This window comes from Papaver somniferum, chromosome 10 (genome assembly GCF_003573695.1).
Source record: "Papaver somniferum cultivar HN1 chromosome 10, ASM357369v1, whole genome shotgun sequence".
In the NCBI taxonomy this organism is placed as follows: domain Eukaryota; kingdom Viridiplantae; phylum Streptophyta; class Magnoliopsida; order Ranunculales; family Papaveraceae; genus Papaver; species Papaver somniferum.
In genome coordinates, this window is record NC_039367.1 from 161,361,562 (window position 1) to 161,433,650 (window position 72,089).

Genomic DNA, 72,089 nt, shown 5'->3' on the forward strand with positions numbered 1-72,089 from the left:
TATCCAAAAGCTAATATTTAGTCTAGACATGGGAAACTCAATTTGACATGTGTTTGTATGCCTTGAACCATATTTGAAGCTAGAAATGACACATTAGCTCTACCTTTGCGAATTTCTATGATATATCCTGCTAAATTTATAGCTAGAACCACTTCGGACACTGAGGGTTCATTGTTCGTATTCCCTTAAACCACATTTGACGTTAGAAATAATACATGAGCTCCACCTTTACGAGTTTTTACGGTATATCTTGCTAAATTTGTAAGTATAACCACTTCAGACACTAAGGGTTCATGGTTCGTATTCCCTTAAACCACATTTGACGCTATAAGCGAAACATGACCTATGAATAGTTGGATTCATTGTCCTTACGAAGTTTCCGACTTATAAGTCAACTCCCCACCAGGTTTCTGAGTCATTTTTCTTCTCACATATTTCTAAGGAAGCTAAGGTATGACATCTGTGACAATTCAAAGTGCTTTTCGAGAAACAAAACAAGGATTTACCAATTTTACAAATTAATCCGACTCGAAATTTGGTATGTGATTTGATAATTACCAAATCTTGTTGAAAATATAGACTTCCAATTAGAATGATAACTTGATTTTTTTTTTGAAATATCTGATATGTGACTCGCAATTTTTCGTTGTAAGTTCATTCTCCAAAACTCAGTAATTATTATTCACTGATCCAAATTTTAAATTTCCCGATTCAGCGGCGTGAAACTTCGATAATGTTCTCATATGATTTAGTGTCCATTTTATACTTGTTTTAGCTATAATTCTTACATGTATTCTTGTTATTACTCTTGCTTTCTCTTATTTTTTTCTATTAAATCATCCAAAAAAGGGATACATAATTCTAAAAAGAGCTAAGAAGAGAAGTACTCCAAGTGCCCAAGTCGAAGACAAGTGGAAGAAGTGCGACGAAAAGGACCAAAAGTGCTCAGAAGCAAGAAACGGGACAAATGCTAAGATTAACTCATTCAAATTCATGATTCCTTATTACCATCTTGAAGAGAATTTAATTACAAAGAGAATGCAAAAAGAATAAGGTCATTCCGAGTTCGGACGAAGAAGTTACCGGCAAAACAGAAATTCGCAGAAAGCACAAATTTATCCAAACAAACACAATTGCCTTGATCCGTATGAAAATCCCAAAAGAAATCTGCACCATCCACAGGTTCCCATAATCTGTATGACCAAATATTTGTTAACGTGGCTCTAGTTACTACCACACCTGTTTCTTTGCATTCACCAAACTTATCAAGTTCGTGAGAAACAACGAAATCCCAAAATTTCCCCCTACTTTTTTACTCTCCCGCTCCAAAAATTCACCAAATTTCGTTTCCCCCCTAAATCTTCCGCCAAATTACTCTAAATTTTAGAATGGTTTCAAATATCTTTTCTATATAATCTGGTCTCCAGACTTGATTCTATTTTTTTCTAGAAACTTAGGGTTTATTTCTCTGAAGTATGTCTATCTATCACATCAGTTCTCACCGTCGCTACCTCTCTTAAGGTGATTTCGTGATTTTTTTTTGTTTCAGTTTCATATCATCAAATTCTGATATGAAGATTTTGATGTTAGGGTTTCTGTTTCAGTTTCAATTTAGTTTTATTTATTTTGTAAGAAGAAGATTTTCATACTATAAATTTCAGTTTCAGTTTAATATTAATTTCATATTATCAATTTCTAATATCAGTTTCAATGTTTCATATTATCAATTTCTGGTACTAAGATTTTAGGGTTTCTGTTTGATTGAAAAATGGTTTTGGGGTTTTGATATTAAGATTTTAGGGTTTCAATTAATTTGAATGGTTTTGGGTTTGTTATTTTTTTATTAGATTGTTCTCTACATTGGCCTAAAAGGGGCAAGTTAATGAACAAATGAAGTTTTTCTGAGACACAATGTATTTTTGGGTTTTGACTAATTGTAATTTTTTCTTTCATAATTTACTTCTGGTTTCTTAACTTCTTGAGTTGAACAGGTAATGTTGGTGTCAGCTGTTTCTGGCATTGTAGATAGAGTTTTGGTGCCTTTTTTTGTTATTTTGCATTTTATAGAGATTTCTGAAGTCAATACTGAATAATGATGATTGTATGTGGTTATGCATTGACCAAGATGAGATGGCTTTACAATACCAGCATTCGTTAGTTTTCTTGCCGGTACTGTATTTTAGATATTTTAGCTTTACAATGTGTTGCACTAATATACATGCTTAAGGTTTTTGGCCTCTTTGAGTTGTGTTCAAGTGATGTTTAATGAATCTCATGCTGTGGACTGTCTCTTTCTAACACATGTCAGTGTCTAACTTAACACCCACCTCTTATTATGTGCAGGATTTACTTTTGTCTGTCATCCTAGCTGTTGTAATGACATTTGTTGATGGAACTGTAGTAAAGTGTATCCTGGTGAAACATATAAGTGCGGGTTTGCATATAATACTCTCTTGATTGTTTGGAGTTTATTTTATATTTTGTTTCTTCATTAATAGTCATTGTTTGATTTTTGCAGGCAGAAATGGAGCTGCTCCAGCAGTTATGAGCCTAAAGAGGTATGTTGTGTCATTTAAAAATATCGAGACTGGTAGTGTTTGATGGTTATGGCTTTAAGTTTTAACATCCACACCTATCAAGACCAGCATTGTTCTTGTTAAATGGTTTTGCTGAATGTCATGTGCGCAAGTTAACCAACTGTTTGTTTTTTGTTACAGGTTATTCTGCAAGTTATGGGGAAGCAACAAGAACACCAACATCCTGCCAACAACAATTCAGTACCATAAGGAGTTTGTGCAGGAACGAAAACTTCTTGAGTATCTATTGTTGCTTTAATTTTGGGGAGCAAGCACTTTTTTTTTGAACAACTAAAAGCCTGTAATTTGTGCATAGCTTCTTCAATGTAATCTCTGGCGCTCCTTGTATACGATTATGTTTACATAATAATAATTTATATATTTTCCAATGTTCAATCATTTTATTTAGTGACTTCTATTATTGATGAATGGGTTGTCGGAAATGTTTCAGTTGACCGGAAACTTTTAGGTGCCGGTCACCTGAAACTGCCAAGTTGCCGGTTCAGGTCATCTGAAGGTGTTTTGCAACGGAAAATATAGTGTTGCAACTATGAAACCAAAAGACACATGTCCGTTGTTTAGTGGTCATTTAAATAGTTATAGAAACAGTTAGTAAAGATTATAACACAAGTTCTACATTAGAAAGTAAATATAAAGTGTAAAATGTCAACAGTTAGGATATTTATTGTAATGAAGATGAAGTGTTAGATTATTTAATTTCTCTAATGGACTAAAAGAGTTAGATAAAATGCTAACACATTATATAACTGCATATGGGTAACCATTTTTCTTAGTTGGGAAAATTAGCTTTTATTTTTCCCTAACACTTTCTTTTCATTACAAAAACTTGAATATGGTACGACAGCCACATCATTCACAGCCCTAACAACTATACTCATAACCCATGTCTATGAAATGAAGCAATAGGGTCCGTCCTTACCAACTGATGCATACAAAGACTGACATCCATCCTTTACGATGAGTATACTATCACTCCTATCAAGCATCTAATCAACAGTATCACCATTTCTCCTCCCTATTCCTAATAAGCCAACCGTACACATAACGTCCAGTGATAAACAAAAGTTCTAATTTAACCTCCAACAGTAACGACCTGAGCATGGATTCAGAAATGTTGGGTTCTAGCAAAACTAATAGGGTAAATCATTTTGAGGGACCACGTTTCCTCTAAAACAGAAAAACGCTCAAAAACTATGTCTCCATTAAACCAGCCAACCACAGACTTAATATGAAATCATTTACAAATGATTTTCATCTCATATAAATCGTTATGATTAAACTATTCGTCTATCTAACTATATTGAAAACTAACAGTAAGATTAGAACTCCAAAAACAAATGTTTACTAAATCATTTCAACCCATAATGACTGTCAGAATTTCATAAGAACGGAAAAGATAACATCACTTGGAAACTACTACAGCATTAAAATTAACCAGTTGGATCCTTCGTGATACATGTGGAAACTAGAGTTTGAAGACAGTGTTTATGTTTTCACAACTGTAAATATTTTGTTTATTATCATTGATATATACAGTGAATCAGATTACATAGGAATTAACTAAGAAGTTACAACATATAGAGATATTCTAGGAATATAACTATATTTACGTAAGACTAAGCTAGGAAAGAACTAGTAAACTGGGAAACCTAGTAAACCTAGTAGACTAAACCAGATATGTCGCTAACACCCCCCTCAAGTTGGAGGAGTAGATCCAGATCGAATACCCAACTTGCTAACCAAATGCTGAAATGGCTTGACCCCTAAAGGTTTGGTGAATAAATCCGCAAGTTGTTTCGAAGACTGTAGATGTTGTGGTTTGATTAATCCGTTGAGCAGTTTTTCTCGTACAAAATAACAATCAATTTCGATGTGCTTAGTTCGCTCGTGGAACACTAGATTTTGAGCAATGTGAATAGCTGCCTGACTGTCACATGAAACAATGATCGGAAGAATGCAAGGAATGTGCAAATCCTGAAACAAATAACGAAGCCATTGTTGTTCTGCAGTTAAATGCGCAAGGGCCCGATATTCAGCTTCAGCTGATGAACGAGCAACAGTTGGTTGCATTTTAGATTTCCATGAAACTGGGTTATTGCCTATAGTAACAAGATAGCCAGTTGTGGATCGACGCGTCATTGGATATCCTGCCCAATCAGAGTCGGTGTATCCTTTGAGTATTAAAGGAGTGGAAGAAGCCAAAAATATTTCATGGCCAATCGTACCTTTGAGATATCTTAAAACATGATGAGCAGCATCCAAATGAGAAGAATGTGGATTTTGCATAAATTGACTTAAATAATTCACTGCATAAGTGATATCTGGGTGTGTTACTGTAAGATATAGAAGGCGAACAATTAAGCGCCGATAAACACTGGGATCTGGCAAAGGTGTACCAGCCTCAGGAGTTAACTTTAGGTGTGCATCCATAGGAAATGAAGATGTGCGCGCACCGGTGAGTCCAGAATCCTTTAAGATATCTAGAATGTACTTTTGTTGACATAGAAAAATTCCCTTGAAAGAACGAAAAACCTTTATGCTCAAGAAGTATTGTAATCTGCCCAAATCTTTGATTGAGAAATAGGACGCAAGCCTTAATTTGAGAGAGGTAATGAAAACATCATCAGTACCAGTGATAATGATATCGTCCACGTAAATAAGGACAAAAATTGATGTGTGGCCTTTATGATATGTGAATAGAGAATTGTCACATAATGATTTGTGAAAACCTTCAGCAATTAAAACGGAAGAAAGTTTGGCAAACCACTGCCTAAATGCTTGTTTCAGGCCATATAAAGATTTATTTAGTTTAAGAACTTTTGAGTTTCCCTCAGAACTTAAACCAGGTGGTAGTTTCATGTATATTTCTTCTTCAAGATCTCCTTGAAGAAATGCATTGTTGACGTCAAGTTGATGGAGAGACCAGCCTCGAATGGCTGCAGGATAACAACACACGCATTGTGACAAGCTTAGCAACAGGTGCAAATGTATCATAAAAATCAATGCCTTCCTGTTGTGTATAGACTTTTGCGACTAGGCGAGCTTTATACCGTTCCACTATACCATCTGCATTAAATTTGATCTTAAACACCCATTTACAGCCTATTTCCACTTTACCAGGTGGAAGATCAACCTGAATCCAAGTGTTATTAGCTTGCAGAGCAAGAAGTTCTTTGGCCATAGTTGCTCTCCACTTAGGGCATAGCTTGGCTTGCGAGTATGTTTTGGGTTCTTCTGTAAGAATTACTTCAGCCAGAAAAGCTTATGAGCAAGTGAAAATTTGTCAAAAGACAAGTATTCAGTCATTGGGTAAACTGTAGTGGAATTGCATTTTGGAATAGTGCAGTGATAATCCTTCAAATATGAAGGTGTTGATTTCGTACGGACTGGTCGTGATGATGGTACAGCAGGCATAGGAGTAGCAGAGGATGATGAGCTACAATGTGGAAGTTCAGAATAATTGTTGCCAGTTTGTGAATGAGGCGATGTTTCTGCCATCAGGAAATTATCTGGAGAGGGTATTTGTGCTGCAGGCAAGGAAGGCTGAGAAGGTACAGGAGAGTGCAGTTGTACTGCACCTGGAGATGGGCTTGCCAGATGAGATTTCTGTTAAGAGTTATCTCCATGAGGAGTAGATGAAGGCGATAGTAACATGGAGTCAAAGAAAACAATATCAGAGTCACGTACAGATTGAGTTATTGTTGGTTGTGGAATAGAACTTAGATCATGAAATGGAAAAGTTTTTTCATGAAATACGACATCCCTTGATATGTAAATCGATTCGGATTCAAGATCATAAATTTTATAGCCTTTCTGACTATAAGGATAGCCAACAAAAATTCATGGTTTAGCACGAGCATCAAACTTGTGGAATGGACGTGGGTTTCTACCAAAACAAAGGCATCCGAAAATCCGTAAATGGGAATAGGATGGTTTTGTGGAAAATAGCATCTCATGAGAAGATTTGTGAGATAAAACTAGGGTTGGCATTTTGTTGATCAAATACGCCGCAGTCAATATGCATTCACCCAAAAAACTCAATGGGATGTTAGACTGAAAACGTAGAGCTCGAGCTACATTGAGGAGATGTCTATGTTTGCGTTCCACAATGCCATTTTGTTGAGGCGTGTAGACACAGCTTGTTTGATGTAAAATACCATTCTGATGAAACCAAGATTGAAGTTTGTTGGAATTAAATTCAGAACCATTATCGGATCGAAAGGTTTGTAGCTGGGGAATGAACTGAAGGTTGGTTCCAGAGGATATGGTAGAAATCTTTTGCCCATACTGCCTGATCACAAATGTAAAGAAGTTCTGTAAACACGTTAGAGTTTCTGATTTGACAACCATGAGATACACCCAAGTGCATCGAGTGTAATCATCAACTAAAGTAAGAAAATATTTGGCACCAATAGAGGATGCTACTGAAAATGGCCCCCAAATATCAGCATGAACGAGCTGGAAAGCATAAGAAGATGAAGAAGTACTTTTATTAAATGATAACCTTGTTTGTTTAGCCAAGGGGCATACAATACAAGAGTGAGTACTCTTGTAATCAATACAATCAAAAGTGCGAGATAATAAACGAAAACAATCCTCACTGGGATGGCCTAATCGGTAATGCCACATATCCATTGGCTTGTTATTTGCAGTAAAAGAAAAAACAGAAGGGCAGAAGCTAAAATGATAGAGGCCTGCAATGCGCCTAATCCATCCAATCTCCTTGTTCGTTTGAAGGTCCTGGAATACACATGAGTCATGTGAAAATTTGATACAACACTTGGTTGTTTTGGTTAACTGACTAACCGATATAAGATTAAATTTAAAACTGGGAACATGAAGAACATCCAGGAATGTGATTGTAGGGGATAAATCAATATTACCAACATGACTCACAGATGTAAATGATCCATCAGGTAATTGTACTTCAATTGGTTTATCAACCACTGCATAAGTGGTAAAAGACGATATAGAAGAACATATATGGTGTGTAGCACCACTATCGACAATCCAAGTATGCATATAACAAGGGAAAACACGCGGTAAAGAAAGCAGTAGAGGCTTAGAGGACAAACCAGCAAAGTTTGCATCCGGAGAAGCAGCAACACTACTACTGGTTGGATTCAGCAAATTGAGGAGCTGAGTATATTGTTCAGCTGTGTTTGTAGGAGCAGCAGGGACTTGTACAGGAGCAGCAACAGTTGCAAGAGCATGGGGATCAGCAGCCTTGGATGAATCATTTGGATAACCATGGAGTTTCCAACAGACCAAACGAGTATGCCCATGCTTATTGCAGTGATCCTAATAAGGTCTTGGACATTTGTTACCATTGGTGTTGCTTTGAACTGGTCTGAACTGAGAGGAAGATTGATGTTGTCTGTTGTCTGTGCGAACAACATTCAATGCTGCAGACTCAACGATAAAGACAGCAGCAGAACTGATTCCCTGTTGCTCCTCTTCCTGACGAACAAGATTGTAGAGTTTGGCAGCCGGTGGTAACGGCTCAATGACTAGAAGTTGGATTCGCAGAGCAGAGAAACGATCCTGAAGACCCTGTAAAAATTCCATAGAAGGATCTTGATTATGGTGTTCAATAAAATCCTTACCAGCATGACAAATACAGGGTGTGGGAGGTCGAAAAGAATCCAATTGATCCCAAAGAGTCTTGAGCTTTGTGTAGTATTCAGCAACAGTTTGATGCTCCTGTTTTAAGTTGGAAATCGACTGCTTGATGGTATACAATTTTGTTGCATTGGACTGAGCAAAACGGCTCTTCAAATCCATCCACATCTCATGTGCAATATCAAATGACATGATACTACGACCAATCTCAGGTTCACGGGAGTTGGAAACCCAACTGCCAACAAGGTCGTCACAACGTTGCCAGTATGGAATATCTGCTGGGATGTCTGGTTTGACAATGGTGCCATCGATGTATCCTAGTTTGGCCTTTACACTCAAGGCCTTACGAAATCCTCTGACCCAAGTGGCATAGTTTTCACTTGTGAGGGATGGTTGGAAGAGAATGGTAGTAGGATTGTCTGCCGGATGAACATAATATGGACTAGAGGGATAAAGATGAGGATTAGTATCAGCAAGGCTGGTGCCATTGTTGTTGTTGACTGATGATGGATCAGGGATGTTTTCCATTGGTGTTGTCATTTTTTGAGAAGAAGGTTTGTTGTTGGTTGACGATTGATGAAGAACATAACCTAAAAAGAACCTAGCACAAAGATACCATGTGGAAACTAGAGTTTGAATACAGTGTTTATGTTTTCACAACTGTAAATATTTTGTTTATTATCATTGATATATATAGTGAATCAGATTACATAGGAATTAACTAAGAAGTTACAACATATATAGATATTCTAGGAATATTACTATATTTACGTAAGACTAAGCTAGGAAAGAACTAGTAATCTGGGAAACCTAGTAAACCTAGTAGACTAAACCAGATATGTCGCTAACAATATAAGCTGCAAAAGTTATCAGACTGAACATAATAGGTTTAAGAATTAGGAAAACCTACTTGTTTTGCGGCAAAGACGATCTCAATATGAAAAATCACTTCCAGTTCTCACAAACAGCCTTCGTTCTTCTCCGTAGTCTCCCTCACAGTAGCTAAAAGTTCCAGAGAAGAAAACTTTAGGTGCGGATGATTCTTTTTGAGAGAGATAAAGAATAAAAACCCTAGTCTCCTAATATTCCCCTAATTAACTTGATAAAAACCGTCAAAGTATTTCCAAAATAAATCTCACCACCATTACTGCCGATGGAGTGATTAAGGAAGCCCCAAAACCAAGGCTACCACTAACCAAAATACGTTTTAGGATAAGGGGATTTTACAGGCAGACAAGAATGAATTTACATAAGCAGTCGAGATGAACATCATATTCCATCCTTCCTTGATTGAACATAAGAATATAACTGATGAGTGTTTATTAAAAATGAAACCAGATAGAGATATTAGAGGAACACGGCCGAGGAGGAAGAAATAAACACTCTCATAGATCGATCTATATATCTATCTTATTCTTATTTATTGTGAGTAAAAATAAACCCTAACATGTTTGCCCTAATCAAGTCCAAGTGCTCAATAATCATACCACTTTCCGAGTGTATATATTCGCACGCCTTCTTTACACTCGGTATTGGTTATTGTAATTCAAGTGAAAAATCACCTTTGACATACTTCACATTTCTTCGGTGCAGATGTTTGGAATATGGTCGTGTGTTATGCTGCATTCTCCCATTCACATTTCTTTGAGAAAATACAAAATATGCCCTAACTTTGGGTTTATGTTTTGTGGATGCGTCCCAGTGACTTTAAAACCTTTTTGCTATTTCTCGAAAACTTGTAAAAAACCATACATAAACTAAATTAAGAGATGGGTATTTATAGAGTAAATAATGACTCTACATGATGTCTCTTGACCTATAACTGACTCACCATGGGCTTTCTATTCATGACTAGGTGTCTTACGGTGAAAAGGTATAACCGAAAAACATCCCTCAGAGTTTAGATCTTGAAAACCAATTTTCACGAACATAATAATTTTTTGGTTAAAATTCCAACATACTCGACCAATAATGTACCGTGAAAGCTAATTTTGGATCTATAGAATTTTCCATAAAGACGAATTTTTTGTCCATGTGAATATCTTTATTACGATCAACTGACCGTGCGCAAAATAATGACAGTAACAAGAGTGAAGTAGATCGAGGTAGAAGACCCTAAAACAAAAAGTGATTTTGACATTCTAATTGGAAGTAGTGCGGCCTTGGAAACTAATTATTGCACTTGGTTACTTCTTTCTTGTTGATATTTTATAGTCTTAATTTCATATTTCTTAATAAATTCTATTTTGATCTGTGTCAAGTTGGATGTCTTACTATATATGCCGGAATTATTATGATAAATTTACTCAAAGAAAATTATTTGTTAATTAAAGCTACAAAATCCCCAGGCCATAATGGCTCGTGATCCTCTGCACCCAACAGTAATTATTATCTTACTTGCTTCTAACCTTGTAAATTATTTCTACAGATCTTTAGTCCTTGAATAAGGGAAGAAACTAAATGAAAATAAAAGCTGATCCAGTTAAATGGTGTTTGTAATCCAGTTCTTACCCATAATTTACCTGCAGATTGTATTTTTATATTCGGTGATGTGTCTTTTGTTAAAAACACTAGTATCACTGGTATTGGTGTCTATTTGTCCACAGGTGCGGGAAGCTTTAAGGGATGCAAAACTGTCAAATGAATAGTAAGGAATCCAGAAGAGCCGGAGTGTCTAGCGGTGTTTGTAGCCATCAGTTAGGCGCGTAGCAAGGATATTATCTCCATTAGTTTATATAGTGATGATAAAAAAAGTTATAGATTACTTGAAGAATAAAAATAACAGTAGTAGTACCATCATGGATGATTGTTAATTGTTGTTAGACTCTTTTTTTTCAGTAAAACTAGTCAACTAAGGAGGGATTTTAATTCAATTGCTCATAAAATTAACAAAGCGTTGTAAAAGATTCAATGTCTGTAATGAGTGGTGGGGAGTCATTCCTGATTTCTTATCTCAACATTTGTAAGGCTTTGCATTTTTCTTAGAAAAAAAAATAGAATAAGGGAAGAAACTAAATGAAAATAAATGCTGATATTACCTTACCTTCTTCTAAGAGCATCCACAGTGGGCGAGTATAACCAAAAATTTGGGATGAGATCGTAACACAGTGGGACGGAGTAAAGATCAAATCCCAACCAAAGATCAAATTCCAGACCAAACATGGTCGCGACCAAATCCCAAATTCTAATATAGTCGGGCGTAAATTTAAAGTACGCTTGTTGCTGGGCGTAAATTTAAAGTACGCTTGTTAACGGGCGGAGATTTAAATTACGCCCGATGAAATTTTAATTAAATAAAAAAAAAAAAGAATGAGGCGGACTTTTAAAGTCCGCCTGTTAAAATTTACAAAGAATGGGGCGGACTTTTAAAGTCCGCCTGATGGAATTTTAATGGGGCGGACTTTTAAAGTCCGCCTGATGAAATTTACAAAAAATGGGGCGGACTTGATGAAATTTTACAAAAAAAAAATGGGACGGACTTTTAAAGTCCGCCTGACGAAATTTTAATCATGTACCGTTGCGTCACAACACGGACTAAACCCAAATTTTGGTCTTTTTTTTGATCTTTGATCTTTGATTTTGATCGCACCACTGCAGTTTCTCTAAGGCCAGATACCTCCTCCTGTTTCTTGAATTAAAATTAAACACTCATGTGTGTACAGGAGGTTACATGAATTTGATATATAATCAACACAAGCAAATCCCTTCAACGTATTAGGTAGTCGCAGTGATGTTTAAGTTTAAGACACGCGTTGAATACATTTGTCATCAACTTTTTCCTCTTTTTTGAAGCATATTTTTCATCAAATTGAAATAATTAATTACCTCCGTGGTGGATTTCGTGAGAATATTTTCTGAAATGTCCTTACTCTCACAAGGGTTGTTGATTCAGTCCAATGGATTCATTCAACTTCAAGGAATTTCATAAAGTTCATAAGTTAGTAAGTGTCACAAACAATAAGAATTGGACATGTAAGATTGAATGCTGATCTCTCTCCCCTTGGATCGTTTAAGATCTATATTTATAAAATATTGTGCATTAATTTTTCTAGAATTTGCCTCTGGAATTCAGATGCTTTGGATGAATAGGAAAATCACCATAAGAGATGACAGAGAGCACTAGGCCCGGTATATATCAATATAAAGATTTTGATTTGTAAGCACTAACCTTCCCCGATATGTTTCCTTGTTTCTAACTTGTTTCCTTTGAAGTAATAAAAGAAAAGAAAAATCTAATATAATAAAATTCATTCAGAATCAAATCCACTTGCTTTCGGAAGATATTCTGATTTATGTAAAGAAATCAAAAACAATAAGCAACATATGCCTTATTTCCCAAGGATCCAGTAGAATGGTGTTGGAGTCTTCCAAGGTGGTGGCTAAAACGTTTCAATATTTTGAGGTAACATAGATGACCTCCTCCAAGATAGGTGTTAGACTGTTAGTAATGAAAATCTGTTGTACTAATGGTATAGATTTTTTACACATCGGATCTTAATAGATAGTAGTAATTCAGTATTAATTGCTTCATAAAAGCAGGATCCTATAACAAATTTTTTTAGAATTATTGCTGGGTACAAGCAATGTAATTAATATCGGATACCGGTTTGTCTCGGCCAAAGACCGGTACACTGGTACAACATTGTATCGGGGAGATCTCGGTTTCAAATATCGGTTCAATATCGGTTCTAAATTTATATCTATAATTTATATTGTTTCACACGAAATTAGACAAGATAAAAATTCATCAAAAACAAAACAAGTTCATTCAAAACATAAGAGTCGCCATTCATCATTGTCATCACGTTCATCCAGAAAAATAGGATCTTTAGCTTTCGGATCATCAAAGACAAAAGATAAATAGATAAACCAACGGTTTCATGCTTTGCTGCTTGTTGTGATAAGAAGACAGAGGTTTACAAGCATCTCATGTTCCTTGTTCAAACGAAAAAACAGAATAACTGTACCCTTATTTGAAAAAATTTACAGTTCAGTCAATAGCAAAGACAAGTAATACATGAAATCACCATTTCATTAAATTTTTTGAACTCACCATTTCCATCTCCAAATTCAATCTTAAATACAGCAGATTAAACCTCACAAACCCCATAATCATAAACAAACATTTTATCCTAAACCAAATCACATTCGAATCTTTTTCTCAAAACCCCAAAATATACCAAAATATGAACAAAGATTGACATAATCGATTTGAAATAGTTGAAATAGAATCATAATTTTACTGCATCTCATAAACATGCTTTCCAGATTTATCTTCAACTTCGTATATCAAAAGCATAAAACTGATATACCTTCAAAAGATTACAGTATAAGAATCGAAACATCAAAATCAGCAAAAGAAGAGATTAATGATCAAAACCAACCTCTTGTTAAGATAGAATCAATTGAATCTCGCCATTAAGATCGAGAAGAAGAGTTTTTTCGGCTGCAAAGAAGTTTTTTCACCTGCAAATAAGAGTTCCTGGCTGCGTATCGATGGGATTTAGGGATTTTATCTCTTCCCTTCACCTAGAATTCCGAAACTACCCTGATAAATTACAGTAAATGTCAAATATCGCTGAAAATATCAAATATCGCCGAAAAATCGGTGTATCGTTTTTACCGTACCGGCCGATATTATCAGCAAAATATCGTATCGCGATATTGTGGTTTCTGTATCGCTCAACCACCGGTACCGGTAATATCGCCGATATATCGGCCGGTACGAGCGAAATTGACTACATTGGGTACAAGGGATTGTAGTACAGAAGATCGGGAACCGAGCTTTATTGCCAGAAGGATTTTCTAGTTTTAATTAACAAATACTTTATTTCCATAAGTAAATTTATCATAATAAATACAAGACATATATAGGAAGACATCCGATCCGACATGAATCAAATTCCTATTGAAAAATATGTTGCCATATATACCAAGTGCATGCATTTCATATACACAATGTGAAATTAAGACTATAAAACATCATGAACAAAGCATAAACCATTAGCATTATACTTAGTTTTCAAGGCTGCTACTTTCCATCAGAATGTCAAAATCATTTTTAGTTATAGGATCGCCTACTACCATTTTTTTCACTCTTCTTGCTTCATCATTATTTGTTGCACAATCTGTTGATGGTATCAAGATATTCACACATACAAGAAGACAGTCACTATAACAAATAATATAGATCCAAATATAGCTCTAACAAGCCATTGCATGTCAAGTGATGATGATTTCGGTTTCCATACACTATACTACAAACGGGATTTCCTGAGGCGTTTTAAGGTTAATCTTTTTCGGTCAACAAAATTTGTGTGTGATGCAACATGGTAGGATCCTAATGAAAAAAATAACCACGAAGCAAGGTTTATTGCTTACCAAGCAAAAAGAGACCGGAAAAAACATTGTAAAAATGATTGTAAGTGGAACATTGCTCGAGATGGTGGCTACTTACGTGGTGGCGTTGATCAGTTTCCAGAAGAACAAATGTTTTCTTTTGTGACAAAAGTCTCTTCTCTCTCTTTCTCCTTTCTTTCTCAAAAGAAAACAAAAAAACCTTTGAGCTGCCCTGCTCCTATTTGGTCCCTTTGGACCATATCTGAGAAAGAATTCTTTCTTTTTTTCAAAGTTTTTGGTAGTATGTAATGAATAGATGTTTTTATTTCGTTTCTGGTGCCTTTTGACATATTTGTTTGCTGTTTTGGGGCGATTCATCTTTGTTGTTATGAGACGAGTTCTTCAAATTTTAATGGCTGGTTCGTGAATTGCTTATCTCGATTCAACAACATCGACGGTTCATCAGTACATCGCTTTCAATCAGCATCTGTGTTTGTGTGGATCGGCAAATTCATGGGAAAATTACTCCTTAGTTTTAGGATCATCTCTTATCGAAGAAGACTACAATCTCATCAAATGGTCGAAAATCATTTCAGGATACACAATCATCTCTCCCTTATGCATTAGAAGAAATATGATATCTTTGCAGTTTATTGTTCTTTATCTTCGCAATCTACTTTGTAATTGATGTCCTTATGTGTATGAGGATCTTGATTATCTTTTATTTCAATGTTTTTGTTATTTTGTAAGCGAACATGTAATCACTATTTTGATTTAAATGAATTGAAATATATTATTATCCAAAAAAATAAAAGTTTTCTTACCCTTAATGCTCTGCAGGGCCGGCCATGACCAGAAGCAGTACTTCGGGCAGCAAATGTGCGGGGCATAAATATTTTTTTCCGGCCGTTTCAGTTCAAAAAGTCCATGTAAATTCGGAATTAACACATTACAAAGGCAACAAAATAAATAAGAAAATCTTCCGCAGAGAGATTTATGGAGAGAATATTCACTTGATTGGCTATTAAATTGATTTGACTGTTTCATTAAGTAATATATGTTACACTACACACTTCAAAAAATGAAATATATGTTTTATTAAGTAATATGCGACCTGTCGTCAACATCTCTCCTCCTTTAAAACATATGAGCTTCCACATCCCATATTGAGTGTGACATCCTTTTTAAATTAAATTAAATAAAAGCTTTCAGTTAGAGCAATTCTGGAAAGAACAAGTGGTGTGATTTCATTGGTCATAGCTCGTTTACACCCTGTATTTAACTGGCCGTTTGTAACGCCGTTAGCGAAAACGTGGGTATATAACACTTATGTGAGGATTTACAGCTAAAAAATAACTTACACCTGGTTTACACCGAAATATTACCTGTACCTTATATCAAACCTTAAGTATAGAAAACAGTAGGAATTACCAATAGGTACTATTATGGTAGTCTTAGTTAATGGCAGGTCCACCCACTAAAGCCCAGTAACCAGAGGTCCATAATAAAAAGAAAAAGAGGAAATTGGACCAAATTTTTTATCCCTTGGTCCGGTACACGTGCATGATGTCATAATCCACTTTTAAAAATACCCAAACTACCCATTCCCTGATAGTACATATATATTTCTTTAAAAAAATTCACCATTTTTTCCAAATCTGAGTTCCGTCTCCTCCTCTTTTCTACTTCTGCTCAATTTTTGCTCCTTCTTTTGGATTACGAGCTAGACCTTTTTTGAAGATCTCTTTGAAGATTTAAAGGTATGTTATGCAATATCTCTTTTTGATGTTCTTGTTTGTTTTTTTTTCAACTGAATCTGTGAAGATCAGTCGTTTTGATTACGTTTTCACTTTATTGTTTCGTTTTTTTGTTTGTTTTTTGCGTTTATTTTTGTTTTGGTTTGTTTTTTATGAATCTTGATCGTAATTATTCAATTTTTTGGTCAGATTATGATGTTTTTAACATATTTGAACTTTCGATTTGATTATCTTGTTGTTTTCGCTTTTTTATTTATCAAAATCGTGCTTGTTTGTTGTTTCAGGGGTATTATCCAACAGTACATATGTTGCATATTGATACAAATTTCTTTTGATTCTGTTTTGTTCTTAGTTTTATCGCTTGTTGTTGTTTAATTCATAAGTATATATCTTCGATACTGAAATAAGACTCTCTCGATTATGTTATTTTGATAGATTCTTTACATACAATTATTTTTTAGTTCATGAATCAGCACTACATATGTGGCATACTGATACAAACTGTTTTTTTTGGTCTAATCGTTGTGGTGTTTGATTAAGATTTTGATGTCCATGTTTGATTTCTTGATTATTTACTAGATCTAGATGAATAATCACGTTTTTGGTTCATTTCGTTATTAGATTTGATCATACTAGTTCCATTTTGTTGTTTTTAGATTTGTTCTTTTGTATGAAACAACAATACGTATATCCTGTATTGACAGAAACCTAGCTTATTTTGAATGAAGAAGAACAAGATGGTGCATCGTTATGATTTACGAGGAGAATATTTGTTTTTTGTTTCCAGGTATGCTTTCTAATCATCTTGTTTGATTATTTTGTTCGGTTTTTCTTCTTTTGATTTGTTTTTTTGATTGTATTCTGATAATCAAATCGATTTGATTGACGCTTTTATGGTTTTTAGGTTTGTTACAGTTGTTTTTTGTGTATGAATTGACAGTACATATATGGCGTACTGATACAAAACTCTTCTAATTTTGTTTTATTTGAAGTTCTTCCAATTTTTTTGGTTCGATCCATGAGTATATATGTATAATACTGATAGGAAGTGCTATTTGTTGTGTTTTTGCTCCTTTTTTAGTCTTACCCTTCAGTACTTATGTGAAATACTGTAATATGTCTTTCGATTCTCTTGTTTTTCATAGATCTGTTGTTGTCATACTGTTGATTTGTAGTTCATGAATCTTCAGTACATATATCGCATACTGATATGAAGTGCTCCTTGTTATGTTTGATTCAGTACGTATATGAAATACTGAAATAGATGCTCTTTGTTACGTTTGATTCAGTACTGGAATTGGATATGGAGATGATCTGGAGCTGCAGTTCAGAACTTATTGCAAGAAATGACAGATTTTGAATGATAGGAACAGGAGTTGTTGTTGGTTCAGATTTGCAAGCTTGTGAAATTGGTGGTGGTCTTGATGAAGTTACAAATTGGTTGTGATGTGTGTTTGAAAGAAGGTGTGCTGCAAATGGATTTGGAGGAACATAGAAGGTTGGGTTGTTGATGTAAACTGAAGATACAGATGAGATATAGGAGGAATTATAGGTGGTGATTACTGTGAACAAAAGTGGATGAGATGTTCGTCTCAATGGGTTTATGAAGATGGTAGTGTTGTTTAAACAGGGAAGAAGAACAAGTATGTGTTGCAGCTGAATTGAAATGACAATGGTGTTGATGTAGCTGTTGCAGTTGTGGTTTAAGCTAAGAAGATTGTGATGCAGCAAGATAGAAGATTACTGAGAAGATGGAGCTGAAGGCAGTGGTGAATGGTTGACTGCAGAGGTGCTGGTGCTGCAATAAAGTAAAGTGAATTGAGGAGTACTCAGATTCCTAAGTAGTGTAGCAAATATGTTCTCAAATTTGTAAACAGTGTAGCAGTTATGTACTCAAATCTATGGTCCTTTATATGTTTTAATTAAATTTGGACCTCCAGATAAATAAAATCCCGATTTGGTAGAAGTATGTTATTTCACACGTACTTAAACAGCGGGATATATTAATCATTTCCATGTTTTCAAATAACTTTGGACCTTAGAATAAGAGTAAAATCTAGTTGGACCCTGCTATAAATAACCTTATGGGCTTAGGACCAAACAAGAAATTTTCCTAGAAAACATCCGTAAAAAATCAGTCCAACTGCCGAATCATCCCATCCACTATGCTCCAAAATTGGTTCGACGCAGTATCTTCTTCATTCAACATATCATTCCTCCATCGAGATATTTACCTGGGATATATACCCTACCTTATATATTTGACCTTCATAAATTTAAATTAACGTTAAGAAGGAGTAATTAGTTTCTGGAAATTGAAATTAGTGTCATCGTCATGTTCTTACTTCCCGGTGGTTCATCAACTTAATTAATCATTACAGATCGGAAGAAAACAAAAAGTTAATCTTCAAAAAAAAAAGTTATCAGAATTATTTTTCCCCTTCCCTACTATGCAAATGATACCAATAGTAAGTGGTATCAATGATGCTTTGCGAGAGGAGAGGCATCTGCTAATGGAGGCATTTGCTAATGAAAAATATTATCAACTTCAATTTGCCTTTTTTTTTTCCTTCCAATGGAGGTTTTTTTCCCCGGAAATCATCATGTTTTCTTTGATTTTTCCCTTCGTTTTTGATTTCTCTTCACTTGTTTTTCCACGGTCTTCCCTTTATCAGGTTTCGTTTGAATTTTCGGTCGCTGTTAATTTGTTTTTCTAGGGTTCGTGAGTTTCAGTTTCTTTTTGTTAGGGTTTTTTACTTTTAAGACGTAATGCCTAGAACTAGCTTAGCTTCTTCCTGCAAAGCTACCCCTTCTTCCCAGGCGCTGTCAGGCTCTTCTTCTCACACGGACACAACTGCTGATAACTTTTGTCACTGCCCATTCAAACATCTTCATGGCTGTCAGGATGGGATTAATGGCAGAGGTCTTCCCAAGGGTTCTTTAGCGAAACATTTGTATGACAGACATCTTTCCTCTGACATTAACAAAGCATTCTGCAGAGATTTAATTGCTAGCAAATTGGATGTTTATTTGGCTTGGGAGAAGGTTTTGAGATGCTTGCGAATGCGGCTGTGTTGTAGATGCATGCATCTACATGGATGGAAGAAGGCGTGTAAAGGCCGTGAAGGAGCTGTTCATGGTGATGTCGTGGCAGGACCTTCCAACAGTGCAGGGGTTGAATTTCTTTTGCATAGTTTAGATAAACCTGCTGGAGATGTTGTTGAGTGCTCCGGTTTTGTGGACGCTGTTGCTGTTGATTCTGCTTCAGAGAATGGGGCTATGATTGTTTCGGAAGATGCTGCTTCAGATTCGGAAGATGATGCTGTTATGGATCTTTCTACAGACCTTCTCGACGTTGTTCTTCAACGACAATTCACGACTGTTACCAGCATCCCCCATAATGCAGTTTAGTATTTTCGAGGACGCTGAAATCTTGTCTTGACAGGGTTAGTGCTTGCCCTAAGTTCAAGCTGCGATATGTACCCTGTGTTTGGGTCTCTTCAATTCTAAAAAAGGAAGTTTCTACTTGTGGAAGTTGTGATGGCATCTAAATAAGAGTTGATACAACAAAAGCGTTGATATCCCCTGCGAAAGAAAACCTAAGGTACCAAACAAACAATTCATATTCTTGAAAGCTGAAACAGTCATTTGCATGGAACATCAGAATTCACAAGATATCAAGGATTCACCCTAAAGCGAACACATTACTGTTAACAAAATCAAACACTTCAAATCCGCAAACTTACCGACTGGTGTTAGCATGAAATGTATCTCTCACTTATGTGAAGCCTTTTATCAGATAAACTATAATCCACCATGCATAGAAATGACAGCTGCAAGAAATCATAGCCAGCAATAACACTATAAGATAGAGGCCAAAGCAATTGAAAAAAAGGAAGAACAATCCCACTGAAGAGAACCTGTCAAAATTTCAAGATATTTAACTAAATCCATTGAATTAACACACACATAGTATTTTCATTAGCCTAATATACAAAGATCAAACATCCAAAAATTACTCTTACTGAAATTGAAGCAAAAAAAAATCCCCCAAAATAATAACTTGACATTTCATAATTCATGAATCGCATCAGTATACCTTACAACGGTCTCAACATGCGATATTTGCATCACTCCACTAGCCGAGTATGTACAGTGGGGTCTCTTCCAGTTATTTGAAGCCACTTCCTTCTAATGTGTTTTTGAGAGGATAAGTCATCTTTGATTCTGCGTATGGATTCAAGAATATTAACATCATAAGTCATGACTGGAATTCAAGTGATCACCGGAATGCTTGACATTTCTTGCGTGGCAAAGCAAGAAACCCAGTAGGTGTCAGCAAAAGGATGCTGTTGAGCACACCAATTTCATTGAATCAGAACCAGAACATAATGCTGCAAAATCAAGAAGAAAGGGGAACAAAAACAAAAATGAAGATAAGTGTTTACTTTATGTACTTATACAGGATGGGTTTCTCATTCAATCAATAAAACAACAAAAGAGAAGAGTGGATGAGAAATTTTCTAAATCTGTTTTCTGCGTCATTAGTTGATCTAACACCAGGAGCTCCACCAGATCTCTTATAGACAGCAGTGATGATTGGTCCTTCTCTTGCAGACTGATTCTCATCAAGACATTCAAGGGCCTCCTTTACGGAAGCCTCAATCTGCTCTTTCTCATCTGATTCTAGCTTGTCTGCAACCTTGTCTTTGTCATTGACCTGGGTCTCTTCAGGTTGTAGACTTGCCTTGTCCTCAGCCTTTACGTTCAAAATGTAGGAGAAAAATACTGCACACCTATTAAACGTACGAAGTAACGACCATCGGGACTGAGCGAAGACAACCGCATACAATATATCCAGAATGACGTAGCAGATGACGTCAGCTTAGTCACGAGAAAAGTGTGAAGAGTCATGCGATGTTATAGAGCACGTGCGAAAAGAATCAATGTAAGCGTGTGTTAATGATGCACGCCAGATCTGAAAAAAAGGCTTTATTAGCTGTCATCCACTATGTAAATCCCTATATAAGGGACCGAGCGATCTTGTATTGAGAGAGATCTTTTTGAGAGCTTAGACAAGAAATTAGGAGAGAGGGAGAGTTTTTGTTCTCCAAGTTAGAGTTTTTTTTTGTTATTTTGTATTCAAATTAAAGATTCAATAATTGTTCTTATGAATTTTATGATGATTACTTGAATTGTTGTATAGATTTCATTAAGGGTGTGGTTGTAGGATTTCCTGCAACTACATTTTGGCGCTAGAAAACAGCTCAGAACGATATAACCTGTTGGTGGAGTTTCTTGAAAACAAATTGGAAGATCTTAATAATCTTGGAAAAGTTTGGATATCAACCTTTATTGTTTCAGAAAAACTATCATTGTTAGTAAATTGTTACAGACAAAAAAGATGGTGAGAAAAGAAATTGGACCAGAACAAGCAGTAGCAATTAGAAAGAGAGAGGCGTAGAACAAGGAGAGATGAAGCCGAAGAAAAAGAATTACAAGAGGAGATACGATAGAACAGACGTGAAAATAGAGAAAGATAAGCAAGGTTGAAAAGGCCAATGCAACAAAATCCAGAGATAAATGAGTAAATCTTAAGAGAGTTAGCATAGGTAAGAGAAATGATGACCACCAGAAGAGAAGGAGGAAGACGACAATTGGATGAGGCTATTGAAGAAGCAGGAAAAACACCATTTGCAAGACAAATACAAATGATGGGAATACCTCATAAATGCAATTTACATGTGTTTACTAATATATTTGATGGGACGACCTGTGCGGTACATCACATAAAAGCTTATGTAAGATCTTTGTTACAATGAGAAGATAATGATGCGGTTCTATGCAAGTATTTCCCATCTAGCTTATCAGGCGAAGCTCTGAAGTGGTTCGAGGGATTACCCCCAGGAACAATAAGATCATTCAACCATCTACAACCAATATTTCTAGGAGCGTATATCAGTAATAATGTATTACGCCCAGGAATAGAGGAGGTGTTTGGTCTGCGAAGAAGGACAAATGAGATCTTGCGAAGCTTAACCATGCGATGGAGGACCATGTGTATTGACATGGTTGGTCGAGTAGATAACACTCTCTGCAACGGACTTGTTGTACACACAGATATTCAAAATCAAAAATACCATATCAATGACATAGTTACGCAAATATCAGGAGGAGTACATTGCTCTTGAAGAGAAACAAAATGAAATGGAATCTTATCCTGTTGCGAACACAAGTACAAAAGCTGGGAATGCAAGCATATAAAAGGGTGTTATTCGCCCCCATATGATACACTTACTCACAGGTTATTTTACATCATAAGTAAATATTATTATACATGTTACTACCAACAATTTAACTCCAACTGTTGGAAAGAACGATTTATTTCATATAGATGCAGGTATATCACAAGGGGAATTTACATTAAGAGATTATTAATACTTAAAGAGTTTGCATTGAAGGAGAAATTCAGAAGTTAGAAAATATATGATATAAAAAGAATGGACAAAGGATTTACAATCACGACAAGATAGAAAGGATTTGCACGACAAAGAGCTATATATTTCTCCCCTATGTTATCTTCATCAGTTACAGAATCATTATCTTCTTCATCAATCTCCTCATACTCCTTGTCTTCTCCTTCGCTATCAGAGATATCGGAGCATTCTTCGTTGGGAGGAACTTCAGCAAGATTGTACTGAGAAAGAGGAATGCCATTGTCAACACAGATTTTCTCAATAGACGCATCACGGACGCGAATAGCATCCTTGATGTTAAGGCAGTATGATCCGATTCGAGACTAACATTTACGGCTAAACCATTCCTGGCATTATCTAAAACCCTACCAGCCCATTCAAATTCAGTGTCACTCTCTATAAGAAGCCGGGCGTGGATCAAATTCCCTCGCTTAATAAGTGCGTCTTTTTCGCATAAAGCTTGATCCCGCTCTATTTGAACTTAAAGGATAGTTCCTTGAAATTTCTTCAAAGCCTTAGCAACTTTGAGAGCAACTTGATCCTTTTCATTAACAAGAGTGTTAATTCTTGTTTCTAAAGCCTTAATCCTATCTTTGGATTCCAACAAGCGACGTATAAAACGATTACTTATAGATAAAGCACTCCTGTGATCAGTTTTAAGAAGTTGGTACTTCGCCTTGAGCTCTTCCAGGGAAAGGTTTCTTAATTGGTCATCAGCAAGGTTATTCAGAGAAGCATTAAGATGCTCAAGGAGAGTGTTTTCATCGAAAGGATGATGAAAAGAGCGAAATAAATAAGATGCCTCATTAGTAAGGTTGTAAATCTCTGCAAGAATAGATAATTACAAGGGGAGCGAAAGATACGGATGAACAGATTGACAAAAGGAATAAGAAATTACGTACCAACTAACTGATCGTTTCTCTTCTGAAGATCGGATATATGGTTCTTATTGGATGAAACGTCAATTTCTAATTGACTGTTCTTCTTGCGAAGATCAGACAAATCATCCTCATGAGTGGAAATCTGGGCCTTGAGTTTAATATTTTCAGCCTCAAGCTTGCAAAGTTTTCTCCGATAATCTGAAGAAATTACATACGACGAGCGGGCCACCTACGAAGGTAAAAGATGAATATAAGGATATACAATATAAAAACATTATCAAAAAGGGTGCGAAGGAATAAAACATTACCATAGAGCCAAGTGAGTATTGAAATCTTGGACTCAGAGCTGAGGCAGCTCCGCGAACAGAATCGTCATCCAAAGTGGGAGCATCCAATATCTTCGCAAGGGTATTACATGTGCGAATTAAGGAATCATCTCCGACTGCTGACATAGAGTCTGAGAAGATACTAGATAGTTGGTCCATTGAAGATTTGATTAAGGGATCTTCAGTGAGAAGATCATCATCATCATCGCTAGAATGAGAACTTTAAGAAGAGGGTGTGGGTGCTTTTCTCTTATTTGAAGGATGCTTTGAAGAAGATTTAGAAACAGTTTTTTGCTGCGAACTACACCCTTACCTTTAACACCTACAGCTTCGCCAGAACTACCAACTTCTCCAGCATCAACCTTCGCACACAGATGAAGATAAAAAACATAGGTAACAACATTGTTAAAGTATGAGAGAAGGTATTTATTACTTCATCAGTGATCGAACATAACGCCTCCAACGTGCTCTGTCTCCCATAAAGCCCTAGATCCTTCTTCAACTTGGCGATCTGAAGTCCATTAATGATTAGTAGAGTAAAAAATAAGGAGAAAAATAAAAAGAAAACAAGCGAAATTATGAATAACATACCACAGTATTTATCTCTATCCACTTGAATTCCCAAGGATTGTAAGCGGGAAAACCCTCAGGGAGAGGATTAATTGATCCATTAGCATCAACAATAGAAATAAAAAGTCCTTTTAGGATGATGGGGAAAACATTCCAGCGATCATCCTTGGAATGTTGTGTGGAATTGTTGGTTTTGTCATGAAAATCAATATCTCGCATGATTCTATTCTCTTCTGTAATACCATCTTTCCTTTTCAAGCGAACGCCCCAACGAAATGACTCACTCTTTACGATAACATTATTTTAGTGAGCGAAGAATTTCTCTACTGTATATTTTTCAGGATTGATCTCTAGGTCTGCATACTCCGCTTTCCTAGCCCTTTTGGGGTAGAGGGACTCTAATCAGCTGCACGACGAGGGTATTCTACCATAATTCTAATGCAATCACCGCTCAGTTGATAGACCATACGCGAGAATCTCGCATCAGAAAGAATCCTATAGAACAAAGGTATTTGAGGATTATAAAGAGAAATAGAAAGACCAGCGAGGATTTACCCAACTGAAATGATGATCTTTTGATCATTCCAGTGATCAAGTGAAAATCACCTAGGGTTAACAGTAGAAGTGGATTTTGAATTGGGAGGAACAGATAATGCAAAACCTCTATTCCTGAACTCCTCTTGAATTCTAATGAATTCTTTGTCGTTCTTCCAACCAGCATGAGGCATTTTTAGTATGGGAATGAGGGATGAAAAATATGCGATATTCAAAGATGATCAAAAAGATCAAAATCAGGGTGATAATCAGAATATGAGGAGTAAAGCACGAAGATGAGAGATAAGAAGAAAAGAGTAAGATTGTGATTAATTTTAAAGTTGAATCATAAAAATAACAACGGAATCAGAAAAACACCAGCAGAAGAAAAATAGTTGCAGAGAGGGGAAGAAAGGATAAAAAGAAAGAAGAAGATCTCGATTCCCAAGATATTTACTCCATTAATGCGATGATTGAAAGTGAACGGATAGGAAGAGGCGGTTACAAGAGACGTGTCAGATAATGAATGGTTGAAAGGACACGCGTAAGTTGACATGCCTAAATTAGGGAAATGTGTCGGCAGGAAAGAATACGAAAAGGTGGATGGGTGCGGCAGAGTAAATTGGAGTTTCTCATATCGCTCTCTTTGATAAAAGAACGATATGAGAAGAGGCAAAATGTAGGAGTCAAATACCACATACCTATTAGACATGCGAAGTAACGACCATCGGGACTGAGCGAAGACAACCGCATACAGTATATCCAGGATGACCCGGCAGATGATATCAGCTTAGTCACGAGAAATGTGTGAAGAGCCATGCGATGTTATAGAGCACGTGCAAAAGAGTAAATGTAAGCATGCGTTATGACACACGCCAGATCCGGAAAAAAAGGCTTTATTAGCTGTCATCCACTATGTAAATCCCTAAGGGACCAAGCAACCTTGTATTGAGAGATCTTTTTGAGAGCTTAGACAAGAAATTTAGGAGAGAGAAAGATTGTTTGTTCTCCAAGTTAGAGTTCACTTGTTATTTTATATTCAAATTAATGATTCAATAGATGTTCTTATGAATTTTATGATGATTACTTGAATTGTTCTATAGATTTCATTAAGGGTGTGGTTGTAGGATTTTCTGCAACTACACAAAATACCAAATGTCACTTCAATCAAACTTTCCAGCTCCCTGCAGTCTTTTTAAGTCTTTTCCAAGCAAACATTATGATTTTTACGTTAGAGAACTTGTCCAGGAACAACTTAAGTCTGCTAGCAGCTTTGATCAGCTGTTGTGAGTTTTCTTCTAACCCCCAAGGAAGCATTTAACAATATGGCCTCACCAATAATCCATTTTCAACTTACAATTCAAGCTCCATTTCAGTTTTCTTCTCTTTCTTGCCTTCCATTGCTCGACATTAACTTGTTCTACCACTTATTTCCTCCCTTGACAACTTGAACCAGGCTTTTCAACTTGGTAAACAAGAGCGCCATAGGTCCTGCAGAGTACAAGGCAAGCAAGCACTTGAGATTTGTGAAAATCGAACAAACAACTGTGACAGAACAATTGACTAAAACAAGCAGCACACTAAAGTATCCTTCATCTTAAGCACTTAAGAAACATTTCTAATTTTAATCCTTCAATTTCTATTTTACAGTGAAGATGCATTACAGCAGAAGATCTCCTCCTCTTCACATGCAGGAGGTTCACATAATGCACCCAGTTTGCTAGTTGTCTATCATGACTAGCTGGCTGCACTAGGTGTGTGACTTCTCGATTCATCACCATTTAACTTCTTATTTGTATAAAATTTCAACATTCAGTATTGACATCCAGCTATTTGTTATAAACATCTCTGATTTTTGTTTTCTTACAAACACAGTTCCGTTCCAATTGCATTGACCCATGGCTGCTGCAGCAAGGAAGTTCAATGCAAATGAATGGCAAGAATGATGCCAAAACCAGAATGTATGATTGTTCACCTATGGTGTGACAGTATACTCTAAGCCTGAGAGTCTCAGGTTCATATACATCCACTTTGTATATTAAAAATAAACATGTTGATTGTGTATACAAGCAAGTATTAGAAAATTCAAACCAGACAAGAGGACAATTAGATGAGACTTGGGGTAGTCTTTTACCAAGATCAATACGAGAGCCAAAGCTCATTGTCATCTGCACCCTCTGGTTAATCCAGCACCAGGAGCTCCACCAAATCTCTGATAAGCGGCAATGAAGTTTGGGTTGCAAACTTCTACTTCCTTGAGTTTCTCGCTGTGGTCTTCCTTCTCGGGAGCTTGGTTCTCGTACGTCAAGCCACTCAAGGGGCGCCTTTACTATTGCTCAGCTGTTGCGACTTGTATTCTTGTCTAAACAGGCATTCAACAATACGGCAGCCTCACCAGTAATCCAATTATACAATTACTTGAAGCTCTATTTCAGCCTCCTTCTCTTTCTCGAGAATCTTCCACTTATTTGTCTTCTTGACAATTGAATCGGGCTGCTGCGGCCAACAATGTACATATGTCCTGCAGAATTTCAAGCTTCATTGAAGGATCCTAACTAAATTTTCCTTTCCCTTTTTCATTTCTTACGGACATATATATATATATATATATATATATATATATATATATATATATATATCTTTCATTTTATCCATAAGTTGAAAACAAAAAACACTCTGCATATCAAGTTAATTAGCAAACAAAAAACACTTACTAAGATAATCCAAATCCGAAAAAAAAAAACACTTACTATGTCATTAAAAAGATGGAAGGAATTATGCGTAACTTTCTGTTGGATGATGGGGATGATAAAAAGTATCACTTAGTTGCTTGGGACCAGGTAGAGATACCTAAGAAGTTAGGAAGGCTTGGTATCAAGAACTTGCATTTAATGAATGTGGCCTTGATCATGAAATGGTTGTGGAAGTTCAGTGATAGAAACATTGCTCTTTGGAAGCAGTTGATTGAAGAGAAGTATGGTCTAGCTCCTCTTGGTTGGAATTCTAACCCTCCTAAAAGAGTTTATGGATGCAGTATTTGGAGAGGTATTCACAATTTTTCAAATCAGTTTTACTCAAATTGGAAATTCCAGATCTGGAATGGGAATATAATTAGTGAAAGACAACCTTTTACACACAAATGGTAACCCTCAATTATGTATTAGATACAAGGTCACTAAAAGAAAATTTAATACTGACATAGATACAGTTCTCAGGTTCTAAATTGCTTCTCAAAAGCCTAACTCCGGCATTTACATTCAGTGTGTCCAAATTTAGAATGACAAAATGAAAAATGAATCAAAAGAGAACACCTGCAACAATCGAGTTTGGAAAGACTCGCATCAGGAAGGTGAATTTTCAGTTAAAAAATGTTATAATTGGTTAGTTCAGGTCAATACTTCAGCTGAAGAGAAATATCATGTGCACCCCAAAAGACTGTGGTCCAAATGTTGGCCTCCTAAGGTCAGTTTCTTTCTCTGGTCTGCCTCCAAAGAAGAAACTCTTACTCAAGATCAGCTGTGTAAACGTGGTTGGAAGAAAGATTGGGTCAATCATTGTTATAATTGTGTTAACTTCCTCCCATTTGTTGTTGCATTGTTTTGTTGCCAGCAATGTGTGGAATTTCTTTCCCGTCGAGTTTAGTCTTATATGGACGGTTCCCCACACAATCTCAGATGCTCTTCAAACTTGGCCCATGCCTATGAAGAAATCTCGTAAAGCCTTGGTGATAAAAGTTTTACCTGCAGCCATTCTTTGGAGTCTTTGGAAAGAGAGGAACAACCGTGCCTCCAACAACAAATCTATCATTTGGCAGAGTTGATTCAAAAAATTAGGAACAGGGTATTGGCTTTATCGGCAACCTGAATTTCATAATGTTCAGCTGAAAGAGTTCATGACCAAGTGGAAATTGACAGTTCCTTGATCTGTCGACGTTTTTTTTTCCTTCTCGTCTGTGGTGTTTGAGTCTCTTTCTAGGTCTATCTGGGAGATTAACTTCATTGTTTTTGTTATTTTCTTTGGCTTTTTTGGTCGTTCTGTTTGTCTTGGATGTTCATGTTTCATGAAACTCTTTTTTCTCCTTTTCTAATTAAAATTTTAATTTACCGATTAAAAAAACAAAACACCACAATAATTACTGGTTTTATTCTACCGGATAAGAAAAGCAAGAAAATTTTAAAAAAAACACACACCTGGATGGGAATGTGAATTTCATATGTGATTAGGCAAAGTAAGAAAAGAAAAGAGTAGTGCGAAAATTACAAAACTTTTGGATAAAACATAAATCCCGTTTATTATTTCAAATCTTAAATCTCACATGAAAAACTACTGCCAAATTCAAGGACCACGTATTATCGCAATTATATTGAGAGAAATGTTAGTTAGTTGAAAGAAATCATTATCTTGTTTCCTTAATGGACTAAAATCAACACCAAGATCTATAAACCCCTGTTTACACGTATTCGCCCATATATGAGCATTATTCATGTGATCGATACCTTCATTATAATATTTACCATTAAATGCTTTCATGGCTTCTTGAACATCTTCTAAAGCATAAGAATAATATTCTATGCAATCCTTTAGATTTTTTATCGCTGACGGTTCTGCTTTTCCATCCTTCAAGATGCTATCAATATATTTACCAATATAAGTTGCGTTCTTCGAACATAAATCCATTGATATTACAGCAAGTCCGGAAATATCAGAAGTTTTGCTTAGAGGGTTGGTTTCGAAAGACGAAACACAGAAGTCAAACTTTAGTCTGGGATCATCCATCGATAGACCCTTACAAATATCTCTGACTATATCTCCTTTTACAATAACTCCCCCGTAAAAGTTCAAAACAAGTAAAAAATGTAGGATTAATGAAACGAGAGAAAGTAATGAGATTGACGGACTCATTATGCAGTTCGATAAGGGAAAGGAAATAATTTCTGAAAAACCCTTATGCAGTTCCATTTTAGTATAAGATTCCTTGTCATATTTATAAAGTAAACGAGGAAGTAATTACATTTTTTTTTATTTCAAAAATATTTTGGAATTAATGAGAGATATTCTTTTTAATGGGGGATATTAATGACAGTAAATTGATTGCAAAGATTTTTTTGTATCTTATAGATCTATAAGTTTTGGTATTTTATTTATTTATTAGGATAGCTAATTAGTTGCTTTATATGATTTTTTGGTACGATAACAATAAATTATCTTAGGTGGTTTAGTAATTTTACAACTGTCAAGGTTTTACGTTTGCCTTTTTTTTTTTTTTTGGTTTATTGTCAAGACTTCTGCTAAAGGGAGAGTAAAAACAGATCCGAAGAAAGTGAAAATCGTTGGTAATTCACTAACTCGACTGATTTAATGATTTTGTTTGACAAGGACAAGAATTACCCGCTAACAAACTAAACTAATTAATCTAATCACGAGATTCACCACCACAACAAGGTCCATCTGTAGAGGTGTAAATTGGGTTGTGCCAGCACGAGCACAACCTAGCACAATACGTTAAAATTTGGACACAACCCAGCCCAACACGTAACTTAACCCAGCACGACACAACAGTTAGCTTAATGGGTTGGGCTGAGTTAGACCAATCAAAAGAGTAGCCCATGACATCACGCGGCACGACATAATACAACACATTAAGAAATCACGTCATAATAGTATAAAATACTACACAACATGGTATAATACATCATATTTTGTGTATATTTCAGAAAAGATAGCTAATTTTTGACATTTTATTATCATTATGTTGAATTATTTTCTTAAAACACATATAATATTTAAATATTTGGAAAATATTTATATTGAAAAACATAAAATAAATCTGCCTGGCACAGCACAACACGACACCACACGTTTATTTTTCTGGCCACAGCACAACACAACACGCCTTCTAGCACGGCACAACACTGCACGTTTTAATCTCCGACACAACACAACACGACACACATCACGCTAAGCACGTGATTTCGTGGTTGTACTGTGCCGACACATTTTTCATTACAATGTGTAACTTCATTACATTTTTCTATAACATCTACATCGTTTGTGTGACTTCATTACAATTCCTTTACCACCACATTCTGTGTTGGAACTAACAAAACAGCTACATAGGTCCTGCAAACAAAAAAAAAGGTCAAATCAAAGTTTAACCTAGTTTGATTAACTTACACAATCAATCAAAATAAAAAAAATGAATCTAAATAAGATAAATTGAAGATTTTTTTTGACCAGTGACCTTCCGCCACTGCAAATAATAATAGCAAAACAACCCAAATTAAAATCTAGTGATGAATTAGATCTTAATTAAAATTCTAATTAGAACGGACTGACTCAGAGAAAGGTACAAGGACTGAGAATCAGTGAGAGAAATAGCTAATCCAGGACGAGAAATTGATCGGTAAATAATCTGAATCTTAATACCCAATACCATTTCCTTTTCGTCATTTTCGTCTTTATAAAATCTTAGAGAGAAAGAAAAAAGTTCAATTGAATATGTGTTCTCTTCGTTGGACGGGCATTATTTCCCCTCCCTCCCTCTCTCTGGAACATTCACCTTAGGATCTAAACAACTTATCACGTTAATATGTATTTTGTTATAACTGATTCCTTTGGTCACGAGGGAGAATAGTGTGATGATCATAAATTGGACTTGAATAAAAGAGTTTACAGTGTTTTGTTTGATGGTGAGGAGATAAGGGGATTTTTAATCCTGCAGCTCCAAAGAAACTATCCAAAACGATGTTGTGCTCACTCGTTGGAAAAGTTGATTCAAAAAATTAGGAACAGGGTCGCATATTGGCTTTATCGGCAACCTGAATTTCATAATGTTCATCTGAAAGAGTTCATGACCAAGTGGAAATTGACAGTTCCTTGATCTGTCGACGTCTTTTTTTCCTTCTCGTCTGTGGTGTTTGAGTCTCTTTCTAGGTTTGTCTAGGAGATTAACTTCATTGTTTTTGTTATTTTCTTTCGCTTTTTTGGTCGGTCGGTTTGTCTTGGATGTTCATGTTTCATGAAACTCTTTTTTCTCCTTTTCTAATTAAAATTTTAATTTACCGATTAAAAAAAAAGAAAAAAACACCACAATAATTACTGGTTTTATTCTACCGGATAAGAAAAGCAAGAAAATTATAAAAAAACACCTGGATGGGAATGTGAATTTCATATGTGATTAAGCAAAGTAAGAAAAGAAAAGAGTAGGGCGAAAATTATAAAACTTTTGGATAAAACATAAATCCCGTTTATTATTTCAAATCTTAAATTTCACATGAAAAACTACTGGCAAATTCAAGGACCACGTATTATCGCAATTATATTGAGAGAAATGTTAGTTAGTTGAAAGAAATCATTATCTTGTTTCCTTAATGGACTAAAATCAACACCAAGATCTATAAACCCCTGTTTACACGTATCCGCCCATATATGAGCATTATTCATGTGATCGATACCTTCATTATAATATTTACCATTAAATGCTTTCATGGCTTCTTGAACATCTTCTAAAGCATAAGAATAATATTCTATGCAATCCTTTAGATTTTTTATCACTGACGGTTCTGCTTTTCCATCCTTCAAGATGCTATCAATATATTTACCAATATAAGTTGCATTCTTCGAACATAAATCCATTGATATTACAGCAAGTCCGGAAATATCAGAAGTTTTGCTTAGAGGGTTGGTTTCGAAAGATGAAACACAGAAGTCAAACTTTAGTCTGGGATCATCCATCGATAAACCCTTACAAATATCTCTGACTATATCTCCTTTTACAATAACTCCCCCATAAAAATTCAAAACAAGTAAAAAATGTAGGATTAATGAAACGAGAGAAAGTAATGAGATTGACGGATTCATTATGCAGTTCGATAAGAGAAAGGAAATAATTTCTGAAAAACCCTTATGCAGTTCCATTTTACTTTAAGATTCCTTGTCATATTTATAAAGTAAACGAGGATGTAATTACATTTTTTTTTATTTCAAAAATATTTTGGAATTAATGAGAGATATTCTTTTTAATGAGGGATATTAATGACAGTAAATTGTTTGCAAAGATTTTTTTGTATTTTATAGATCTATAAGTTTTGGTATTTTATTTATTTATTAGGATGGCTAATTAATTGCTTTGTATGATTTTTTTGTACAATAATAATAAATAATCTTAGGTAGTTTAGTAATTTTACAACTGTCAAGGTTTTATGTTTGCCTTTTTTTTTTGGTTTACTGTCAAGACTTCTGCTAAAGGGAGAGTAAAAACGGATCCGAAGAAAGTGAAAATCGTTGGTAATTCACTAACTCGACTGATTTAATGATTTTGTTTGACAAGGACTAGAATTACCCGCTAACAAACTAAACTAATTAATCTAATCACGAGATTCACCACCACAACAAGGTCCATCTGTAGAGGTGTAAATTGGGTTGTGTCAGCACGAGCACAACCTAGCACAATATGTTAAAATTTTGGCACAACCCAGCACGACACAACAGTTAGCTTAACGGGTCTGGCTGAGTTAGACCAATCAAAAGAGTAGCCGATGACATCACGCGGCACGACACAATACAACACATTAAGAAATCACGTCATAATAGTATAAAATACTACACAACATGGTATAATACATCATATTTTTTGTATATTACAGAAAAGATAGCTAATTTTTGACATTTTATTATCATTATGTTGAATTATTTTCTTAAAACACATATAATATTTAAATATTTGGAAAATATTTATATTGAAAAACATAAAATAAATCTGTCTGGCACAGCACAACACGACACAACACATTTATGTTTCTGGCCACAGCACAACACAACACGCCTTCTAGCACGGCACAACACTGCACGTCTTAATCTCCGACACAACACGACACGACACACATCACGCTAAGCACGTGATTTCGTGGTTGCACTGTGCCGACATATTTTTCATTACAATGTGTAACTTCATTACATTTTTCTATACCATCTACATCGTTTGTGTGACTTCATTACAATTCCTTTACCACCACATTTTGTGTTGGAACTAACAAAAAAGCTACATAGGTCCTCCAAACAAAAAAAAAAGGTCAAATCAAAGTTTAACCTAGTTTGATTAACTTACACGATCAATCAAAATGAAAAATCGAATCTAAATAAGATAAATTGAAGAGTTTTTTTTACCAGTGACCTTCCGCCACTGCAAATAATAATAGCAAAACAACCCAAATTAAAATCTAATGATGAATTAGATCTCAATTAAAATTCTAACTAGAACGGACGGACCCAGAGAAAGGTACAAGGACTGAGAATCAGTGAGAGAAATAGCTAATCCAGGACGAGAAATTGAGATCGGTAAATAATCTGAATCTTAATACCCAATACCATTTCCTTTTCGTCATTTTCGTCTTTATAAAATTTTAGAGAGAGAAAAAAGTTCAATTGAATCTGTGTTCTCTTTGTTGCACGGGCATTATTTCCCCTCCCTCCCTCTCTCTGGAACATTCACTTTAGGATCTAAACAACTTATCACGTTAATATGTATTTTGTTATAACTGATTCCTTTGGTCACGATGGAGAATAGTGTGATGATCGTAAACTGGACTTGAATAAAAGAGTTTACAGTGTTTTGTTTGATGGTGAGGAGATAAGGGGATTTTTAGTCCAGCAGCTCCAATGAAACTATCCAAAACGATGTTGTGCTCACTCATTGTCTTCTTACTCTTAAGCAACCCTAATAAGTTCTTAAGTAATTATCCAAGACAATAGTGATCACTTCTAAACAGAAATCTATGATCTCATCTTCTATCGCTTATGTGATTATTGAAACTGTAATTTCAACATTGCAGTAGATGAGCAAAGGAGCACACTGCTCCACCCAACCCAAAACCTCTCAAATAATCATCACTCATATAATTTAACACTCTCCAACGGGAGTTCAAAACTGATTAAGAATTAAAAGTACAACTTCTGGAATACTGAAAAAATAATACCTTCCTCAACACTAACACCAAAACTATTTCCTCTTCTGATAAATAAATTTGGCAAACAAAACTTAATCATTATCAAAAAGTATTTAACCAAATAACAACAGATTATAAAAAGTTCACGAGATAGCACACCGAAAAATCATTCCCAAACTTGTCCGAGAAACTTGAACAACATGCACTGTGCTTTCTAATATGCGATAAAATTGCTATCTACACCAAACAGTAAAATTGTACCTAAAAATTGTAAAGTCCCCAAACGATATCTTGTTCCTATAAAATGGGTATTCACCTCCAAATTGGAACTATCAACACTAAAAGACGAATTTTTTTCCAAAAACGGGCTGGCACTTCAAACTACTTTGATGATCCCTGATACACCGCAAAATACACCGCCAAAAAATCATTGAAATAAAGGTCACAATTTACCTAACTTCTCTTTCAGAAACAATAAAACAGATGCCCTAAACATCCAAATGGATGTCACTAAACGTATTGTATATACACATTATAATGATACCCAAACCTGCAGCCACATCACTCGCCGGAGGTACCCGACCTTCAAAACTACAACGTTCACAGAATTCTAAACTTACAAAATTGTTTTACCAAGTAAGACTCAGCACAACAAAATAACCCTTAATCAATTATATGCATATGCCATAACTTGTGTTGACAAAATTGTTTCTCATTGAAAAATAAGAAACCATAGCTCCACCAGAATTGAAATCTCCACATACGAAGTCCGAATCTTACCACGTCTTACTTGGTATAATTTGAACCATCCAAGGATTACAAAGTGAATATGTTCTCTAAACACATTTCATGTGTGAATTCAATGTAAGTTCTTCAGATATTACCACACCAAGTGCGTTGTATAAAGAGAGAAATTATTGAATCAATCCTAGTGTCTGGAGAAATAAATAAAGAAGACCCTCAAATCGTTTTTACAAACGAATTTTTTTCTCTTATAACGATATTTCTTTGCATAGGTGTTGACAATCACCTTCATTTATTATTTCAGTAGTTACTTAAACGAATTTTCAACAATATTAACTAACAACGATCCCATATTCTCAAGGGTATGCATATCTCGAAAAACTTCATGGAATTACTGGTACTAGCGGCCGTAGGCATTATAATCTCCCTATCTTCCAGTAAGGAGATATGAACTATGAAAATGTGGATCTTGTTTTGATAGACTCTATTGAAGTATTATCTGAAGCTTACTCTTAAAATACTACTTTTTTCTATATGAGATTGGATTTTCCTTTCAAGAGGTAGAAGATTGTATAAAAGCAAATGAGATACTTCATGCCTAGTCAATAGCAGTCTTTCTCGATTTGGTCATGATGAGGGAGAAACTTATATAACGTTGAAGTTAATTAGCACCAACTTTAGCCAGTAGTATATATTGTCCCCCTGATTATGGCGGAAATACTTTCATCTCATAAAAACGAAAACAAGTTTCTAAAAGTATTATCCGATTAATTCGAGACATATACTCATTATGAAATATGTCTTTCGACATTAAAAAAAAAGTAGTCTTAATGGACATACATATATTTAACATCAACCATGAATTATATTTGAAACAAAAACAAAATAAAATAAAAATATATATGCTAAAACCAAAAGCATTGAAATATGAAAGCGAATCTCAACTAAATATGTGACCTCAAGGCCAAACGAGTGATGATTTAGAGTGAAGTGATGGACGCATTCTTTATCTAGAAAATAATTAAATCAAGATCAATATAGTCACTAGAAGGACTAATGATATTGGCTAACAAGCCGGGTGTGCACCCCTTGATCTTTTATGTCCTACTTTATTCCATCATCTAGTTGAACTGTCTTAATTTTGGAGAGTAGCAACACTAGGAAGAAAAAATAATAATATAAAAAAATTGCTCAATATCCCTCAGGATTGCAGCAATTGGTGTTTGCAATTGTGAATACGTAATAACCAATCTCATCTTTTTATGATCCATATAAAAAACTAATTTCAATTGGTTTAAATGACTCTTTTGAGAAAAATAAAAAATCATTATCGTATTCTTTGCAGAGAAAAGTCTACTTTTTGGTTGATGAAGATTTCTTTGAAAGAATAGAAATCAATAACCAATATTTGTTAAAAGTTCTTAGAATGCCAATTTCTACATCTCATTAAGGAGAATTGATGGGTAAAACCAACATCAATTGGTTTGTACAATTATCAAAATTGTGTCGATAAATAAATAAAAAATATTGTCGTTTTCAATATCGCATGGTCAGCTGATGGATGGTTTCTTGCAAAAAAATAAAAATAGAAACCATTGATCACATGATCTTCATATAATGGAGAAAAATACCAATTAAATTGGACGTATGATTTCAACAATGAATGTGAATAATTACCGTGAAGGTAATCAAATTACGATAATACCAATTTTTGGTGATTAGAATTTCAATAGGTAAGGTAATAGAAACTGGAAACCATCTATTGATGGTATTATTTTTTTTATTAGAAGATAAGAGAAGAAAGGAAATCCAACTTATTCAAGAAAATTAATCACCTACAGATCCCATATATATAAACCATATTTTTTTAGGGTTGCCAATGTATTTTAATTGTAAAATAATTTCGAGAATAACAACAATTATATTCTCGATGTCAAGGATGCGAGGATATACAAAATTCATTTCAAAGGGGTACTTTTTGACGCAAAGAGCATCTCCAATGGAGTATGGGTATTTATCATATGTGGAGACGTAAAAAAAAGGTATTTAACAACATAAAATCAAAATACAAATCTTGTTTTGATAAGCATCTCCAGTGGTAGTTGTATCCATATCTATTTTGATATATTTGTCGCTTATTTATAGAAACAAAATCTAAAGAATTAATTTAAATAATAAAAAAATTGATGACGTGGGTATGGATGTGAGTCTCCAAAAACTCGTACTCTCCTCCAAAATCAAACTTCCACGTCATATTAAATTTTGATTATCCAACCACCACTGGAGAGGTCTTTTTGTTGAGAGTTTCTAAACTCCTAGGTGGAACCAATATTTTTTGAAACCCATACTCCATTGGAGATGCTCTAAAAGGAAGTACAGATAAAAACATTGTATCTCATTAATGTTGTCGTTAAATAAATAAAATAAAAATAGTATTTAATAATGATTAAAATAGAAGCATAGGGAACATACACTACGGGAAAAACATCGATCAACTACACCAAATAATAGTTGTCGTATGGTATACGACGACGGATATCTATGGGTTGCACAGGGGGTTGTAGAAAGTCTTCAATTCTTTGCAACTCGTCAATACGAGTTGTAAACATGGTTGTCGTTCCATTATACTACGCTTCTTTCAGTTGTGAATGTCTTTCGAAATTTCCTCTTAATGCCTAGCACAACTCGTATCTTCTTTCAGTTGTGGATGTCTTTCGAAATTTCCTCTTAATGCCTAGCACAACTCATCTGGGTTGTGAAAATAACTCCTACACTACACTTGTTGGGATTGTAGAAATTTCTTTGACAACTATGGTTAGAGTTGTATGTGGATTCTTTGACAACAATTGTTTGAGTTGTATGTCATCTCATTGACAACTTCTGCTTTGGTTGTACGTCGCTTCTTTGACAACTTTGGTTTGAATTGTATGTCACTTCTTTGACAACTATGGGAAGAGTTGCATGTCATTTCTTTGACAGCCCTAATCCTGAGTTGTGGTACATGTTCGATTTGAAAAAAAAAATTGAGAATTTAAATACAAAATCAAATCTGTAATACTTCAGTAACCATATATTTCAAAACAAGATCAAATTTCCAATTATAATCATTATTGTTTGTTATCACAGAAGATCAGTTTTACAGAACTTCAGACAACCATTAGCACTGTAGATATTTACATCTAGAAATAGAGTGTGCAACAGGACGAAGTTGAGAAAAAACTGATTACCTCACTATCAGAGAGATACATTAAAAGCCAAAGCCAGTTTGAGAATATAAGATCGACAGATCCTGGAGAAATTTGCAGCTCAGGAGATGTTACATCAGCGCACATAAACTTGACATTCTTGTAGTGACCGTTGATGGCTTCATTCTGCAAAGTTTTCAAAGAGATTCAGATTTCCAAATAATGCTTTATAAATACTTGTTGACTTCTACAATCATAGACCAACAATAAAGCAGTGACTTGCCTTCTTGATAACATTCGCAATGAAGTCTAGCGCTATCACTTGACCAGCCTCCTTAGCCAACTCACCAGTGAAGCGACCAATACCTGCACCTAGCTCCAAAACAGATTTTCCTTTGAAATCTGGGAGCAGAGAGAGTACCTAGCAAATTAAAAATATCCATTGAACTTTTAGAGATAAACAAAATCGACTACAGTTGAACAGTGTGACAGATATATAAGGGCAATGGATGTCAGACACACCCAAGGTCGACTGGTAAGCGATAAGGTAAAGAACACAGGCACAATATTGAAAACGGAGGAGCTACAACCAACAAATTCTCCTGTCAACATAGCAAAATTGCCAGCTTGATTAATCATACAAATTACTCATAAGTCTATCCAATCTAAACCATGATCCATATAAGGGACATACTTGGTGAATCAGGGCTCAATCCACAATCCGTGTTATGATATGATGATCCGGTCATAACTAAAGTTTTCGTTTAGTCGAAATGTAACTTTAATAATCATTTTAGCATGAAAGCTAGGTGTTCTGGAGGTCCTGAATGCGCTGTACGAACATAAGCAGCTAACCAACAACTCAATGCTGCAATGGATACCTAAAGATAAGTTCAACTAACAATCTACATAGACTCTTAGCTCCCATTCCCTATCAAAGTATCAATATCCAGTTAGTTAAAAGAGGGCTGAAATTTCGAACACTCAGCAAAACATTATATGTTGGCACAAAATCAACTCACCAAGTATTTGCGATTGATATAAGATGGTTGTAGAGCAATTGTAAAAAAAGGATTCACGGACTGGAATTCATCACCGATAACAACTGCTCTTTGTCGTGTAGTTCTCAATGCGGTATCCTCATCTTTAGTCCTCAAATGACTGCGCTTCTTCTTGTTCTTCTTCTCAGGAACTCTGACTTCTTCCTCCTCTGATGATGATGACAATGGTGATTCAGATGATTCATCTCCATCTTCATCTGCACGAATATGCAGTTTACGAACTCAAATAACAATCGAAACTGCAACAGTTATCTGAATAAATAATAACAGGCACAAGCTAAATAGCAATTCAGTTGAATCCATTTCATCTCGATCTGATTTCCTCATCAACAGAAAGATTGGCCTCTCTAGCAATTTCCATCGTCTTTTCTTCGTCACTTGCATCTCAAAATCACCAGACCCACAGTAGCAGATTAATCTTCATCTTCTCGATTTCTCTGAGTTATGGTGCCGCCATGGCTTCGTTTCTTTCTTCTCTGAATTTGAGATTTGGTTTCGTTTCTTCAGATGTAGGATTTCTGATTTGCTTCATACTGAAACTGATTCCTTTGTTAAATCACTGGTTAAACAAATCTTGAGTGAGGGTTTTTTTTCCTGAGGGAGGCGCAATTTGAGTTAGGGTTTTTCGGGTTTTTCTGAGGGAGGGGATGATGAGAGACGAGAGAAAAGTGAGAATGAAGATAAGTGAGAGAAAAATAAAATCGTTTTATCTAAAATAATTTGAACCAATAAGATGCGGAAGAATGGGGTCATACAGATTATGAAACTATTTGGACGGTATAGATTTAGTTATGTGAGTCATACGGATCAAAGCAAGTGTGTTTTCTCTTTGTGTTAATACGAACTCATGTTTTCGGTTTAATTATCAATCTTCGACATGAAAAAATATCCAAAAAATATTAATAAATTTAGGACATTGTTCTCGACATTCATATGTAAAAAAATCCAAAAAATGTATAATAATGAATCGGGAAACGAAAAATGAATTCGATAATTGGTGTGTTTCTTTGTAATTTCTCTTTGTGCTTCCGGTTTGAATTTCGACTAGTGGCATAGGTCATGAAGTAACTTTTACAAGTCATATACGTCATGAAGTATCTTTAATTCACACTAGTAAGCTTAAGTTATAAGATTATTAGAGATGGACCACGAAATTCAGGATGATTCTGACTTCAAACTTAACTGGATACATCATCAAAATCAATAAATATGAAGCTCAGTGCCGATTAGAACTTCAAATGAGGTATAACCCCACACAAACTATGAACCAAGAAGATCTTGGAGGTTCTAACTTCAAACTGAGCATGATACATCACCGGAATCGATAAATAAGAAGCTCAATCTCAACTCGAACTTCAAATGTGGTATAAAGCCATACAAACAATGAACCCAGAAGCTCTTGGAGGGTTTTGACTTCAAACTGAGCATGATACATCATCGGAATGTATAATATATGAAGCTTAGTATTGATTCGAACTTCAAATGTGGTATAACGCCATACAAACTATGAACCAAGAAGCTCTTGGAGGGTTCTAAATTCAAACTGAGCATGATACATCATAACTCGAAACCTGGCCGTGAATGGACTACTATAAGTCGGAATCATCGTACGAACGATCAATTCATCCATTTACAGGTAATATTCCTTCAAAATATACCCTAAAACCTTAAAAAATCATATTCTGGCATATTGTACGCATACCATGGCTCGGAGATCGAAAATTGGCCGTGAGTGGACTACTATAAGTCAGAATCTTCGTACGAATGATGAATTCATCCATTTATAGGTAAGATTCCTTTGGAATATTTCCCGAAAGATAAAACAAACCATATTCTGGCATATTTACGCATACCATGGCTCCGAGATCGAAACCTGGACGTGAGTGGACTACTATAAGTCGGAATTTTCGTACGAACGATGAATTCATCCATTTACAGGTAAGATTCCTTTGGAATATTCCCCGAAACATAAAACAAACCATATTCTCGCATATTTACGCATACCATGGCTCCGAGATCGAAACCTGGCCGTGAGTGGACTACTATAAGTCGAAATCTTCGTACGAACGATGAAATCATCCATTTACAGGTAAGATTCTTTCAGAATATACTCTAAAACCGTAAAAAATCATATTATGGCATATTGTACGCATATCCTGGCTCGGAGATCGAAACCTGGCCGTGAGTGGACTATTATAAGTCGGAATCTTCGTACGAACGATGAATTCATCCATTTATAGGTAAGATTCTTTTGGAATATTCCACGAAACATAAAACTAACCATTTTCTGGCATATTTACGCATACCATGGCTTCGAGACCGAAACCTGGCCGTGAGTGGACTACTATTAGTCGGAATCTTCGTACGAACGATGAATTCATCCATTTATAGGTAGGATTCCTTTGGAATATTCCCCAAAACATAAAACAAACCATATTCTGGCATATTTACGCGTACCATGGCTCCGAGATCGAAACCTGGCCGTGAGTGGACTACTATAAGTCGAAATCTTCGTACAAACGATGAATTCATCCATCTACAAATAAGATTCTTTCAGAATATACTCTAAAGCCTTAAAAAATCATATTCTGGCATATTGTATGCATACCCTGGCTCCGAGATCGAAACCTGGCCGTGAGTGGACTACTATAAGTCGGAATCTTCGTACGAACGATGAATTCATCCATTTACAGGTAAGATTCCTTTGGAATATTCTCCGAAACATAAAACAAACCATATTCTGGCATATTTACGCATACCATGGCTCCGAGATCGAAAACTGGACGTGAGTGGACTACTATAAGTCGGGATCTTCGTACGAACGATGAATTCATCCATTTACAGGTAAGATTCCTTTGGAATATTCCCCGAAACATAAAACAAACCATATTTTGGCATATTTACGCATACCATGGCTCCGAGATCGAAACCTGGCCGTGAGTGGACTACTATAAGTCGGAATCTTCGTACGAACGATGAATTCATCCATTTACAAGTAAGATTCCTTCAGAATATACCCTAAAACCTTTTAAAAAAACATATTCTGGCATATTGTACGCATACCATGGCTCCGAGATCGAAAACTGGCCGTGAGTGGACTACTATAAGTCGGAATCTTCGTACGAACGATGAATTCATCCATTTACAGGTAAGATTCATTCGGAATATTCTCTAAAACCTTAAAAAAACCATATTCTGGCATATTTACGCATACCATGGCTCCGAGATCGAAAACTGGATTGTGAGTGGACTACTATAAGTCGGAATCTTCGTACGAACGATGAATTCATCCATTTACAGGTAATATTCCTATGGAATATTCCCCGAAACATAAAACAAACCTTATTCTTGCATATTGTATGCGAACCCTGGCTCCGAGATCGAAACCTGGCCGTCAGTGTACTACTATAAGTCGGAAATTTCGTAAGAACGATGAATCCAGCCATTTACAGATAATATTCCTTTGGAATATTCCCCGAAACATAAAACAAACCTTATTCTTGCATATTGTATGCAAGCCATGGCTCCGAGATCGAAACCTGGCCGTCAGTGGACTCTTATAAGTCGGAAATTGCGTAAGAACGATGGCAAATTTTTTTTTGCAGAAGTGAGAAATTTTTTATTAGAAGTGAGAAATATTTTAGCAGAAGTGAATAAAATTTAGCAGAAGTGAGAAAAATTTACCAGAAGTGTTTATACCTCAACGACAACTCTTATAAAGGTTGTCAATAGCGATGAATTTTTTTTTAGCAGAAGTGAATAAAATTTAGCAGAAGTGAGAAAAATTTAGCAGAAATGAGAAAAATTTAGCATAAGTTTTTGTACCTCTACGACGACTCTTAAGGCGGTTGTAGAAGGTCTATTTATCCTTTCTTCTTATCTTTTCCATCTCCCATCATAGCCATCCATTTACATCATAACCGTCCATTTATTTATTTTCCTTAATATTTTTTCCTTATCTCTTTTTTATATAAGTAAATGTAAAATATAACCAGACATGTAAATGTGGAAGAGTGGTTGAAATCCAAGTCTTAGACAGAGTTGGTTCAGGTTCGATTCACCTTAGCCTCATTTTTTTTTCAAAGTCAATTTATCATTTTACAACCCTTATAAAGGTTATGAATATTGATCAGAAAAAAAGCACAAATCTATCAATATTGTGAAGCTGGAAGTGTGGTTGATGACTTGTGTGAATACACAGTATGCCTGAGTTCGAAACTTGACAAGAACATTTTTCAAAATCGATTTATTTTTTTATCTTCAACAACCCTTATGCGTGTTGTTATACATTTATTCACTACCTTTAACATATGAGTTGTAAAATCTAAAGGTGGTCACTTCTCTCTGCAACCCTTTTCACCCAAAATGTTGTGGTTTTTCACTCTCGTCGCTACCTTTTGGACCTATCTGGTCCTAAGAGTTGGACGATTTTTACTTTGACAACATTTTCATTGGAAAAAGTTGTAAAACATGATATCTTTTACAACTTTAAAATTACGAGTTGTCAATCTACAGTTGTAGATTACTATTTTTCCCGTAGTGATAGGTGTGCTCTTGTTTCCCTCCAATATGACTTCGCCATGTGGCACCAGATGTCCTCCAACATATTTACAGCTAGATTATTTTTTTAATTTGGGAAATAAAATATAAAATACTAAATATTTTTTTTTACGGGATGGTGTAGCGATTTTCGAACCAAAATCCAAACTTGTCTTTCCTTTTAGTTCTTCTTTGGATATTGATGTTTATTTCTCTGAATTATCATGAATCGGTGAGATGTAGTAGATGATGAAACATGACTAAAGATAAGTTTGATATTTGATTTTTATTCATTTCATCAAATTTGTCTTCTATATTTATATATGTAGGATTTTCCCCTTTTTCAATAAAACAAAAACGATTATCCCCTTCTCTGTTTACATTTTTCAAATAACGGTAAATGTCGAAGATAGTTATTTTTCATGGAACGATGAAAATCTTCATGTGGTGCCAAAAACTATTACGTATGCGTTCATTGTTATAGTTGGATTTAAAGAGTTTTCGGTTTCTTAGATGTGAATATGATGAATCATGTATTAAGCCTGTAAATTCTTCAAAAGGAAAAGAAAGGAAATAAGTATCAACAATTTGGTTGGTCTACAACTGTATTGTAAACTTTAGTTTTCCCAATTTGATCGACTATACTGCATACAAAAGCTACTATTAGAAAACAATAATCAGAGATCCAAGAACATAAACCATTGTTGACCTATTAAATTCACTACGGAAAAAATATACATCTACAACTGGAGATTTACAACACTTCGCTAAACATCGTAGAAAGTCCCATGTTTTACAACTGGTTTCAAAGGAAGAGTTGTCGTATATCATCACTACCAATCCTTAGGAACAATGGGTTGCGATAAGAAAACAAACGACAACTCCTTTAGCAAAACTGTTGTGACGACATTTAGGTATAACAACTTTGTTCCATAAAGGTAGTGACTTAGCCTATCACAATTCTTCCATAAAGGTAGTGACTTAGCCTATCACAATTCTCAAAAGAGTTGTTGAAGAACACTAAAATACGATAATGAAAAATAGTGTTAGAGTGGAGATTCGAACATGAACCTATTGGATGGAAGTCTAGCTCATCAACCATCCTTACAGTTCACAAATTTTGACTTTCTGTGTTTTTTATTAATAAAAAGGTATAACAACACTTATAAGTATTTTTTAAGTAAACATATAGAATGTTGCAAAAAATGAGTTTGGGGGATTCAATCCTGAGCCTCAGGCATGAAAGTCTACACCAGTAACCATACCTACACTATCACAGGTTATGTCAAATTTGTGGTTCTTTAGTACACTAAGTTTATGACAACCCTTCATAAGAGTTGTAAAACAAAATTTAATGCTCAAAAATAATGCTCAGGTGACTGAGCCGCAAACAATGCGAATCCTTCTTTGTGAACAATCACATACATTCTACAATGAAAATATATATCATTTCATATCTATTAGTTGATGAAAGCATGGGCTGAAACCTCAGCTGCAATTTTAAGAATTGGCATCGCATAAGCCAACTACTTCTCAAACTGCTCTCCTATTGCTTGGCAAATTTTGGCATATTCTGCAATCACAACAACTTCACCAAAGAGGGTTAAGCTCAAATATGTAATTTCTATTTCAAAACCATAACAATAAGTTCTAAAGTCTACACATATCCTCAGTAGATTACTGATCGATCTTGGTAACATACCTTTGAGAAATTAGTGGAGGTGGTAAGTCTTCAACTATGTGTAAGATTACTTGTTGGTGACGATGAAGTTGGTGAAGAAATCTACTGAGATGACGAATCCGAGATCGATGTAGTTGAAGACGATAACAATTAACAGAGTTGTTGGAGTTAGAGATGATTGAGGGGGAGATGGTGGTGATTTCAGTGAAGATGACGGAGGGGGGATGAAGTTGCAGCTCTGTGAAGGAAAAAAAATGTTTCAAATGGATAAGGAAAGAATAGATACACTGGTAATATGGAAAATGGAAAAAAAATAAAATAATGGACGGCTTTAGATGGAAATCAATGGCTGTGATGAAAGTTTTTCTACATCCCCTTCCACAACTCTTAAGAAAAGTCGTCGTAAGGATACGACAAATTTTTCTCACTTATGCAGAATTTTTCTTACTTCTTCAAAAAATTTCTCACTTCAGCAAAAAACTATTTTGTTGTCTGGTTCTGCAAAATTTTTCTCACTTCTGCAAAAAAAAAAAAAGAGAAAAAAGCTAAATCACTAACTTAGGGTTATTGAGATTGGGTAGAAATATCTGAAAACGTTTCCAGGACCAAAATCGCGAACCAGGAAGTTCGAAATTATTAAGAATATTCCCATGGAATCTTACCCGTAAATGGTTGGATTCATCGTTTTTGCGAACTTTCAGATTTATATAGTAGTCCGATCCTGGCCAGGTTTGGATCTCGGAGCCATTTTTTCTCGAAGTTGACGAATTTGTGTGTGTTTAAGGTTTCTAAGAATATTTCCATTGAATCTTACCCGTGAATGGTTGGATTCATCGTTTTTGCGAACTTTCAGATTTATATAGTAGTCCGATCATGGCCAGGTTTGGATCTCGGAGCCATTTTTTCTCGAAGTTGACGAATTTGTGTGTGTTTAAGGTTTCTGAGAATATTCCCATGGAATCTTACCCGTAAATGGTTGGATTCATCGTTTTTGCGAACTTTCAGACTTATATAGTAGTCCGCTCCTTGCCAGGTTTCGATTTATATAAGAGCCAGTTTCTTTCTCGAAGTTGTCAAATTTGTGTGTATTTAAGTTTTCTGAGAATATTCCGATGGAATCTTACCCGTAAATGGTTGGATTCACTAACTCTCATACTTATAGTAGTCCGCTCCTGGCCAGGATTCGATCTCGGAAATAGTTTATTTCTCGAAGTTGACGAATTTGTGTGTGTTTAAGGTTTCAGAGAATATTCTCATGGAATCTTACCCGTAAATGGTTGGATTCATCTTTTTTGCGAAGTTTCATACTTATATAGTAGTCCGCTCCTTGCCAGGTTTCGATCTCGAAGCCAGTTTCTTTCTCGAAGTTGACGAATTTGTGTGTGTTGAAGGTTTCTGAGAATATTCCCATGGAATCTTACCCGTAAAATGGTTGGATTCATCTTTTTTGCGAACTCTCAGACTTATATAGTAGTCCGCTGCTGGCCAGGTTTCGATCTAGGAGCCAGTTTTTTCCTCGAAGTTGACGAATTTGTGTGTGTTTAAGGTTTTAGAGAATATTCTCATGGAATCTTACACGTAAATGGTTAGATTCATCTTTTTTGCGAACTCTCAGACTTATATAGTAGTCCGCTCCTTGCCAGGTTTCGATCTCAGAGCCAGTTTCTTTCTCGATGTTGACGAATTTGTGTGTGTTGAAGGTTTTAGAGAATATTCCCATGGAATCTTACCCGTAAATGGTTGGATTCATCTTTTTTGCGAACTCTCAGACTTATATAGTAGCCCGCTCCCGGCCAGGTTTCGATCTCGGAGCCATTTTCTTTCTCGAAGTTGACGAATTTGTGTGTGTTTAAGGTTTTTTAGAATATTTCCATGGAATCTTACTTGTAAATGCTTGGATTCATCTTTTTTGCGAACTCTCAGACTTATATAATAGTCCGCTCCTCGCCAGGTTTCAATCTCAGAGCCAGTTTCTTTCTCGAAGTTGACGAATTTGTGTGTGTTTAAGGTTTCTGAGAATATTTTCATGGAATCTTACCCGTAAATGGTTGGATTCATCGTTTTTGTGAACTTTCAGACTTCTTGGTTCATAGTTTGTAAATCGTTATACCGAACTTGAAGTTTGAATCGACACTGAGCTTCATATTCATCAATTTCGATGATGTATCATGATGAGTTTGAAGTAAAAACCTTCTTAGAGCTTCGTGGTTCATAGATTATATGCCATTATACCAAGTTTGAAGTTCCAATCCACATTGAGCTTCATATTTATCGATTTTTATGATGTATCATGCTAAGTTTGAAGTCAGAACCCTCTCAGAGCTTCTTGGTTCATAGTTTGTATGTCGTTATACCACATTTGAAGTACGAATCGACAGTAAGCTTCATATTCATCAATTTCGATGATGTATCATGCTAAGTTTGAAGTCAGAACCCTCTCAGAACTTCGTGGTTCATAAATTATGTGCCATTATGCCAAGTTTGAAGTTCAAATCGACATTGAGCTTCATATTTATCGATTTTGATGATGTATCCTGCTAAGTTTGAAGTCAGAACCCTCTCAAAGCTTCTTGGTTCATAGTTTGTATGTCGTTATACCACATTTGAAGTTCGAATCGACACTAAGCTTCATATTCATCAATTTCTATGATGTATCATGCTAAGTTTGAAGTCAGAACCCTCCCAGAGCTTCTTTGTTCATATTTTGTATGCCTTTATACCACATTTGAAGTTCAAATCAACACTTGAGTTTCATATTTGTCGATTTCGATGATGTATCCTGCTAAGTTCGAAGTTACTTCATGACCTGTATGACTAGTCGAAATTACTTCATAACCTATGTAACTAGTCGAAATTCAAACCAGAAGCACAAAGATGAAGCACAAAAGCACAAAGAAACACACCAATTATCGAATTCATTTTTCATTTTACCGTTTCATTCTTATGTATTTTTTGGATTTTTTTTATATCATAATGTCGATAACAATGTCTTAAATTTATTAAAAAAAAATTTGGATTTTTTTTCGTGTCGAAAGTTCATAATTAAACCAAATACATGAGTTCGTATTAGCACAAAAAGAAACACACATGCTTCTCAATCCGTATGAGCATCCAAAATACAATCTCAACCGTCAAGATCTTTCCTTAATCCGTATGTGTGGATGAAACGAAACGTGGTCCGTCCATTTTCATTCGGATTCACTCTTTTTTTTTTTTTTTTTTTTCTGGAAGCATTTTTTTATTCACCAAACCCTCTCCTCCCTCTCCTCTCCTCCTCCACAGATACCGCCGCTCTAATGTTTTTGCTGAGAGAAAAAAAAGGGTATTAAAGCAAAGTGTCCCTCTGCTAATATGTTAATTAGAGAAGTGTCCCTCTTTCAAACAGAATTACAAAAGTGTACCTCTTCAAGGATTTTCCGTCCTAATGGTGTTAACTCACCGTTAACTCCGGATAAAATATAAAATACGCAAATGGAATTACCAATATACCCATATGACATTTTCGTAATTCCAAAAATAACCTCGAGTTAATCCGATTACGATCCATCTCGAGAATGATCCAACGCCTATTAGAGTTCACACATATGATCCATCTCGAGAATGATCTAACGACTCTTAGGCGAGACACGTTTGATCGCACGTGCCTAGGGTTTGGATATATTCAGAAATCGAAACCCTAGAATCACTTTTCTTCTCATTTGCCGCCTCTCTTTTCTCTCAGTTCTTTCTTCCCTCTCTTCTTCTCTTCAAGGTTTGTTGATGAGAAGCTTGAAGAATTGATCAAAGCAAAGCGAAACCCGTCTAATCACTGAGAGCTGCTCAGTTGCCGCCTTTATTTTAACTCAGTTTTTTCTTCCCTCTCTTCTTTTGTTCAAGGTCTGTTGATGAAGAACTTGAAGAACTGATTGAAGTAAGAAGTTCTACAAGATGAGTGGTGATGATAGTAATTCGAGCAAAATGAGGTAAGAAGTTCTTCAACTTATTTTTAATTCTCAAAATGATTATGTAGTTTTAGGGTTTTTATGTTGGGTTGTCGAACTGTTTCTGGTGATTTAGGGTTCAGGTTTTTTTTTATTCGAACAATCATGTCTTCGTGGAGTTAGGGTTTGATCGATTTACCCTTATTTGATTACTGATTTTCATTTTTCAAACCCTAATTTTGAAATTTGGGGATTTTTCAGAAACCCTAATTTTGAAATTTGGGGATTTTTTTTTAATTTCTCGATTTATGGCTGTTGTTGAATGGTAAAAATGATGAATATGGTTTCTGGGGATGTATTACGATTCTTAGTAATTGAATTGTTTGGATGGTTTTTTGTTTGTTGTATGTGCAGAAGCAGATTTGTTAGGTACCCTAAAAGGAGCTTTAGGGTTGAATTGTTCACCACAAATAAATGGACTCTATACCATGATTTGGATGTAAACTATGTTGATCTTCATATGTTGACTGATATGATTATGTGGGAGATGAAGATTAGTGAGGCCAAGAAGCTTAATTTGTTTTGGTTCACTCCAGATAACATACCAGAACTGATTACCAATCATGAGGAGTTCTTTACAATGTGGGACAGGGCTGAATATCAAGATGATGGTTATGTGCATCTTTACTTCAATATAAGTGACAAGGTTTTGAGGGCTGGTGATGAATGCCCATCATCTTCAAGTGTTACTAATGAAGTTATGTATTTAACTCCTACTAAGAAGGTGACAAGTGACTCTGAGATGGTGTTTTCTTCACCTTAGAAGAATGTGACACATGAAGATGACTTTGTGTTATCTACACCTAAGAACAAGGTTGTTAGCAATTCAAACTTAGCTTCTCCTGCTACTAGGAAAAGTCCAAGGTTGGTTTGTAAGTCAATTGATGCTCAAATAAATGCTGCATTTGAGAGGTTACTTTTGAATGATGAGCATATGTGCCATCCAGATGATAATGTGGATGTAGAGTATGAGAACATTCAACTAGATAATGTGGAAGAGGATGTGTGCCATCCAGTTGATGATGATAGAAGTCCACCATGCTCTGATGATGAGGAAAATGAAATTGACATAGCTGATATCAGAGATTTTGTGAACATCTACTTTGATGATGACTTTTGGCAGAACTTTAGAAAGGAGGGTAATGTTGCAGTACCACTTTTGATTGTGTACTTTATATTAAGCTATTGTCTGTGTTATGATGACTAATAATACTTTTGGCAGACTTTGTAGGTTCACAAGGAGATGATGTACCTGAAGGGGAGAAAGGAAAAAGTGTTATAGTGGCTAGTGATGATGACAACTGCCTTGGTAACTCATAGTATCACTCTGAATCTGAAGATGAGAATCCTGACTCTGAAGATGAGAAGAGTAAAATAGAGGCCCTTCAACATTTTTACCAAGAATGGGACCAAGAATGGGGTCCAGATATTGCAGAAATAAGTCAGCCAATGCAGAGTTTTTTGCTCAGTATCTGTTTGAGAAGCTGAAGACTGGTGGATTCCTTCAGCAGCCATGGGACATTGCAGATGAATTCTACACTTCTCATAACACTTCTCTGCCATATCATGTTGCTTGGAAAGCTAGGACTATGTGCTTGGAAAAAATGCATGGTAGTTATGAAGAATCTTATAAAATGGTCCCATCCTTTATAGACATGGTGGCAACTACTAATCCTGGTTCTGCAGCAAATTACAGTTTTGGAAGGTAACTTGTTAATCATAACCTTTTTTTTAATGTTTGTGTAAAATGCTTTTTATGTAATTTTTTGTATAATGTTTATGTAATATTTCAGGGAGGATAATTGCTTTGAGTCAATGATGATTGCATTTAATGCTCCAATTCATGGTAGAGGCAGAGGTAGAGGATCTGCATCAACCTCAGCATCAACATCTCAAACTGCACCATCAACATCTTCTGCACCTGCATCTGGAGGAAGAGGTGGAAGGGGTGGTAGAGGTGCAAGAGGTGGAAGAGGAGTTGTGCAACAGACTTTTAGTCAGTCTGTCAATGGTGCTGATTGGTTCAGCCAGACTTTGAGCCAAACTTTTCAAGCACCAAAGCCACAAAAGAAGGGAACATCTGCAACTCAGTAGAGCTTTTTTTTTTTTTTTAAATGTTTCTTTATAAGACTATTTGGGTTATGTTATTTGGATCAGTTTATTGTAAGGATAACGGTGTTCAACACTTTCTTTTGGATCATTTATATATATATAAGTAGTACAACACTTTCATTACATTTGTAGATTGTTTTGTAATTGCTTACACAGGTCATCCATCTTCAACTTAGCAGATCTTTCCTTGGATTTGGCAGCAAGGAAAACATCATCAAAGACCCACTGGAAGTCTTGACATTGGATGTTGTTGCATTGCAGGTAACATAAATGGTGGTTGTGTTTATTTCTACATACTTTGAGAATGTATTTTCCACTGCATTTCTTCTTACAAGGTTGATTTTGGAATGAACATGAATTGAACTGGTGGTTTATGTCACCACAAGCAAAGCAACACTTATTGGCAGGAAGCTGAACATCCAAAGCTTTAACATCATCTATTGCATCTACAAACCATTCAAAATAGTTGCAGATGGAGCAGTTGAAGAACTTCTCACCAGGATGCTCAGGAGTTTGAGACATCAACATTCTCCTAACACCATTGCAAGGTACATTCTTGCACCTAGAGTAGATCCATGGACACTGAATTTGTGGATGATTGTCTATTTCACACATGGAACATACACTGTTGGAACTGCTACTGCTAGATACCTCCACCATGCTTCTCATATTGAACTTTTGCATAATTTCATCCATTGTAGATGATTGTTTAGATTTTTATGGAATTTTTATCTGCTGCAGATAAATGGATGGTGGTTTTATAGCAGAGAAAACAGAATATGACCGTTCAACGGTCTTATTTGGGTGGCCGACCGATCTGCCCGCACACCGCTGACCATAAACCGTAAGCTAGTGTGGTTAACTACCTAGAGTTAGATGTCAAGGGCAGGTTTGTCTACTTTTGGATGCAAATACATGTGACGTGGCACCGTTTTTTTCATTTGAAAAATTCGGATGGAAATTCTTGTTAGAGGAACATATTTGTTGCAATTAAAATTATTAAGAGGTACATATAGTTAAAAAACCCAAAAAAAAAGATCGAGATAGAAACAAGAGATCGAGGGAGGAAAAGATAGAGAGAGTTTGATGCGTACCACTGATGGTGGTTGATTAGGGTTTTGGTTTAAATCTGGATCTATGTTACAACCAAGAAGAAAAAGGGGATTTTGCTGTTTTAGATGGCAGAATACAACTGAATCGAAGATAAGGTAATGAACCTGCTGCTGTTGAATAGAAGATGGGTATTTGTTAATCGAGGTTGGAGGATGAATTGACGCTGATGAATAGAGGGCCAGGGAAGAAGAAGATGCAGAAATTGATCTCTGTTGAGGTCGAAATAATGTGTTGGTGTTCTTGAGGATAAAAGGGTCTGATTCGAAATGGGTTTTTGGGTTGAATCTGGAAGAGGATCAGCGAGAGTTTGATGATGGGGATTTATGAGATTTCAGTAAACACCGATTCAGGGTTTAATGGGTTTGAGAGATTCATGAATTTTTTGGAGAAGCTGATGGTTGAAGATTGCTGGTGATTAGAACTGGATGAATTGGTGTTGCTGTGGAGCAGTATTGAGAAACAATTGCAGTTGTAGATGAAAATGGTACTGCAGATTATGGATGGAATTGTAGGTGATTCAAAGACGCTGGTGGTTTGCAGTTGAGCATGGGAAAGCAACAGGAAGAATGGGATCTCGCTGCAATTGAAGAATTTGTGTTGCTGCTGCTAGAAATCAAGTTTGGGTTGGAGGGGAATAAGTTAGGTTTTGATGAAATTGAATTCACAGAGAGGAGTTGATGGTTCTCGAGCAGAAATTAAGAAGAAACTGGTGCTTCTGTTTAATTGAAATGGTGGATTATTGTAGGTGATATGAATGATTAAGGATATGAAGTGCTAGTGGTGATTGAAGCAACCTGGTGGTGGTGGTTTTGCTGAGATGGAGGAAATTGAGAAAAGTCTCGAGTTCTGGTGGCGATGTTATTGCAGTGGTGCTGCTACTGGTGATGTTGGTGGTGCAAAACAAGGGCCATGGGGTGACCCTTTTGATGGTGGAAATCGTGATAGAAGAATCAGCAATAGGTGGGCGGGTTCGAGGAAGCACGGCAACTCGGCAACAACCCATGACCAGCCTGAAGAGTGAGTCCATTCTCTAATTCATAATTATTTTTTTTATAAATATTTCTGAAATACACTGAAACTGTGTTTTAAATCTGTAAGATTGTCTTGTTTGTGATCTGATACAGTTTACTAGTTTATGAAATGAAGGAATGTAGAAATCTGTAAGAGTTTTGGGTTGTTTAAAAGAGTCTGAGTACTGATAGTGAATTTATATGCTCACTCAGTTTATACTTTATCCTCGTTTCTAGATGCTAGATTCTAGTAGTAGGACTCAAAATAATTAGTAACGTAATTTATACTTTATCCTCATTTTGGAAATTATATTTTTAAAACTATGAATGCATGCGTAGAAACTTACATGAGGAGAGTTTGATGGATCAGAAAACATGAGGAACTTGTTGTGGAAATGAAGGAAATTATTTCTGATGAGGTGGAGCAGAGTGATGCACCAGCATCTAAAGCAATTAATGACTGGGATGAGTCCAAATCTAATTAGGAGAAGGAAGCCGAGACCAAGAAAGCTGAGGAGGAGGCCAAGAAAGCCGAGGAGGAAGTTTCCAAGAAAGCGAGGAGGAGGCCAAGAGAGCTGAGGAGGAAAAGGTACCTGGTTGATCACATTTTTCTGTGTATATTTTACTACTCACATGTTTTTTGATTTTCCTGTTCACTCTTCTCACTCTGCGAAGCAGTGAAGTTTACAAGATATTAGAGACGTCATTTGTCTGAGGAAATAAGCATTGATTCTAAATTATGTAGCTGTTTTCCTTTCCTGTTTGTAGAAGATGACACTAGAGGAGTATGAAAAGGTACTTGAAGAGAAAAGAAAAGTTCTAGTTGCAATGAAGGCTTAAGAGAAGAAAGTTGAGTTGTACAAATCGTTTGAGTCTATGAAGCTGCTTAAGAAAGAGAAAGAAGAAATTTTCGTCAAACTGGTAAGATTGTCTTCGATGAGATATCTGATATGCGTGGTTATCACCTTTACTTATTTATTGGTTCATTTTGGTTTCTGATATGCATAATTGGCTTTGTTAGGGCTCTTACAAGAATTCAGGAAAACAAAGAGAAGATGGTGATCGCGAGGAGAAAGTCAAAAAGGTACTCCTTGTTGTTTTTGTTATAATACCCTTTATGTTTTCTTATCTAGCAACTGTATTGACACTGCATAAACCCAGTTTTTCTTTTCCAGCAACTGTAATGACACCAACATGGTAACTTATATAGTTATCTGTCAAGTTGGTAACTTATATGACCAGTACTTCTCTGTTTTTTGACAGTCTGTTAGCATCATTGAGTTCCTGAAACCAGCTGATGGTGAAAGGAGAAACTATAGGTCTGTAGGTGGTCGACGCGACAGTGGTGAAGGTGGTCGAGGTGACAGGGGTGAAGGTGAACGTGGTGCCACCAGAGGCCCCTAAACCTGTATAGGCACATGATAAACGTAAATTTGCAATGAATTGTTGATTTTTTTTTCGCGTTTCACTAAGTTCAGTGCGATGAAAGGCTGTTTCTTGTTGTTACTAGCCATGCGCCGAATTTGGATCATTTTATGTACAACATGTGCTTATTAAACATCAGTGCTATCTTTTGACATTGGACATAGGTACAATGCTTATTCCACAAAAATACTTAGGCACTCGCTTGTTAACCGTCTCTTCTCGCATTTTATTGTGTGTCGAGTTACTATATCCCTTTTGACTATATCTACTTGTACATTTTGGTTCGCATTTGCAGGGGTTTAGGATCTTTAGAAGGCCGACTTCAGAGGTCAAGTATGTTAGTGATGCTGTTATGTTTTATTACATGGCCCAAGGATCGAATACTGTGCTCATAGACATCTTAATTTTCAAGTATCTTAGTGATGCTGCTATTTTTTGAATGTGTATTTAACACTGGTAGGTTAACTTGAATGAATGTAAATGTGTTACACTGGCAGTTTAATGTGAATGTGAAATACTTTCGGCAATTCGGTTTCAGCTATAAATTTTTTTTTTCAAAAAAGTTTTATGCACACAACTTCTAATAAGAGTTGTGTTCCATATTTCAACTACACAAACCAGTGGTTGTGAAAGAATGTCTTTACGACATAACTAGGTGTTGTCCAACATAGTTCTACAACTCTAACAAGTGTCATGCAAATCTTATTCATAATAGTAATATGAGTTGTTACATATTTCTACAATACACATCCTAGGTTGTCTAACATAGTCCTTCCACTTATACAAGTGTTGTGTTACATATTTCTACGATACACATCTTTTGTTGTGTAAAATAGTCCTACGACACAAGCAAGAGTTGTGTTAGGCTTTAAAAAAAAATCGAAAGAGAATTACAACTTTGGAAAAATATGGTCGAACCATAAATCACATCACCATTTACAACTCTTAATCAAGTACTATAGAAAAGCTTGGAATTTCTACAATACCCCCTCCACAATGCATAAAATGGAGTTGTCGTTGGGGTACTACAATTCTAATCTGTAGTTGTCAATGATGATTTTCCCGTAGTGATTGGTTTTTCATATGATCTTTTCTTTTCTGTTGTGTGTTGATTTAGTTTTGATTTCGTGGAAACGAGCTTGCTTAGTAAGGTGATATAGGGGAAAATATATTCAGTTTCCCAAATTAACGGCTTAATATGCTATAAAATGGAAAATATACAGTTTCCCAAATTAACGAAAATCACTTGACTGTAAATATATGGGTAGTAATTGGTACCACCAATGTTCTCTTGCTTGACCAACAGGAATATAGGAATTCCTAGCATGAAAACCGAGAAATCTATTGAAAGAAACATCTCTAGAGTCTCTGCTAGACATACTGCTAACAACATGAGGAAAAAGAAACAGAACTAAAGCAAGAGAACATAGGTGGACTTAGGGTGATTTATGGGGATACTTTCTTATTTCAACCTTGTACCTTTTCCGTGCTTTCTGAAAACTTTGAAATCACCTCTGAGATTTTTGAGTTCACCCTTCACAAACTTTACCATGAGCAGTCTAGAATCATTAATGTCAAAGAAAACACTAAAGTTTTTGGAGAGCTAATTGCTTTTGATGATCCTATTCACCATTACAATGGTTACAACTCAATTAAAATAAGGCTCAGAATGGATATTTCTCAACCTCTGCCGTTTGGTACTTATGCTCCTAATGATAGATTGAGCACTAACTGGATAGATTTTTTCTATCAAGAGCTACCCAGATTGTTTTGAAGCTTCTATCACAGACTAGGACATGAACAACAAGACTGCATTGATGTGTACTTGCTCAACCACCAACATATGATTCCTCAAGATCCTTCATCGGTTCCTCTTCAGCCCAATCTGCATGCTCTTGGACCATTTATTGAACCACAATATGATGATGATTACTATGAAGAAATGATCCACAATGTAGATTTTGAAGACCCTGATTGGAGTGACTGGGGCTCAAACCCTTTTGGCTCCATCGCTTCCTCTGAACAAAACAAGTCAGCTATATCATTTTTCGATGGAGAGGGGTATCAACAAGAAGGTTTCCGTTCAGACTCCACCTCGGATTCTGCAAGAACCATTGCTGAAGCTTGGTTAGTTGAAGAAAACAGCTTTCCTGAAGGCCCAACCAATGAACTTGTCTCTTTACCACCATCTCAACCTGATGATGTTCAACAACCTTTCAGTCCATCCATCTTCCTGGTATCTGACATAGAGGATTCAGAGCTCATATCAGACTCCGACTTTAGAAGCCCATCCATAGAAAGACTCAACCCGGAGCAGCAATCTTTCCTTAACAGCGCTGGCATTGGGTCTTCATCAGGTCCAGAATTTTCAAGATTAGTCACTTCTGAAGACTATGATCAATGGATTAATATCTACCAGTCGGCTAAAAGATTCAGGACTGATACTATAAATCAATCAATTTCGGCACCAACTATCAGTTCCATTATCTGCACCTTCAACACTACTTCCATTGGAGAATGCTCTACACAGCCAGCCACTCAGACATCACATTCAGCCAATACTGAATGAAAACACCAACATCTTTTCAAGATCAGACACACCCAAAGAAAAAAAGACACATTCAAGGGTCGGTGGATATCCCTCATATCACTTAAATTTTGGTTCACTCTGTCAATAACCCATCTATATATGTATAATATGCTTGCTAGTTATATCTTGTAGTACCTAGGTCGAACGGGCGTTTTTTGCTTTGGATATCCACAGTTCTGCTTGCTCTTTTAGCGTCGTCCCATATATATGTCTTGTTTGTATGCATCTACTTTATATGTTAATTAGTAGTATATAATCTTCTTATCTGTTTTTATTCTAGATTTAGCTGCTCTTTCTTGCTCTGATCTGCTGCTACACTGATTTTGCTCTGACCTGACACCGAACTAACACTAAACTAGCACTGACATTTTATCGATCTGCTGTTGCACTAAACCTGCTCTGAACTCTCTCTGAATAGCACTGAACTTGTACTAACATTACACTGAATCTCCACTGAACTAGCACTTATCTTCCACTGAACGGGCACTTAACTTCTTTCTGCTTTCGCACTTGTTTTTGAGACTTCTGTCAATTGCTGAATTCGATTAACTTATTTCCTATATCTTTATCTGAATGCCAATCCGACTCAGTAAATTTTTAAGATTCTAATTGACTACTACATAGATTTAGCTACACTGTGTTTCACCTTAATTTGCTGGTTTCAATTGTATATAACTGCATCAATAATATGCCTCTAAACGGATTTCTGGTTTAATCTTGCCCTGTTATTCAACTGTTTTCCTTTATCTAATCTATTTGGTATCTGCATTGATCTGTTCTGATATTGCTCTGATCTTTTTCAACTAATCCAGCACTGACTTTACTTTAAACGTAATACAATCTGCTTCTGCTTAAGCACTTGTTGGTGAAATCTTTGTTAACTACTCAGCCATGTTAACTTAATTCCTAGCTTTTTTCTGAACTTGTTTTGATCTGCCACTAATAGTTACCTCAATTCCTTTTGAAATTGCAATAACTCTCGCTAAATTAGCATTGAACTAGCATTGACCTTGCACTAAGCAAACGCTGAAATAGCACTAACCTCTTGCACGCTTTAGAGCTCTCTGTTAACTGCTGTTTTTTGTTAACTTTGCCTTTCTTTCCATTTCTGATTTCAATTGCACCGACACTGATTATTAACGGAATATCCTTAGAACTTAAATTGATTTTGTACTAAACTGACTTTCACTTAATCCCCTATTTTAAAAAGACCCCCTTCACTACTGATTACATTTAACTTCATTCCTTCTTTCTGCAACCTAATCCCAATTGTTTGTTACCTCCTGTTGCTTTTAGAATTTGACTTATTTTTAGTAACTTTCAATTTATCTATAGTTTGAAATTACCTTCCTTGCTTCTCCCTTGAGTAACCTCTTGATCTTAGAATTCTATTCAAATCCTGATTGAAATCCTTATGTGATTTCTCATACCTCTTCTCTTTTAAACCTGTTAACTTGTTCTATACTCTAATCTGTTGTCTAAATCTATTGTGTCCAACTTCCTCAGGTTCTAGCTATTACTAGGAACATCTTCTTTTGTTTACTTCTGCATGCCTCATCCTTGCAAGCCCACCTAAAAATTCCACTCTTTCCACCCTAATCTTTCCATTCTACCCAGAAAAAACCACTTAAACTAGTAATCTTAACCTCATAATGACTATCCTAGCTTGGAATTGTCAAGGCATAATGATAAGCATGTAAGTGCTACATTTTATACCCATATTTATATTAGCTAGGATAAAATATTTTAGTTACTAACACTATTTTAGTGCTTTTGTAGAAAGTACAAGTGAATTCGATCATCCAGCGAATAAACAGCAAATGTGAGACTTAATGGTGTTTGCGACGAAAATGGAAAAATGTGGTTGGCCTGGTACCTCCATATATCAGCATCACTTATTATGCTGGCCTGGTATTTCTATATATCAGCAACACTTATTATGCTGGCCTGGTATTTCCATGTATCAGCAGCCGGGTTGGCCTGGTATTTCCATATATTATCAACCACAATGATAAAATGGGTTGGCCTGGTATTTCCATATATCAGCAACCACAATGACAAAAAATGACAAAATGTAGCTGGCTTGGTATCTCCATATATATCAGCAGCATAGAATTCAGAGGCGAGTCAGAAACGCAGCAAAGGAATTGAAATCAAAGTGGGGTTGGCACATGGAAACTGAAAATGGGAACTATTTTATCTTTCTTACTTTATTACAAATATATTCCAACGAGAAAGATACTTTATTTGTCATGTGAAGAATTAATTGAGGAATATTTACACGTGACTATTTTGGAAATAAAATAACTCTTTCTTCATTTGGGAGATTTTGGAAATAAACGGAGTTTATTATTTCATTGGAAGAACGGGGTGGCAATACTATTTGGGGAAAGATACTGATGACGACATCAACTTGCATGCAATATATTTCATAGAATAATTTATTTTGATACTTTGATTAATTAAATTAAAGAAAAAGGAAGGGTATAAGAAGGTGTGTGACTATTTGAGAAGGGAGGAGGCCCCCGGCCATAGTGCCGCAAGGAGAGTTGGGTTTTGAAGTTTTGTTTTCGATTCTTCATTTTTCATTAGCTAGAGTTTGATTTTAATATGTTTATGGCTTTTGTGAAAGCCATGTCTAGCTAGAGTCATGTTAGGGTTTAGGTAGAAATCAATTAATTGTGAAAACTCCACATTGATATATGCTTAATAATGATTTGATTGATTAATAGTTTTTCTTCACAAAGCTTGGTGTCTAATCGTTTATGTGATTTTCTTGATTATTTATGCTTTTGAATTGATATTTCGTGCTTCGGTTAAATCCCTAGACGTGGTATGCAAGGATTGATAGGTAATGCTTTAGAATCACTACCCATGAAGCGAAGAAAACTATAGCGGAGAAACAATATTTGAAAATAAAAGCATGGAATATATTTTAAAAGATTAATAGAGTTTGCATAGTTATTTGGTGGAAACCGAAAATACAAATAACGCTCTCTCATTCCGTTTATTGTTAACAATTATTTATTATTTCATTTTGTCCCGAATTCCTGAAAAATCGTTAACTCACCTTATTGATTTGTTGATTCTTGGTATTAGTTAGTAGAAGTATTTCACACTCCTCGTGGGAACGACCTGTACTTGCCATTGTCTACTAGTTAGACGCTGTGCACTTGCAGTATTTATTGTAGGTTTATGAGCCTATCAAGTTTTTGGCGCCGCTGCCGGGGAGTGGTTGCAAATACTCTCTGACTGATATCTTTTTGTACATAATTTTTTTTTGTTTTTATTTTATATTTTTTTTGGTTCATTTTACGCATTTTATTTGATTTTTTTTTAGCTACCTTAGCCTTAAGTGTTGCGGGGGAAAAGAAAGTATGCACTCGCAAGCCTTTTGCAAGAGCCACTCGGAAGATCCATTAGAGGTTTGCTTAGATCATTTTGGGTATGGTTTTGATGATGATAGTGTTATTTGTGAAGTCAATGCTTTGTTAGATTCCACACCGCTGCTAGACACTAATAAATGGAAGCTCAAGCTAGAACCTTTAATTCTTCCCGAGTTTCGACTAGTTCCATTAGTTGAGAAAGCTCTGACCTTGACCCTTAATAATGAAACCGTTGTAGATGATAATTGACCAATTAGTCACGATATCATTGTTCCGCTGAGCACTTGTTTCTCAGATCGTGATTTTCTAAAAGATTAGGTGAATGTTCCGTATAAGACGGAGTTCAGTTTTTGCTCTCTGGGTACTAATCATCATTGTTGCAGGATCATCTTTTCATCAAATCTAATTAGTTCGGTGACAGACACATTTTTGTGTCGGATATAATCTCAATTGTATATATTGTTAGTGCTCGATTTTGTATTTATTATGGATTTTTGTGTCTTTGTAGGTGTTTTTGGAGAAATAAGCTTTTGCGGAGAAATTGGTTCGAAAAGTGGTCCTAGAAGACGTACTACAGGCAGCTTAGAAGTATGTTGGAAACGCCTCAGAAAAGTTATATTTACACCCCGGAAGAATTGCTATCTACACCCCCGAATGGATAAGCGGCACCCCGTTGATAAGGGGTGACCACTTGCTAATCGCACCCCTGGTTAGGATAGGGGAGGTCATTTTCCAAATTCATAATTTGGCGGGAAACAGTTTTGCAGCGAGTATCATATTAGGGTTCAATTTTTAGGCTGTTTTTAATGAAACTCAATCACAGATTTTGATCGTATGGACCCTGTTAGAGCGTAACAGGGTAAGTAAGAGTGATTGGAACGACTGAGCTGGGCTGTATCATCGAGATCAAGCTACACATAGGCGGGAAGAATCATATTCACCTGCGAACTCTCTGAGTTGGATTTAGACGAGATTTTCTCATGAATTTCCATCGGACCAAGTTGGTTTGGGCCTGTTTTATCAGATAGTGTCGCTAAGGGCTTTGGAATCAGAGAATAAGGAAGTTTCAAGAAAACAGAGAGAGGAGAATATCACGGGTTATATGATGAATTTTTGGAAGGAACGTGGTGACTCAGGGAGGATATTTGCTCGTTGATATTTTTTTTTATCTTTAAAAGAGTTTTGATCGAATCAGGGACGCGTAGAGAAGTGAAGAAAAGGGAGAAAGAAATCCCGTGACCTGCGGGAGAGGAAAAGAAAATAACCGAGAGATTCTTGAGATATTTTCAGCCCTGTTTTCTATAAATAGGGTGGCTGAGGTTCAAAGAAGGAATCGGGAGTTTGGGGAAGTTTCTGTGTCGCTGCAGAGCCGAAACTCAAGCTGCAGGAGGAGTTGCAGCAGCATCAGGAAGAAAACGAAGCTGAAGAACATACAGCTGTGCAGGACAGTCGTTCATAGGGTCTTAAATTTTAAATCCTGTAACAGTCCATTAGTAACAATTATGTTCAGTTTGCAACAATTCCTTGTAACACTCGATCTGTAACAATTATAACTGTTACGATTAAGCTACTTTCATTCTTTTCTCACACACCTTCAATAAAAACACCTTTTGAGCCATGCGATATTATTTTGAGCGTGTTTTCACCATGAAGAGGTAAAACCCAATACTGGGATGACAGAGGAAGCCTAATATCATACATGGGTAATTATATTTAATTCTTATATGACTTTTGCACTATTTTAAATTGATTCATGATTTTGATTAATTAGTTGTCATCTCGTTTGATGGGTCATGCTTGCCTAGATGTTTTGATGTCCCATTCTTAGGATTTACAACTAATGTTTTGAGAATCTGCCTTGGCAAAAATAAGAGTCCATGTCTTTATTTATTGAGCTATAATTGTTTAAAGAATTAACATATGAACCTTATGTTATGAGTTTGGTGGAATCCTGAGTCCCAGTTTCTCTCGATATCGTGACAACTTTTTTATATATATTTTCTTTGTTTTTATTTTTAAGTCTTAAACCCAGTCTTATCAAGTCCGAGTTAAACGAACTTTACTACCACTTTCAAAACTACATCATTGGGTTGATTCCCAACTTTTCAGACTGTATATATATGATTTGCAGCGTAGTTTGGGGTACCAACCTCATCTTGTTTGAGAACGTGCTACTGAAAGCAGGGAAACAAATACGTTTCGCTTCATGGGAGTCAACCCATCCGATTTGTTCCCTCTACTCTATCTCTTATTATTTTTTTTAATTGTTGCATTTCCCATCTTAATTTTTACGTTGGATGACTCAGTTATATTGAGGACAATGTAATGTTTAAGTGTGGGGGAGTGGGTTATTATCCATATTTTTGCAAAAAAAAAAATAAAAAAATAAAAAAAAATCAATTGCATAATGTCTCTGTTTCGCTCGAGGACTAACAAAATATAAGTGTGGGGGTGTTGATAAGCATGTAAGTGCTACATTTTATACCCATATTTATATTAGCTAGGATAAAATATTTTAGTTACTAATACTATTTTAGTGCTTTTGTAGAAAGTACAAGTGAATTCGATCATCCAGCGAATAAACAACAAATGTGAGACTTAATGGTGTTTGCGACGAAAATGGAAAAATGTGGTCGGCCTGGTACCTCCATATATCAACATCACTTATTATGCTGGCCTGGTATTTCTATATATCAGCAGCACTTATTATGCTAGCCTGGTATTTCCATGTATCAGCAGCCGGGTTGGCCTGGTATTTCCATATATCAGCAACCACAATGGTGAAATGGGTTGGCCTGGTATTTCCATATATCAACAACCACAATGACAAAAAATGACAAAATGTAGCTGGCTTGGTATCTCCATATATATCAGCAACATAGAATTGTTTCAGAGGCGAGGCAGAAACGCAGCAAAGGAATTGAAATCAAAGTGGGGTTGACACATGGAAACTGAAAATGGGAACTATTTTATCTTTCTTACTTTATTACAAATATATTCCAACGAGAAAGATAATTTATTTGTCATGTGAAGAATTAATTGAGGAATATTTACACGTGACTATTTTGGAAATAAAATAACTTTTTCTTCATTTGGGAGATTTTGGAAATAAGGGGAGTTTATTATTTCATTGGAAGAACGAGGTGGCAATACTATTTGGGGAAAGATACTGATGACGACATCAACTTGCAGGCAAGATATTTCATAGAATAATTTATTTTGATACTTTGATTAATGAAATAAAATAAAAGGAAGGGTATAAGAAGGTGGGTGACTATTTGAGAAGGGAGGAGGCCCCCGGGCATAGTGCCGCAAGGAGAGAAAGGTTTTGAAGTTTTGTTTTCGATTCTTCATTTTTCATTATCTAGAGTTTGATTTTAATATGTTTATGGCTTTTGAGAAAGCCATGTCTAGCTAGATTCATGTTAGGGTTTAGGTAGAAATCAATTAATTGTGAAAACTCTACATTGATATATGATTAATAATGATTTGATTGATTAATAGTTTTTCTTCACAAAGCTTGATGTTTAATCGTTTATGTGATTTTCTTGATTATTTATGTTTTTGAATTGATATTTCGTGCTTCGGTTAAATCCCTAGATGTGGTATGCAAGGATTGATAGGTAATGCTTTAGAATCACTACCCATGAAGCGAAGAAAACTATATCGGAGAAACAATATTTGAAAATAAAAGCATGGAATATATTTTTAAAGATTAGTAGAGTTTGCATAGTTATTTGGTGGAAACCGAAAATCCTAATAACCCTCTCTCACTCCGTTTATTGTTAACAATTATTTATTATTTCATTTTGTCCCGAATTCCTGAATTTTTTTTGAACTCACCTTATTGATTTGTTGATTCTTGGTATTAGTTAGTAGAAGTATTTCACACTCCTCGTGGGAACGACCTGTACTTGCCATTGTCTACTAGTTATACGCTATGCACTTGCAGTATTTATTGTAGGTTTCTGAGCCTATCACATAAACCTACCATCATCTATTCAACATTTAAAAGGATTGGTCTCTCTACACAAACCTAACATATTATTTCTCTCTGAAACTTTAGCTAACGAGCAACATATAAGAAGACTATCACAAAACCTTCAATTCAATAACTGGTTTACTGTACCAAAAATTGGAAGACGAGGCGGATTATGCTTAATGTGGGAAGATAACCTAAATATCCAAATATTATTCCATTCTCAAAACTACATCCATACTAAAGTTACCCCACCACCTCCAGAACAACCATGGTTCTGTACAGGCATCTATGGCCCACCGCATCCCGATACAAGGAAAATTCTTTGGCAAGAATTTCCAACAATCTTTCAAAACATCAACCCATCCATACTTGGCTTTTACTAGGAGATTTCAATGACGTTTAGATCAATCCGAAAAAAAAGGAGGAAGACAAGTAACATATGCTCCATCTCAACCTCTACTCACTCTAATGGACCAAATAGGTTTTATTGATTTAGGATTCAGAGGAGATCCGTATACCTGGACAAACAACCAAATGGGGCAAGATAACATTCTATAAAGGCTAGATAGATCTATGGAAACCCAACATTGGAGAACAACAAATCCGCATGCAGCAGTTACTCATCTTCCAAGAATAGCATCTGATCACGTACCAATACTATTACAAGAAAAGGCAATGGACTGGCGGGGAACAAAAAATTACAAATTTGAGCACCTTTGGCTTTCTCACCCACAACTCAGACAAGTAGTTGAATCGGCTTGGGAGCAACAACAAGATTGTGAACCTACCCTCGACCTCCAACTCAAACTCATAACAACCCGACAAACTCTCCTAGAATGGAACAAAACAACTTTTGGCTACCTACCAACCATGATCAAGAAATCAACAACCAAAATAAAACACGCTCAACATCAATGTGCGACCCAAACGGGATCAGACCTAGAATATTGGTTGATTCAAGAAAAACAGCTAAGATTAGAACATGTGGAGTTACTACAATGTCATGCAACATACTGTCAACAAAGATCTAGAATTCAATGGCTACAATCAAGAGATCTCAACACAACCTTTTTCCACACTAAATCTACCATTCACAGAGGATGTAACAATATATAACAACTACAAGACCCACAAAACAATTGGATTGACAAAAAAGAAAACATTGTTCAGCTCATTATAGATCACTACACTCAACAGTATACGGCACCACTTACAATGATAGATGAAGATCTCTTTAAAAATATCAGACCAAGATTAACTCTCAGACAATCAGATCTACTTATGAAGGAAGTAACTACAACGGAAATCAAACAAGCCCTCTTCTCCATAAATTCTGAAAGTGCTCCGGGTCCAGATGGCTATACAAGTAAGTTTTTTAAAGTTTTCTGGGAAACAACTCATACCCAATTGATAGCAATGGTTCAGATCTTTTTTAATAACTTAAGTATGCATCCTCTCATGAATCACACAAACATAACACTTATACCTAAAGTCGACCATCCGTCAAAACCTTCAAAATTCAGATCCATAGGACTATGTAACGTCACATACAAAATCATTTCAAAAAATTTAGTCAACCGAATTAGACCCCTTCTAACCTTTTTAATAATCCCTTACCAAAGTGCTTTTGTTCCACAAAGATCAATACATGACAATATAACAATTGCTGGAGAACTCTTCCATCATATTAGAACCTCAAATCGTTCCAAAGATCCAAAAATAGCTCTCAAATTAGACATCCAGAACGCCTATGACAGCCTAGATTGGGGATTCATCAGAACTTCTTTTACAAAACTTGGATTTCCGCCAACCTTTGTAGAATACATTATGCTATGGATCACTTCAGTTACATACTCGATCAACGTAAACGGTACGCCCCATGGATACATCATCCCAAGTAGAGGTATTAGACAAGGGGACCCACTATCTTCCTATATTTTCATCATATGTGCTGAAATTCTATCTGCAAACCTAGGAAACCTTCAAACCCAAAAATTAGTTCAAGGAATTAACATATCAAAAAAAAGCACCACCAATTATTCATTTAATGTATGCGGATGATCCACTGATCACATACAAATCTTCGGATCAGAGTAATCAACATCTAAAAACCCTCCTCCACTCTTATAGCACTTCTGCAGGACAAGTAATCAGTACCACCAAATAAGTAATCATCCATCACCCAAACCTAGACCCAATAAAGATAAACGAACTCAAAAAATTCTTCAATATGCCGGCTACTCCAAAACCTCCAACCTATCTTGGAGTACTATTCAAACATGGAAGGACATCCAACCAAACTTTCGCTCCACTCTTACAGAGGTTAGCCAGAAAAGCTAAAGGATGGATGACAAAATGCCTAACCCCGGCCGGAAGACTCACTCTAATCAAAACCTCCCTAATTGCCACATCAAATCACATCATGCAAACACAAAACCTATCCAACAATGTCTACAAACAAATAGATCGTATAACTAGAGATTTTTCTGGGGACACGACTCAACAACTAGAAAACTCCACCCTATAGGATGGGACAAGGTAACAAAACCTATATCTGAAGGAGGATTAGGAATAAGAAAGAGAAGTGATCATAAAAAGGCACTTCTCATGAAAAGAATATGGAATTTACATAATAAACCTAACTCTATTTGCGGAAGTCTCTTCAGTGCAAGATATCTTGATCAACAACCAACTCTACAAGGCATTCAATCTATACCCTCTTCCGCCAGTCCTCAATGGAGACAACTAGCTTCAATTGTCCCTACCATGCAACATCTATATTTCATCGTATTGGAAATGGATTATCAACCCCAATAGAAGCCAATTGGATTCCACACTCAACAAATCTAGATCCTACACAATGCTACTCAATACGAATGGTAGCAGATATCATTGATCCAATATCCCACTCCTGGAATCATGAAAAAATGAGCACCCTACCCAATCCTATAATCCAAAATATCATAATCATCCACCTTCCCCAAAACAACCCCCAAGATAAAACTATCTGTCCACACTCAAAATCTGGAAACTACACTACCTCTTCAGGATAGAAATGTCTAACCCAAGGTCAACCAACTCAAATCACTTTACCACCCACCAAATTTCTATGGACATTACCATGTCCACCAAAAATTCGAATTTTCTTGTGGAAAACCATCAATGAAGGACTACCAACCTACACTCTTCTATATCACATCCATTTAACCAATTCAGACATTTCCCCAAGATGTCACACGGATCCAGAATCACCAAATCACCTTCTAATTCATTGTCCAACGACAACCAATTCATGGAACATCTTATTCAATCGTATGACATGTTCATCATCCTCCAACCCCACCCCAACTTTCACCTTAACTACTCAAACAACCATATCTCAAATCCTTCAACAACCAGCATCAACAACTGCAATCTCCTCGTTTTGCTTTTTATTTTGGACATTATGGTTGGCTAGAAATGATCTAATATACCAACAAAAGCAAACAACTTCAGAAGAAATCCTAGCTTGGGCACAAAAACTGCAACAAGAATACTACGGGGCTTAACACTCTTCTCCACCAATCATTCCAGGAGATATATCGATATTTAACCATCCAATTAGAGATAAAAGGATATCAACAACATCGGTGGGATGGTCCATTCCAAACATCAACTGGATCAAGATTAACACAGACGGAGCAGCCAGAGGTCACCCAGGATTTACGGGAGCAGGATTCATCTGCAGAGACTCCGACGCAAGAACTTTAATAGCTCTAGCTCATCCACTGGGAATAACGACTGCATTAACTGCGGAAACTTGGGCTCTGCTATTAGCCACAAGAACAGCAACAGAAAGACAATGGAAAAGAGTTCTCTTTGAAACAGAATCAGAAAACCTTATGCGTTTCATAACTTCATCTACCCCTCCACCTTGGCACATAACAGAAATGATTGAAGAAATAAAAAGTATACTCCGACAGATCCCACAAGTTGTTATTCAACACAACTACAGGGAAGGAAATCAAGCAGCCGACGGAATGCCCAATCATGCAGCATATGGAAGCCAAACAGGAAATTATTCAACCAAAATATGGGACCAGGCAATCCTATCTTTTATTAGTCACATTTTAACTCAAGACTCTGTGGGTACTACATACCCACAACAAATTGTAATCTAATTCCTTTTAATAATATGCATGCTTCAAAAAGAAGTAATTGGTACCACGTGGCAGCATCTTATTGGAATGACACCAAGGCACACGAAAGAGGGGGACAGGTGATCCGGAGCCGAAACGGAGCGAAAAGAAAATATTGTGGTACTGACGAGCATCTTATCCTTGTCGTTATCGTTATCTCATGTATACTGTATGAGACAGGAGTCAGTAGTGGTTCAATTAAATCTACATAAGAACAAGAAAACTTGAATCTACTTCCAGATCTAGACTCTTAAGATGAACAATTAAGAAACCAAAAAAAACCAATAAATTCTTTTAATATAATAAAAAAAGGTTAGGAAACAATTCTCCGTATAGTGTTGTCAGATTCTGTATTGAAAGCTCAGCCCTCATCTGATCCATTTTCAAGGTGTCGAGACAATCAAAACTCAATGTAGAACGTGCTGATAACGTCTTGTGAAATAGAAGAAAGAGAAAACAATATACACTAATTAGAGAGGAAGAAGGAAAGAAATTCTTATTGGATGTATGTAGATTACAACAGTTTAAGACTTTCTATTTATAAAGTGTAGATGCTTGGTACCCAAGTAATAAATTTTCTTAGGTGCTTTAGTAATTTTATACTCCCTCTGTTTCTAAATAATAGGCTTGTTGTGTGTAAATTTTCACAAAAACCTACCTATTTTTTAGAAACAGAGGAAGTAGCTATTAGGGTTTTATGCTTGCTAGACGATTTTTTTTTGATTTCGCGTTGGTTTAGCATATTCACATCCATTGGATTCTTTAAGATGCTATGTCACTTAGGTATTAGTTATTTCCATCAATTATCCACCAGAATTTTTGAATTATCCGGTATATTAGAGCTTCTCCAATGGTCATTGTATGTGTTTTCTATGTGACAATACAAATAAGATATCTTCCTTCCTATTTTCCCTTAAAATTAGGGAGAACAAAAATCCATCTCCAATGATATAAGAATCCATCTCCAATGATATTGTATTTGATATCTTTTTTGATTAGTATAAATTTTATTTTCAATAACTTAAGATTTTATTAGATTTGATTAAAGATAAAAATGGTCATTATATAATATACAAAAGTCAATTTAATTAAGTAATACTCCCTCTGTTTCTGAAAGACCGTCCTCTATTCCTTTTTCGTCAGTTTCAAAATTGTGTCCAGTTTCTGTTTATGGTCATATTTTTTCAATGAACTTTCTAATATACCCTTGAATTCTTTATAATCATAATTCCATTTTTAACTTGAACCAATCTAAAATATTAAAGAAATTAGTATAATTGAGGAAACATATATATTATTCATTCCTTTTAAGAAAATATACATTTATCTCTAAAAATTAAATTCCTTATAAAGTTTATATTTCATAAATTCAATATCTTTTAAATTTTCCTTTTATATTTCGTATTTATAATTCTCACAACAATTTTGGATAGTCTTTATTACTAGCATTTTTATTAAAATAAAATAGGTAAGTAACTAAGGGTAGTCAAGTAAAATAGTATGGTCTCCTTAATATTCTGTGAAAGTCAAAGCGGACTATCTTTGTGAAACGGAGGGAGTAACTGACAAGGATGGGTAGACATTGTCAGTGCGAATGTCTAGTTCTAGACATTCACCTTGGTAATATCTACCTAAAGTCATTTATACATTGATTTTAAACATCAGGTTTGTAGAAATATTTTAGAAAAAATGGATTCACATCCTATGTGAACTTAGACATGTATCCTCTAACACATTCCATTGCAAAAGATCTTATGGGATATTTCATTTTATTCCTTTGCTAAACACCATAGTATTTCAGCGGCCATCCTTATGTGTCGTCGCCATGAGATTATAGTCTAAATTTTGGGAACCTAGAATCCTAGATATTGCTTTGTGAAACAAAGAAAATCTCCGACGGGAGTGGAGACGAAAATCTTGATGTTGTTAGATGGTTATTGCTCTAATAGTAACGAATCTATTGATGTTCGTGTTTTTGGTGACCGTGGTAACTATTGAAATATGATAGGGAATTAGTCATTTCTATCCCAAAGATATGGGCCGATACACATTCTTGC

General features: G+C 35.7%; 3 protein-coding genes and 2 long non-coding RNA genes across 6 annotated transcripts; 2 read left to right on the forward strand and 3 right to left on the reverse strand.

The window, feature by feature from the left end:
* Positions 1-2,377: 2,377 nt before the first annotated feature.
* On the forward strand, positions 2,378-2,912 carry LOC113317835. The gene is made up of 3 exons (XR_003344047.1): positions 2,378-2,434; positions 2,519-2,558; positions 2,718-2,912. It is a non-coding gene; the product is annotated as an uncharacterized LOC113317835 (long non-coding RNA).
* A 26,525-nt stretch (positions 2,913-29,437) lies between these two features.
* On the reverse strand, positions 29,438-29,878 carry LOC113316736 (pectinesterase inhibitor 12-like). Its single transcript, XM_026564882.1, has one exon. It carries the CDS (start codon positions 29,876-29,878, stop codon positions 29,438-29,440), a length of 441 nt encoding a protein of 146 aa, XP_026420667.1.
* A 2,517-nt stretch (positions 29,879-32,395) lies between these two features.
* On the reverse strand, positions 32,396-32,836 carry LOC113316737 (pectinesterase inhibitor 12-like). The gene has a single exon (XM_026564883.1). The coding sequence runs from the start codon at positions 32,834-32,836 to the stop codon at positions 32,396-32,398; it is 441 nt and encodes a 146-aa protein (XP_026420668.1).
* A 6,031-nt stretch (positions 32,837-38,867) lies between these two features.
* Positions 38,868-39,987, reverse strand: LOC113319433 (phosphoethanolamine N-methyltransferase 1-like). Its single transcript, XM_026567687.1, has 3 exons — positions 39,498-39,987; positions 39,259-39,396; positions 38,868-39,161 (listed from the first exon to the last, which is right to left on the reverse strand). Exons 1-3 carry the CDS (start codon positions 39,612-39,614, stop codon positions 38,970-38,972), a joined length of 447 nt encoding a protein of 148 aa, XP_026423472.1. The 5' UTR covers positions 39,615-39,987; the 3' UTR covers positions 38,868-38,969.
* A 13,417-nt stretch (positions 39,988-53,404) lies between these two features.
* Positions 53,405-56,413, forward strand: LOC113319354. 2 transcript variants are annotated; one of them, XR_003345400.1, is made up of 6 exons: positions 53,405-54,478; positions 54,842-55,060; positions 55,240-55,392; positions 55,493-55,555; positions 55,735-56,060; positions 56,192-56,413. It is a non-coding gene; the product is annotated as an uncharacterized LOC113319354 (long non-coding RNA). The 2 variants fall into 2 exon arrangements; XR_003345399.1 differs by lacking the exon at positions 56,192-56,413 and having other exon boundaries at positions 55,735-56,110.
* Positions 56,414-72,089: the final 15,676 nt, after the last annotated feature.

Bases quoted from the DNA above. Each gene is read 5' to 3' on its own strand.
- LOC113319433 (XM_026567687.1), bottom strand. From the start codon at position 39,614: ATGATTAATCAAGCTGGCAATTTTGCTATGTTGACAGGAGAATTTGTT. The intron at 39,397-39,497 runs GTGTGTCTGACA...TTAATTTGCTAG, and splicing joins CGCTTACCAGTCGACCTTGG to GTACTCTCTCTGCTCCCAGA. The intron at 39,162-39,258 runs GCAAGTCACTGC...AAAACTTTGCAG, and splicing joins TTGCGAATGTTATCAAGAAG to AATGAAGCCATCAACGGTCA.
- LOC113316737 (XM_026564883.1), bottom strand. From the start codon at position 32,836: ATGGATGATCCCAGACTAAAGTTTGACTTCTGTGTTTCATCTTTCGAA.
- LOC113316736 (XM_026564882.1), bottom strand. From the start codon at position 29,878: ATGGATGATCCCAGACTAAAGTTTGACTTCTGTGTTTCGTCTTTCGAA.